The sequence below is a fragment of the Aythya ferina genome (assembly GCF_964211825.1).
Source record: "Aythya ferina genome assembly, chromosome: 3".
NCBI classification, from domain to species: Eukaryota; Metazoa; Chordata; class Aves; order Anseriformes; family Anatidae; genus Aythya; species Aythya ferina.
Genome location: NC_140298.1, coordinates 82,883,289 through 82,941,066, shown reverse-complemented (window position 1 = coordinate 82,941,066; position 57,778 = coordinate 82,883,289). Strand labels below are relative to the sequence as shown.

The 57,778-nt window shown below is 42.8% G+C and overlaps 2 protein-coding genes across 2 annotated transcripts; one reads left to right on the top strand and one right to left on the bottom strand.

The window, feature by feature from the left end:
• The first annotated feature begins 4,925 nt into the window (after positions 1-4,925).
• Positions 4,926-33,915, top strand: SLC2A12 (solute carrier family 2 member 12). Its single transcript, XM_084513351.1, has 5 exons — positions 4,926-5,295; positions 11,997-13,319; positions 29,980-30,102; positions 32,355-32,487; positions 33,630-33,915. The coding sequence occupies exons 1-5, from the start codon at positions 5,178-5,180 to the stop codon at positions 33,724-33,726; spliced, it is 1,794 nt and encodes a 597-aa protein (XP_084369477.1). The 5' UTR covers positions 4,926-5,177; the 3' UTR covers positions 33,727-33,915.
• A 6,077-nt stretch (positions 33,916-39,992) lies between these two features.
• Positions 39,993-54,797, bottom strand: TBPL1 (TATA-box binding protein like 1). Its single transcript, XM_084512347.1, has 7 exons — positions 54,659-54,797; positions 48,634-48,820; positions 47,945-48,027; positions 46,051-46,114; positions 44,237-44,340; positions 44,044-44,138; positions 39,993-41,241 (listed from the first exon to the last, which is right to left on the bottom strand). The coding sequence occupies exons 2-7, from the start codon at positions 48,766-48,768 to the stop codon at positions 41,171-41,173; spliced, it is 552 nt and encodes a 183-aa protein (XP_084368473.1). The 5' UTR covers positions 48,769-48,820; positions 54,659-54,797; the 3' UTR covers positions 39,993-41,170.
• Positions 54,798-57,778: the final 2,981 nt, after the last annotated feature.

Here is a 57,778-nt window from a genome sequence, read left to right as displayed (position 1 = left end):
GGTGTTCTTCAGGCACTGGAGGGAGTTGTGAAGTGCAATAAGCTCTGGACTCTATTATTTGTGCTATCAAAAAGGGTCAAGAACTTTTCTGAAAGACTTCTGAAGTCAGATAAAAATACATTCGTATAAATCACCACCTCTCAAAGAGTAAGAACTAAACACAAAGAGAATGACTTGGTAAGTAAAACAGGACTCAAAATGAAGAAAACTTGTGTTCTCAGTTCTGAAATGAATTTGATTCACATCATTAGATTATTTATTTCATTTATTTACTTGGTACTATCTATATATTGATATATTTAGAGTTATTCATCTGCAAAATGAGGCAAATTACATAACCTAAGTACTGCATTTATGAAATTCATATTTATCAAAAGGTTTTTGCACAGCCAACTCTGAATTGCAATTCATTTACTGTATAACAGTAACAACAGTTTCTATATTCACAGCTCCTTAAGGATGGATCCTTTCATTTTCTGGAGATAGCTTTCTCTGTCTTTTTAATCAATTTTCCATTTTGCTGTGACTGGAATTTTGGCACATTTTTCCCCTTGCGTGTGGGTGTCAATGCATCAACGCTAATGGGAAAGGCCACTAGTACTTTTTTAGTTTGGCACTATTTTTCTGGAATAAATTATATATATATATATTTCTCTGTTTCCTTCTTTTCTGTCCATGCCTTTTTCCTCCTGTCTTCCTCTCAGCCTCCCTCATGTTGTCCCATGCTGGCTACCTTATGAAATTCATTTGCAAACAGATTCAGGAAGCTTAACTTCAGCTGATGTGTCAAGCAATGCTGCCCATAGTTTCACACCAAATCTTTATTTCCACATTTTAGAATAAATTAATTGGGAGAATTTCATTATCCTCTTTCCACGAGCCATAAAATCTACAGGGAAATAAGATTTCTTTATTCAGCCTTGCATAAAAATGGCCTGAGAAAATGGATTCAGAAAGCCCTTCAGATCCTGATACATTCCTATTGGTGTAATGCTGACTTTCCTGTCTCTCCACCATCGCAAATTTGAGATATTAAATCACTGGAAACACAGACATATACGAATCAGTACCAAAGAATTTAGAAAAAAATGTGCACCCCAGCCTCACAGATTTTCCAGGCAGATTATCCAGCAATTTAAACGGGAATGTTATCTTTTTTTTTTCCAGCCTTATCGTGCTTCTACTTATAAACTCTTTAGTCAGTTTTGAAAGCAAAGAACTGAGAAAATGTCAGAAAAGATGATTTCTTGCCAAATGCAATTGGACAAAACAGAGGAATCTCATGTCACTGTTACACTAATGGCTCGTCACCTGACCCTCTCCTGTTTTTGGCTGTTTTATCCTTTCCAACCTTCTTTCTCTGAACGGCATGACCCTCTGCCTAGCCTCAAATTGCACAGTTGTGGAACAGCTGCTTATACTGCTTAGAGTGTTGTTGTTCGCCTCTGCTGGTGTCTGGTATTTTTTTCTGGAGCGTTCCCCACTCCTGATGTCAGCAGGTCTCATTGCCCACACAGCAGGGAGAGGGACAGAGCGGTGTCAATGCTTTCCCACTTTGCAAATCCCCTGGCAGTGGCCATGCTGCCTTACTCTGTTTGTGGCTGTTGTACTGGACTTCTGTTTGGTTGTTAGCTTGTTCATTTCTGCTAGAAAACAGAGGGGCACAGGGCTTCAGGATGAGGACACTGGGGACTACCTGTGAGTGTTTCACCGTTGCTGTGTCTAACGAAATCCCTGTGCAGTTGCCTTGCCTTCCAGACTAGCACAAGCTATTTGCTTTCCTTCTGTCTGTTTTCACTGGCCACAACCAGCCTTTTTGCAGTCCTTTTTCTGGAACGCCAGTAAACATCAAAAACATTAACGCCTCAGCTTTCCAGCCACAACTGTGAAACCAGATGCCTGCACCTGCTGGGCTGTGACTCCTCACTATCAGCTGGCTACCAAGAACACCGCAAAAAATCCCTCCTGACAATTCCACGCCATCCAGCAGACCTTAGCATAAAATACTTCACATTTCAACTCTCTGGGTACGTTTTTTCCCTTACATGGGGAAGCGTTTATCATCCTAACACAGTGTGTTTGGCATTGGGTGCAGCTGAGGGAGCAGAGCAAAGCCCAGGAGGCTCCTTGGTGTAGGGCCAGCGCAGCACTGCCATGGGCAGTCAGGCTTAAGCTGCTTGCAGAGTCCTCCACCTTTTCAGTGCTGCCAACACCCTCAATGCCTTCCTTCTTTTTTGTCTGGTCATTACGGATTATGGCCTGTGCCCTGTACTGGCTTCTTGACCACAAATGGGAGCTGGCTGCCTCCTGAAGTCACCACTGGAGCGAAGCTCTACCATTGCTGTGCGGCAGCTGGCACAAGCACCGTGAAATAAAGGGGAAGCTAGGCAGGGGAAATGGGCAAGGCTCAGCTTCTGAGGGGGATGAAGATAGCACCAAACTCCAGGCTGAAACACAGTTGAAAGAAATCCCACTGTTTGTCTAAAAGGAATTCACCGGTGTATTTACTTAATGTTCACTATTTAAGGTTTCCTCAGCTCAGGATGACAAGTATGCTTCTTGGTGACAGGAAGGATGCAGCACTTGATGCTTTTAAAAGCACTTGATAAGCTTTTAAGTTCTTCCAAAGTATATAGGTGCTAGCAGCCGTACATAACCAGTATATTTATCTGGAGGGCTACATTTAGAGGAGAGGTTTTGAACATTTAGAGGGCTGCAGTCACATTACACCTCTCACTTCTGTCAAAATTAGTAATAGCCTCTAGCTGTTGAAACTGATTCAGCTCACAGCTGAAGGACACTCTACAACTGTGAAGGGAGTGGAGACACATGCACAGGCAGTCTTGATACAGGTTTGCAGGACCATTTCTGGGTGGAATGAGGGGGAAGTGAGAGGACAGAGAGGCTGTAGTCCTTCACAAATGCGAGAAGGAGTGGTAGATACTTCTAGTCCTACAGATGCCATGCTGCAAACTCATCTTAATAATTTCACACAGTAGTCTCAATTTTCAGCAAAGCAGCCACCCATTAAGTGGATGGCAAAAAAAAAAAAATAATAGCAAAACTAAGGAGTCAGTTCTCAGATATCTGATTAGATGGGACATATTGTCTACATGGAAACTAACTCCACAAGCACAAACTCAACATTTGAGAGTACCTGAATAACCCCTGTGTTAAGACACCATGAGGTTGGGAACGTCTGTCATCAGTTCAGGCTGTTCAGGATGCCTCGCATCCCACCAGGCATTCCTCCCTTCATCCTGCCAGACCTCTAGGAGAGCCAGCGAGCTTCTCACCCCTGCTCTGTGAAGCTGAACCTGCCATTAAGCTCAACACTCAGCTGACCTCTCTTCTTCTCCTGGGTCCGCAGTAGGCAGTGAGAATCACGCACAGGACCAGTAAGTATCCACCTTGGAGAGCATCCTCCGAGGGCAAGCACCTGGACATGGCAGTTCTCTCACCTCTACAGGACCATTGCACATAAAGATACTTGGGAAGTGGGAAAAACTGTGTAGATCTGGAGTTAACTGAGTTTCCAGAGAGGGGGTGCTTAAGCAGAACTGTGGGTTATATGAGGAGGCTGGTTACACATCGCGTTGTAACACAGGAATCCTGTCACAGCTGGGTTTAATCTTTGGAAATACTTCCTCTCCTTCTGCAGCCTAGACAGCCTTTCATTTACTCCCAAACATCATAATGCTTTCTTTAAAGTTGACAGTGTTTGTTTGCATGTAGCAGATGATGAAGCAACATCTCTCCGGAAGCGGCAAGAAATGGTTACCAGCCCAGCAAGCATCCCGTACCATCTGACGGGTATGTATTTTACATGGAAAATATGTCACACATGAGAGCAGAGCTAGCCTGACTCACTTACCCCTACACAAAAGGTGCTGCCAAACCCAAACCCGCTGGGACTGGTATTCCTGCAGCATCCCCACTGCTCCAGTGTCTGAAGCTGACAGGAACGTAGCTGTCAGATGGGGAAGTAGCAGCGTCTTTTGTCACATTTTCTTGTTAAGCAAACACTGATAAAATGCATATCATGTCTGCTCTACTTCAGGAAAAAATGTTTAGGACTTCCTGGAAATATTGCAAAAGGTACCAACTTCCCACCTCCCATGCTATCAGCAGGCATGAGTGTATTAAAACAAAGCAACCAAACCAAACAGCAGATCGTGAAAGAAAGAGAACAAATAAGGAGCCTGCAGTGCTGCCAAATTATACAACAGTGATTCCCACTGGGATTAACTTGGACAATTCGCCTCACTGAGGCCAGTGGGTCTGCTGAGAGCACTCAAAGGCTCCTGCATCGGCTGCAGGAGCAGGAGCAGGGGTAGGAGCAGGATGGGGCAGGCAGCCCCTGTAGGCAGCTCTCTTGCCCCTTCTGTAGCCTTCCCTGCTGGTGTGGTCCACCCCTGGCCACTGCTTCCACTGCAGCTGTTAGGGATGGAGCAGCCTCCAGCAGCTCTCAAAACCAAGCCTTCAACTTTATATAACTGAGACAATCTCATTTTTTCCTGCAGATAGTTGTTACAGAAGAGAGGGTGGCTTGCCCTTGTGTTTGCTTGTAAAATAGTGTGCGCATCTATGCCATGAAAAACTCCTGGCTCCTACCTACTTGGAGTGCAGAGGACCGAGACAGCTTTCATATTTCTCTGCTATTTCTCAGCACAACTTGCTTGTGACTCACGAGAATGAAGTGACGCTGCATGTGTGCGTTCAGTGCCCAAACTTTAGCTGACACGGCAAACACTCCAAAGCCTCCCACCCCGTGTACCTTCCCTATTAAAAAAGCATGTGTGAGCATTAGGGAGAGCAACAAGAGGGAGATCCCTGAAGCTCGTGGGTAAGGAATGTGCACCGAGCTGTGCCTGAACGTCTGATGTCTCCAACTATTTGTTAAAGGCAAGGGCAATACTTCCGACAGACGGCCCTCCCCTCGCCTGCAATAGGCTCCCAAGAATAGCAACAGCCTGTGTCACTGGAAAGGGCAAAGCCTTCTGAAATAGCAACAAAGTTGTTCACAAACCACTTTGCGGTTCGCATTTGGTTTCAGCCAGCTTCAGCAACTTGTTGCCATGAGGAAAATAAGCCGGGCTGCCCTGGCTGGCCGGGGCAGAAGGGCTGTGCTCTGAGGGACCCGTGGCCAAGGTGCGAAGCAGGGCGCTGGAGCGGCGATGGTACCCGGGCAGAGTGCAGAGGACCTGGGCCAGCAGTGCCAGAAGATGGGAGCAGGGGAGGATGAGGAGGGCGGCAGAGGCAGCAGGCGCCTCCGCCAGCTGCCGGCTGCAGCAGGTAAGGTGGTGGGGCCGGGGGCTGGGTGCTACCGAACAGCAGCGTGCAGCTGGTGTGGATGTGGGAAAACCACACAGCACGACCCGGGGACTGCGGGCATACACACTGCCTCGGTTTCCCACAGAGCGAGAGGGCAAATAGGGGAACGACGGCTTTAGTCTTGCATCAGGGCAGATGTGATACTTTTCCCTCAAGGCCCATCTTTCGTGCATGGGTTGTCTGTGGTGTAAATCCTTTCCTTCACGCAGATCAGCCACCTGAACAGAGAACCCGCCGCACCTGGGATAAGAGCAGTGCTCCAACCCTTGTGTGCTCAATTCAGCCCTAGGGACTGAAGTCCAAGGAGGCCATGTGAGCAGGGCACCTGCTCATGCTGGGGAAATTATTGGGGTGGGGGCACAGGGACTCCCTGCTGTCTCTTCTACTCTAGCACTTCATGAGGGAGCAGGGTTTCTGTGCTGACACATGGAGAGATCAATGGCAGAATTTCTTGTGAAATGATTTTTGAGTGCTAAAGCTAGATTTCATATCTCTTCACTTTTGCTGTCACCCCCAGCCAGCGTTTTTAAGTTACAGTGCGGTTTTGCATCTCGGGTCCTTTCTACTGGCAATAAGATCAAATGAAAACGACACACAAATGTGACATTTCTCACCCACAAGATAGCTGTGCCCAAACAGGAAAGCGTTGTTGCAAGCCAGAAATTACTGTGATGTCCTGAGCAAGTTTTGTTCACGTAAAAATGAATGAACTGACTAACCAGTGCATGCTTAGATAGCACAGGCACAAATCCTTTGTCAGAGTGCAGTAACGATCAGTCCAGAAACATCTGCTGACACCTGGGAGCAGAGGAAGCAGAGGTTAATGAAGAACAGAAAGGCAGTTGGTGTGCAGACATATTTAACATTACCTAAGGGTATGGGGGAGCAGTGCAGATTGCTACAGGATGGCGTTATCAAAGGGAAACACGGCAGTTACAATAAACAGGCAGCAAAGCGACGGCTACGATTAGAAGAGTATGTGCAAGTTACACTCTTGGCCTTACCCTCAGAAATTAAAGCGTAACCTGAGAAATGCAGTCACATTGCTAGGAATTAAGAGAAGTTGTTGATTCTTACTGCAAAATAACAAAACAAAGCCTAGAAACCATTTAATTTAATGAAGGGCCAGGCTGCCTGTTGACATAATGAAAATGCATGGCAGAGCGCTGAGAGGTGGAGAGATGGCCTGGCTGGCTCTGCCCAGGCTCTGCATTGCCCTATCTTTCCATCAATTCCAGGACATTTTTTTTCATGAAGTCTCAATATTACACGATGCATTAATCAGACTTATGGTACATAAAGTACACAATACCTCCCACCATTGCAGGAATTTAGATGCAGGAGAATGTGTGATACATTAGTTTCCTTCTGCCTTTTTTTCTAGCTCCGTTTACAAAATGTTTGCTTTGGGTTGGCCTTTCACACTTGGATGGCAGGAGTCATGTTTGTCAAAGAGCTATTCTGAAAATGGGATAATCATCTGTGTTGCAGATTCAAATCTATGCAGTGAACCCAACTTATCATTATTTTCTCACCTGTGCTTATTAACCAAGGATTGACAGAGCTTGATTTCACCTTCCAAATGTCTAAATATATCAAAGAATCCCTAAGGATTTAAAAAACATATTCTCTCTTCCTCAAAGACAATGTCTTTCCATTCCAACTTGAGACATTTCTCACCTCAAGTTACTCTGAAGTCAACAGAAGAAGGCACCATGTAGGAAGAGATTGTGAATTCCCCTCCTAGTAAAATAGATGCATTTGCACAGATTACATAAAGAAGTAATCTCCCCCTGCTCCAACTCAGTATGTTTTTCTATATACATCATGTTCTCTTGAAAGAAGGAAAGGGAAAACTGCATCAAAGAAACCTTAGTATCTGGACTGATGTGGAACATCATGCTGTCATGAGGATTTGAAAAGAGCAGACATCTCTCACAGCTCTTCTGCACATGAAAGGGGGAAAGAGCATTGTTTCCCAGCTTGAACTGCTTGCAAATCTTTCCTGGCACAGATCATTTATCCGTAATGCTCATGAAGCGCATGTGCAGACCAAGTATTTCACCTTCAGAAAGGCTGCATTTTCCCAAATATGTTCTTGAAAATAAATAGAAAAGAGCACACCCTTACTAGCTTGGCCCCATCCAGTCCCATCAGCAGTACACTGCTATACTGCAACTGCTCTTGCTCTCCTTTTCAGGAACAAAGAATAAACATTTCCAGCAAACGTTCTTGAAGATAAGTTTGTTTGCCAAGTCGTGCTGCTTTTGACCTGAGTAACAGTTATGAAAAACCATTTTGTTTACATGGAGAAACTAAATAATAGACTTTCCAATCACTTGTCACATACCAGCCATGCACTCGTCAGCCATGGGGTTTGTTGCAGGCAGAAGGAGAAATTTCTCTGGAAGCCATCATTAAAATAGTTTGTTCCCTTGGGTTGCATACTGCCATGTATTTTGCAGGCATCTCATAAAAATAAGAGGAATATACATTTTAAGAAACTTTTTTTTTTTTAAATGCATCTGAACTGCCAGCAACTTCATTAAAAACGACACTTAAAAGGACTGTGAGTACAACTACTGCAGTATGCTTTATCTTGAATTGTTAAAGCAAAACATGCTGAAGTCAAAGAGAACTTTGTCTGGAGGAAGACCACAAAGTAAAACTGAGCAGAGTTTTCAGGGCTTAACTTAGCAGGCAGTTTTGAGCAGGCAGGTCTTAGGTACACCAGTTACAGCAAAACCTCCTAGTGATATAAGACTGTTTCTCAGCAGAATAATGCCTGGGAATGACAAGTTGGCTGCTGAGTCTGTTTCTATCATTGCAGGAAGAAAATCTGTCTCCCTCTGTATTACAGCAGAACCTGCTTTCCACTCAGGGGTCCTCTTTAAATACAGCCCGCAGCTACTTCTATACCACTGTGGGCATGTGTCACCAGCAGACCAACAAGGGTACCAGCTGATCCAGTAAAATACAAACATGAAGACATCTGTCAAGGTGCTGCACTTGGAGATGCAAAAAGTATATATGTCCTTGAGTGCTACCCTAGCAAATTCCAGGTATCCAAGCTCCACCCCCAGCTTGTAGAGTCTCTCTGATTAAAAATAAATAATCTCCTCCATTGCATTGCTCTGAGGACCATGGGCTGGGGAGAGGAGAGTCTGGGTTATAAGGAACAGTGCTGGTGGCAGACTCCTTTAAGATATTTGAATTGCCACTGTCATTTTGAGTAAGAAACTGGAACCATACCAAACTGGCAGTTGCACATTTAAAAAATTAAAAGCTGTGCAGGACACAGAGCTCAGAGCAAAAATAGGAGACACAGCCCAGGCTGTGTCCTTAAAGTTTTTGTCCCATTGTTATTTAACATTTTTCTTAGTTACCTAGAGGATTTGAGGGTGATAAAGGTAATAGGTGATTAATAAATGAGATATATTACTGGTTGAATGAACTTAGGATGGCTTGTCCTGCAAGCAAATATCATGTCTGGGGTTCCTCTCAGCTAACTTTAGACATCTGCATCTGAGCAAGCAACACAGATTCCTTTTATAGTCAATGAAGAGAAATAGGCATCTGACCCATTTCAAATATCTAGAAGTACCTATTTTCTGCAAATGGTTACAGAAAAAATCTAGAGATGCTGCCTTTCTCTCAGTTAGGAAACTTGAACATGCCCTATGTGTTTTAACACAGCCAAACGCAAAGTAACTTTCATTCCTGGTTAGGATGTAAACGGTTAGGCCATATCCAAAGAAAACACACTGAGATCCTTGGAAAGAACTTGGTCATAGAAGAAATGGGTTGTCCTGGAGAGTAACTAGCTGAAAGTGAGCTCCTGTACACTGCTCTGACAATCATTTGATCGGTACTGAACGAAATCTCCACCAGGAGCAGGACAAGAATTGAAAACTCCCATTTGGCACTGTGCAACCACTACAGCAGCACTGGATCCAGTTCCCAATTTATTAAAATTGATAATCTGGAGAGAGTTCAGAGAACAGAGCTTTGAATACTTAAGGGACTGGTAAACTTGTAAAGACTCACAGGCTAAGTAGTTTATCCAGGAGACATCTGTGCGATGACTTGATGACAGGATATAATTTTGTACTCAGTGAACAAAGTTACATGCAGGCAAATGGAGAGTGAGATCTGATGACTGGAAGTCAAGGCTGCAGAAATCAGGTTATGCAGAAATAAATTATAGATAATTTGAAATAAAAGCAATTAACCATTGTCACAATGTACGATTTAAAGTCATTGGTTTTCAACCACTAGCATTTTCTAAATCAAAGCTTAATATTTTTAATGACCTATTTCAAATAAAAATACATTTAAATGTGTCCAAAGGGTTATGTTGTGCTGTTCATGAGTATCAGACCAGATGACTACAATGGTCTCTTTTGGCTTCATAATATACAGATTAATCCAAAATCATAGGTTAAATGTGTCAATGATGAAAATGCAGGGCTATCCAAGAAAGCACTGGTATCAACACTGAGCAGAAGTCTGGGCAGAACACTGTGATAAAAGTAATACAACAGTGTTGTATCATCATCTCTGATTTTTGGTCAGGGTTTATTGGAAGTGTACATTTTCCAGAGCTAGTAATGCACAGCAACCAGGCAAGTCAAAAATAGAAAGGGGAGGGAGAGTTAGTTTTTGCAATGATAAAACAAATATTGCATGTGTACCTTGCCATAACCCATGTACTAACCTCTGTTTAAAACAAGTGCCATGCTCAGGCACATACACAACCATGTGTCTTTCACAGGTCTCTTGTCATCTGTGGCCTGCCTGCCAGCCTAGTGCAAGGGGCAGCGTGGGCTGAGGCGTACTGGGGGTGCTCAATAACATGGGGCTGCTGCCTAGCTCAAAGAGAGCAAACCGAGGGCCAAGCAGGAGAGCTGATAGGCAATACCCGTCTTTAATGGGCTTACACATATCCTCTGGCCCTGGAGGGATGGCTTATGCCCACACAGCTAAGCTCTGCTGCCTTCCGAAATAACCTGGCCTCCTGTGGGCTGGCTGCAGGGTGTGATGGTGGCCTTGTGCCACCAGCCAGGCCGTGTCCAGGAATTGTCAGCAGAGCGCGAGGTGGCACGGGGCAAAATCATGCCAGACACCATGCCAACAATGCAGTTGGATACATGGCTCCCTTCCAGGGTCGGGGCCTGCGCTCTGGCATTGTTTGTTTTAGTAGTACAGATATCCTGCTTGGCCGCTCTCTGCCTCCCCTTGACTGGTTTTCTTCAGAAATGCAATATCCTCTCTTAAATGGGACTGATCCTCGCCAATGTGCTCAAAAGTTACTGGCAAGGTACTTTCAGGCAGTCAGCATGATCAGAGAGCCTTAATGCCTTAGAAAAATAAACTAAAAATAAACAGTCTATGCTTAATTTTCTGTTGGGCTGTATACCACTTTCCAGCCAAGCTGGAAAATACTTGCTGCAGGAGAATTGACTGAAGTATGGACTCTGTTATGCTGCAAAAGCTACCTCTCTTCAGACACATGCTATCTCTCCAGCTAAGCAGGAAATCAGAAGTCAGTTTACTCTTCTCCTAGCTGTGTTGCAGCCAACATCATGGTGAGAGGAAAATCACACTGGGAGAATGAACAAGACCAACAATAACAAACTAAATATTCCTCAAAGTTTAGGGTGCAAAAGGCTTCACAGTTAGTAGAACAGGATCAGTTAAATCTATCTTGTAACAATAAACAATGTATCATAGTTGCATAAAATGAATTTATTTTAAAGTGGACGTTCAAAGGCATATAATCTCCATTTGGTTTAGGTTTTCACCATCTGTTTTTTATTCCTGACATTGTGGCTGACCTAAACTATGCAAAATATCTGATCCTGATATTCCAAAAAATCTGAGATTAGTGATGAGCAAAGCCCAGATAGTTCAGAAATTTGTACCTCAAAGATTTGTTTCCCTCAAATATCTTGGCTGTCTGGATCAGCCTGTTTGTCAGTGCATATGTTTTAATACGGCAAAGAAAAAGAAATCACTGGTACCAGCAGCCATCATGGCATCTTCAGATGAAGCAAAGTAAGTGGTGAGGGGTTATTATACTACAGATTGAAATCAAGGTTGAAGCAATTTGGCTGGAAAATTATTGCTTTCATTGCCCATAGTAGACTGGTTGGGTGGACAAGAGTCCCGCAACTCATTACATGAAAAACCCTGAGAATGCCTCAAGGTAAAAATTGCTTTCTTACCAGAAGGTTACACTGTCAATACTGCCTTTTGCAATAATATTCTGCAGTAAAAGATCTAATTATTTAGGGCCCAACCAAAATCCTATTGACTTTTGTTTAGGAAGATGAGGAAACTAAAAACATTAATTATTATGATATGCAATCACATGAACTAAACATTATATAAATGTATTTTTTATATATAAATACTAATAATTATAATAATTATTAATATTACTAATACTAATATATATATATATATATATATATATATATATATATACTCTTTTAAAAAACAGCATTGTATATAGCCACTGCTGCTGGGTTTGTATGTACCTAACTTCTGCCTAAAAGCAATGAAACATTGTTAGGGCTGGTATACCAAAAAACCTTATTACTGGTTGTCAGAATGTTGCAGAAATCATGCTATCAATTTCTTTTTCTCTCTTATTTCAGGCTGTGGAACATTTACATTTCTGTCTTCTGCCATTGCTGCTGTAAGTGGACTTCTGATGGGTTATGAGTTAGGCCTTATCTCTGGAGCACTTCTTCAGATGAGCAGCATATTAGCACTCTCTTGCAAAGAGCAGGAAATTGTTGTAAGTTCCCTTCTTTTTGGCGCCTTATTTGCATCCCTTACGGGTGGATTCCTGATAGACAGATTTGGAAGGAGGTTTGCAATAATTATTGCATCTTCTTTACTTGTGTTGGGAAGTCTGATTTTACTACCCTATGAATCGTATGGGATACTTATTGTGGGACGGATTGCCATAGGTATTTCCATATCATTATCATCAATTGCGACATGTGTATATATTGCTGAGATTGCCCCACAGCACAGAAGAGGCCTTCTTGTATCATTGAATGAACTCATGATTGTGATAGGCATTCTCTTTGCCTATATTTCAAACTATGCATTTGCCAGCGTATCTCACGGCTGGAAGTATATGTTTGGCCTTGTGATTCCATTAGGTGCCTTGCAGGCTATTGCGATGTATTTTCTTCCTCCAAGTCCTCGGTTTCTTGTCATGAAAAATAATGATGAAGCCGCAAGAAAAATACTGGAGAGACTACGGGAAACTTCAGATGCTACTAAAGAACTCACTTTGATCAAGTCTTCCCTGAAAGACGAACATCAGTATAGTTTCTTGGACCTGTTTCGTTCAAAGAACAACATGAGGGCGCGAATGTTGGTGGGGCTCACACTAGTCTTTTTTGTGCAAACAACCGGGCAACCCAACATTTTATTCTATGCATCAACTGTTTTGAAGTCAGTTGGGTTCCAGAGCAATGAGGCCGCCAGTTTGGCTTCTACTGGAGTTGGAGTGGTTAAAGTGGTCAGCACAGTCCCAGCCACGTTTTTTGTGGATCAAGTTGGAAGTAAAACTTTTCTGTGTATTGGCTCTTCTGTTATGGCAGTATCATTGGTCACAATGGGCTTAGTGAACCATAACATACATGTGAACTTCACCAATGTCTGTAGAAGCCAGTCTCCAGAGGATTCCTACCTCCAGAGACCAGGAAACCTCACTGGTGTCACCAATGGGAGTCTCAAGGACCTCTTCTCTAGTATGGCTTCACCAGAAAGACTCTCCTTCGACACACAGAGAAACCCTGATGTTGCCAGGACAGGAGAACTGAACAGGACTACCCTGGCAGAAGGCAAAAGCATGATGGGATCTCACACAGAAAGTGGGGAGGTTCCCGTTGTCCTGAAATGGCTCTCACTGGCCAGCCTGCTTGTTTATGTTGCTGCCTTTTCCATAGGTCTTGGACCAAGTAAGTATTTCTTTTTTTTTTTTTTTTTTTTTTCTAATTCTTTGTAATGATTTACTTAAAAGTGAATTAAGTGCTGGGATGACAGTGTTTTCTGCTAATACGCATCGGCATTATCACAGACTGTCCTGGTGGGCCCAAGGTGCACTTTTTGGGAAGAGGTCCTGCCCATTTAAGGTCAATGGTCTTATCTCCCTTCAGTTCAGTGAAATTAACTGTTCACCTCCAGTGAAGTCAGAAACTGGTGTGAGCTTTGTCCAGCAAAGTTACAGGGCTCCTGCGTATTTTTCCTCTTCGTGTTCTGTAGTGTTGTTACACAGGGAAGGTGAAGATGTAGGCATTTGCTGCTGCTAACCCATAAATCCAAGATTATGATGAGCTCTTGACCTCTGCATGATAAAACACCATTAAATCCACAGAATGGCAGCGTGCCTGAGTCCTGTTGAGGATCTGGCCCCCTGACTGTATAACAGCCTTCAGATACAGTTAGGGAATATAAAGCATCATAGTTCATGAGCAAACTTAAGTATCGTCATCATCATCACTACCTGTGCTTCTATGAAATGGAAGAACATGAAGGAGAGTCGCTGTGCAATGGAGGCACTGTTGCAGCTGCTGTCACACTTGTCGAGGAGACACTTCTCCTGAGGAGAACATTTCTGCCGTTCCCAGGCACTAGGAACTAAATCCCTTCATTTTGTTTTGTCTTGTTTTGCTTTAATAGGACTTGCATATTAATTTACTTTGAAGGGGTTGATTTTTTAAGCCACATTACAAAAAGCACCTGCACAGAGTCCATTATTTATTAACTGACTTCATGTGCTCTTGTGCCCTGGCTCAAACTTGACTTGCAAACACACTGTACTCCTGCTGCACTATTATGATAAAAAGCTTCCACAAGAATAAAGCCCAACAATTGCACTAACAGCAACTCTACCCTGCAGTATTTATTTTAAACATTGCTCACTGGGAGAGCTGCGTGAGATAAACATCCATTGCCAGGGCAGCAAGCTCGGCTGTGTTATTGCAGCATTGTTTCCTCCCTTGCAGACCATCTTGGGGCTAGATTCTGCTTTCAGTGACACAAGTCCAAAACTAGGGGTGCAGCCCTGAAAAGAAAATATTACATTAGCTTTTCCTTGGGTGTTTCAAAAGCACAGTTAATGACCCTCAGGGCAGGAGCACTGCTTCAGGTTTGGACTGAAGTTTTGGGATCTTGCTGAAATCAGCTTTCCTGTTGACCTGGCCGTAAATGTGCTCCTGGTCATTTGGGCAGGCCCGATGTGACGCTAGTGATAACAATGCCTGCTTCCTTGGGGGCTATGGAAACCAAGGTGTGTGCCATGCTAATCTGAGAAGTCTTTGAGGCCCGTGTTTGTTCTCTGAAATCTTTCTTGACTGAGAGCACAAGTCAAGAAAGTCTCAAATGGCAAATGGGGAAAAACAGGCACCATCTCGGCTGCAGCTTGTTAAAATCATGTGCAATTAAGCCATGGTGCATCTGCATAGCAAGTGAAGGCCGGGGCCAGGAGAAATACAGGTATTTCAAAACACAAACACACACTTGCAAGACAATTCCCTGAATTTAAAAATACAGTATTCATTTAAAACTGGCAATGCATAGAAAACGTGAGGTTAAGAAAATCAAGAAGTTGTTGGAATCTGCAAAGGATCTCTTGTGGTTGGACAGTCTGGGTTGGGAAGGAGGTTTTGGTTTGTTTCTCATATTCAGCCTTCAACATCTGTTGCTTGGAGTCCAAATCCTTGAATGTATTTTAAAAGCTTAGATTTCTTATCCTCAGTGTGCCTTTCTTACTGTAAAGAATAAGTGGGCCCCTTCGCCTATATAAAGTAAACAGTTTTAACATGTTTATGTTATTCATCTCTAAATCTGGTCTGTGGTCTGGACCAGACCAGTTGCCATTGTCTGCTCTGCAGAGAGACGAGGCATCGGGGTTACAGCGCTGCTTCCAGCGCTCACCGCCCACCACGGCCAGGCGATGCCTGGGGACAGAAGCACTGAAACCAAGCACAGTTGTATTTTCAGTGCTCATGTCTCCTGCTCTGCACTACATCTGCCTGTTCTGCTGGCTCAGGTGGCAGCAGTGTTGGGGATGTGTCTGTTTGTGATCTAAAGGTCCCATCAGGCTCTTCTGGACAAACTGCAGAGAGGTTCTTGTTCTTCCCCTCTTCTCCGCTGGGCCACTTTTGGAACAAATTCAGCCACTTTATTTTGAGTCCTTCCTGTCTGATGTTTTGCAGGGATAAAGGAGAGCCTGTGCAGCACCATTAGGTAAATGGCACACTCTTCATAGGGCAGAGCTTGCAATCTGAGCTCTTTTTATAAATTATTTTTTTCCTTTTATTTTCTTTCCTTTTTTTGGGGGGGATTCTAGCCAAAGAGCTAGTTGCAATCCAGATTTGCACAGCTGGCATTCGTAAATGTTGCATTTTTCCATGATTCCTCCTTTGCTTCCAAATTACATTAAGTAGATAGATTTTTTAATGAACCAAAGATATGCTAAATATATTTATTGCCATTTATCAAAGCACTCATGCAGCAAGCTGATGAGTGCTCAAAAACAGGCCGTGAGCAATAAAAGCCATTTCTGCATTACAAAAGAATTCACAGGCAGGTGAGCATCTGTTTAGTTACTTTTTTGATTCAGGGGTGCTCTGTGTTTATATCATCAACCCCTAGGCAAGATAAAAGGAGCATTTCTGTTGCTCTGTTATGGATTAATTATGTTTGATGAAATGTGATCCAACTGCTTGTTCACACTCAATTTCACGCCATCATAAGGACGTTTTGTAGGTGCAACAAATGAGTATTGCATCATGCTCCAGAACAGCACATGCTGTTTCTCCAGTGGTGTTTGCAGGAGCACCTCCAGGCAGCTACTAGCACAGGGGACTCATTTGACACACATCTTTGTCTTGAGTTACCTTTGCTTTATATCAGAAAAGTGACACGAGGATGAATTTTTCTCAGTAGGGAAAGGTATCTGTGGAGCCCATGAGAAATCTCAATCTGGCTGCTACGTGGAGGGCGAGGAACACAATGAGGGCTCTGTGCTGCATCCAGTGAGTGTTTGCAAAGAGGCTTGCTGGGGCCACAAGAAGTCTCAGCCTCACAGAAACAGCCTTGCCATGCCTTGCACAGGGAGCAGTGAGTGCAGGCAAATGGCATGAGTGCAGTGTGGAAGTAGATCACCAATGCGTCACTGAAGCTAGGTGTGGCCCTGAAAATTTGTTTAACATAAAGAAAACACAGAGAAATTCTTCTAGTCAGGGCCGGGCCCACATATAACCACTCACTAAATGGCACAGAATTAACTGAAATAGTTGCAGAGCATCTCATTTGCAGGTTCTCTGTTCAAAACACTTGGGGGGAGGGCAAAAATAGGGGTCCTTTCTTATAAAGAAGTGTCACCTCCTTCATGGATCACCACTGTATGGTGGAACATACCAAAATGCAGAAACCAGGAGAGCCAAACTCCTGGAGTATCAGACATAAGAGCAAGTGCCGGGTCCTGCACCTGGGACGGGGAAACCCTGGCTGCATGTACAGACTGGGCGATGAGACGCTGGAGAGCAGCCTAGAAGAGAGGGATCTGGGGGTCGTGGTAGACAGCAAGTTGAATATGAGCCAGCAGTGTGCCCTGGCAGCCAGGAGGGCCAATCGTATCCTGGGGTGCATCAAGCACGGCATCGCTAGTAGGTCAAGGGAGGTGATTGTCCCGCTCTACTCTGCGCTGGTGCGGCCTCACCTCGAGTACTGTGTGCAGTTCTGGGCACCACAGTATAAAAAGGACATGAAACTGTTGGAAAGTGTCCAGAGGAGGGCTACGAAGATGGTGAAAGGCCTGGAGGGGAAGACGTACGAGGAACGGCTGAGGTCACTGGGCCTGTTCAGCCTGGAGAAGAGGAGGCTGAGGGGAGACCTCATCGCAGTCTACAACTTCCTCGTAAGGGGTTGTCAAGAGGCAGGAGACCTTTTCTCCATTAACACTAGTGACAGGACCCACGGGAACGGGGTTAAGCTGAGGCAGGGGAAATTTAGGCTGGACGTCAGGAGGGGGTTCTTCACAGAGAGGGTGGTTGCACACTGGAACAGGCTCCCCAGGGAAGTGGTCACTGCACCGAGCCTGTCTGAATTTAAGAAGAGATTGGACTGTGCACTTAGTCACATGGTCTGAACTTTTCGGTAGACCTGTGCGGTGTCAAGAGTTGGACTTGATGATCCTTAAGGGTCCCTTCCAACTCAGGATATTCTATGATTCTATGATTCTATGACTTATTTTCCAAAATAAGGCTGTAAATGTGGAACTCTTGGAGTCAGATGGAGCATATGCAAGAGAGTTGTCTTGCTTAAGAACTGTAGGGCACCTTCAGCCTTTCTGAAACAGAGCAGGTGGCCAGAACCCTGATGCTTCCCTCAGTGACTCAATGAAAATTCAGATTTCGGTGTCAGATGATCTGCTCCTTTTGCATCATTAGGATCAAAAGCTAAATACCACTCATGCATGGACAACTTGCTTCCATGTTTTCCTATATATCCATGGAGGTCTTTGCAAGCATAAGCCCAGGGTTTTGGCACTGGGTGACCTCACCAATAAGCTGGTGAAAGAGAGATGTAGCGCATTAATACAGGAATGCAGTGTGCTCTGGAACTAATCCTCTCCATCCAACAAATATCAGAGGGGCTCCAACAAGTCCAGGGCCCGGAAGGAACTCACTCAGCACTAACACAGACTGGATCCAAAGGGCATCTGTTTCTCAGGCTTGAATTTGTTCTAGCAGAAAAAATATAAGAGCAAAACAGGACCTCCCAGTGGTTTCTTTACAAATCTCAGGTATCTCTTCACATATAACACAGGAGTCCTGCATGCAGTTCAAGGGAAGAGATCCATGCAGATCACAGGGATTTTTTTTTTTTTACCATGGAATGGGGAACACTTTTATTGAGAGAGGGATGTTGAATTCATGCATTTGGATTGAGTCTATGGCATTGGTGCCTTGTTCAAAAGAGCTTTTTCTTCCTCCTCTGTCAGTCCTTAGAACACATTTCCGTACAACTGCAAAGTTGTTTAGGCAGCTGGCCAACAAATGTCAGGATAATCTGCTGGTGCAAATTGCATCAGCTCCGCTGACATCCCTGACGTTCATGCTGAGAGTGCGGAAATCAGTGAAAGTACTTTACACGTAGGACTGAGGGGCATTTTTTTTTGACAGAAGCCATCCTCAAAACCTGCATGAAGTCCATAGGTATTTATCCCTTTGTGGACCCATGGCAGAAAATGATGTGTTACTGCATGTCCCTGAGCAGCAGGCAGCTTTGTGCAGCTCTCTGTAACCAGAGGCTGAACTCTCAGAGCAGTTCTCTTGGAGGCCATCACAGGATCCTCTTCTGGGAGACTTCTCAGAGCTGCTGGGATGCCCTGACCCTGAACACTGAAAGACCACCCAGCACACACAGAGCTGTGGATACCACACTCCCAGCAGGGATCAGTGCCTGCATCTGGAGGAATGGGGCTTGGCATAAAAAAAAAATGACACATATATCCATCTAGATAGACATAAAATCTAAATATATATATATAGAATCATAGAATCATAGAATCATAGAATATCCTGAGTTGGAAGGGACCCTTAAGGATCATCAAGTCCAACTCTTGACACCGCACAGGTCTACCCAAAAGTTCAGACCATGTGCCTAAGTTCACAGTCCAATCTCTTCTTAAATTCAGACAGGCTCGGTGCAGTGACCACTTCCCTGGGGAGCCTGTTCCAGTGTGCAACCACCCTCTCTGTGAAGAACCCCCTCCTGACGTCCAGCCTAAATTTCCCCTGCCTCAGCTTAACCCCGTTCCCGCGGGTCCTGTCACTAGTGTTAATGGAGAAAAGGTCTCCTGCCTCTTGACAACCCCTTACGAGGAAGTTGTAGACTGTGATGAGGTCTCCCCTCAGCCTCCTCTTCTCCAGGCTGAACAGGCCCAGTGACCTCAGTCGTTCCTCGTACGTCTTCCCCTCCAGGCCTTTCACCATCTTCGTAGCCCTCCTCTGGACACTTTCCAACAGTTTCATGTCCTTTTTATACTGTGGTGCCCAGAACTGCACACAGTATATATAGTTTTGTGATGGACAAATAAATGCATAATGGGCTCATGGGGGAGGATTTAGAACTTAAGGAAACCTTGCTTTTCTGCATCTCTCTTATAGTCCCATCAAAGCACAGCTCCTGTAAGTACGTGGTAGTAGGACTAGCAGTACTATGGTATTGATTAAGACCTGTTAAAGAGTGGAATAAGTTAAATCTGAGACGTGTGGGACCAGAGTTTGAGCACCCATGTGATCCTAGGGTGGGGAAAGATGGCAAGCCACCAAGATGCCCTTGGGTTCCTAGTTTAACACTAATGAAATTCCTCCCATAGGAGGGACTGTGATTTCATGTCCCCTGGCGTGTGCCCCTCGCTAAGAAGGAGCAGTGACCATGCTTTCTGGCAAGCCCTGCTGAGATGCACCATCTCATTGCAGTGGCAGCTCTCTGTGTGGGGCTGTCAGCCCCATGAGGAACAAAATTCACATGGGGACAGCAGTGAAAACAAGCCCCTGTTGAGGACAAATCATAGAAGCAAATATTTACTGATTAAATCCTAATTCGGATCGACAGATGCCTGTTCCTAGTTTAAATCTGGGCAGATTTGACGTACTGAGTATATCAGAGTTAAATTTATATCAGCTTGAATGGATGCTTTAAAACTGAGCTAATTTTTACCTAAAATGGAACATATGTTTCAACACGCTTAGACTTACACATTTAACCAATGTGAGAGACAGGCTCCTCAGAAAATCAACAGAAGGAAATATTCTCCCCACTTATGGGGGCTTTCAGAGCCCTGCTATCTGACCTGCCATTTGGAGCAGCCCTCCTTTCCTCAGTGGATACTGAGGGGGCTTAGGGCGATCAGGAAGCTAAATTAGAATTTGCGATGGCTTTCCCATGTGAAAACTGCCTGTTGTGTCTATATTTTGTTGTGAGTTGTTGACGTCATCCAAATGCAAAATTTTATACCTGTGTTGGGGACAGTAGGGAAGGTGGAAGAATGATGAAAATTCAAGGGTTTGCAAGAAAAGTGAAATCTGTGGAGGTGATGAAGGAACCAAGTCCCTTTTTCAACCTATCACTCTCCTAATGCAATCTTACGTGGCAGTCTTTCTTTAGGCATTTTATCAGATTAAGCAAGCCAAAACACAGACCTGGAACATTTTCTGAAAGCCCAGAGAATCATGTTGAAAGCAAACATAGTCCACTGGACTTTGCCACTGTGATTCATAGATTAATTGGCTACCTGAGGTAAAGAATGATTCATTAGCATGGTTAAATGCAGAACATTTTCTATGTCTTTCTCTTCAGTCACTAAATGCATCTGTAAGAAACCTAGAAAAAGCTGTTTTCACATATGACACTGAACAGCCCAGGTACTTGATCCCAGAGGTCATATCTCCTGTCACCCATTTGAGCCAGACCACATAGGACTGTTTTTTCTCTGCAACAAAATGCTCCTGGACCTACTCTTGGTCATCAAATGCCCTACCAGAAACTGGAAAACCTTATGGGAAAGAGAACTGTCAGTATGGAAATTCTGTCAGTGGATTTAGTTTTTTGTCCTTCTGCTTTCTAAGCCATATGGCCTAACACTAACATGGAAAGCACTGGTAAAAGATAGGGACGACTAGAATTCACATCAATATTTCTGCCATTAGAACAATATTTCAGGCTTCTACAAAACGTGGTTATTGTATTAGTTTATAGTGCACATAAATTTGATGTTAACAGGCATTCATGCTCGGCAATGCCTTGCATGACAGTTGTTTGCAATGCTTTATTTTCGAGCTTCTACAGTTTGCAGAGCAGCTCTGGCCTGGCCTTAAGTTTCATATAAATGAGCAGCATCAATTTTACACTGTTCTGTGGTTTACTCTGGAAAAGGAGATAGTGGTGGGGATTAAATTAAGTGCTCAAAATACACAAGTGCTTAAATGCTTTCTTGGATCTGAACCAGAAAAATAAGCCTGGGAAATGGGCATGTTTCACTGCAAATCACTACAGAAAGTCTTATTTTTGCTAATTAAAAATGATCTTGGATTCTTTATTTTAAGACAAGACTCCTAGTACTTTGCATTTGTGCTGAATCATCACTGGATGCATGCATACATGTGGTTTGAATATGACACTTCTGGCATTTATCTGGCTCATTATTCCCGGGCTATTCAAATGGTGCCTTGTGTGGCCTTTATTTCACACACTGTCTGCACTAAGCTGCAGCAGAAAGACAAGGCACAACAAAATGAAGAATAAAGAAAGGATTGTGAATTGCCCACTCGTCCTATCGCCTTGTCCTGGACAAGGTTTATCTGGAGCCACTTGTTAGCAAGTCACTTCACTCAGGAATCAGTTTGTGTTTTCATGGTGTGATTAGTAGAAGTGAAACGCGACCCAGTTTAAGATATTTTTGGATAGTTGGATGCTGAGTGGTAGGATTTCAACTTGTAGGAGATGTCCTCTAAAGTATCAGCCAAATAGGTTACTCTTATCTAACTTGATAGGATCTACAGATTTGGGAGGCTTTTTTAAGTGTAAAAAATAAGACAAAGATGTTTTTGCAGTGATGAGACATGGAAATGCCAGCAAGAGTTTTCTCCCTAATTATTTCGGAGCTCCATTTTGCAAGAAGCAGAGTAGCCTTGTTCAACACCGAGACTTCCTATGCCTCCGTAATGACAGGGCTCCAACCTGCCCGTGCTGAGCACAAAATCTGGCCCTGGGAGGACTATCTGGAAAGGTGGATGGCTCCCTGGCTTTTGGCATGCTCTGCCAGACTTAAACAGTGATTGGAGCCAATATTCTGATCTTGGTGCTCTGATTATACAGATACATCTCTGCTAATGGCTGTATGCTAATAAGCCTATTGACACAAAGGAACTACTTGACTTAAGAGGAGTGGCTTCAGTGCTTAAAATTAGCTATACTTATGAAATACCTTTTCAATTCAGATTAGTTAGTAGCTTCTGGCTAAAATGAAGTGCTCTACTTCAAGAAGACCCACTTTAAAAAATCACATAATGAGTATTGTTGTGATACTAACCAGTAATTGAACCTAACAATCCCTGTTTGTTCCACAGGGGCATTTTCTTCAGCAAAGTGGTTCATTGTCAAGTGGATCTCGCATACCATCTTGTATTTGCTTTCATATGCTAATCGAGGCTACCTATCATGAGCCGAATTTGCCCTTCTCATGTTGTAGGTCAAGTGTTACATTTAAGCATTCGGTAAATAATAGTGGCCTTTGATAATCATATCAAAGATAATGAAGGATTTTATAGTAATTTTCCTTGAGCATGTTCTTGCAGGGAAGAGCACTGTGACAATGAGATCTGTGAAAAAGTTTATAGGACATATGTCGAGTTTCATAACACCAGCTTACTTTTGGAGAGAGGGCTTGGAGGAATTTTTTTTAGAGGAAACCTGATTTTTGACCAGCTTCATGCAAAAACTAGAACTGTTAGAGGACTTCAAGTGCAAAGACAGCATTTCATTTCACTTGTAGAGATCATCAAACTAAAACAAGCCTTTTAAAGTATCAATATATATATATATATTGGAAAGTTAAAAACATGCAATCATGTAGCTTACTGGCACTGCTGGGGAAGGTGGAGATTGGCAGCCAAAGTGCGGAGGGGTTGGCCAGGTAGGAAAGTCATTGCATGAAGTTAGGTGATGTTTTTTTGCTTAGGCACTTGAGTTCCCGTGTCACACTGAGCTCTGGGAGGAAAACCAGGAAGATTTTCTTAGAGAGAAGGGGGACACAAAGAGGCACCCATTTTCTGTTGCCTTCAAAAATCAACTCCAAGCATAGAAAATTGTGCTCTTATGAATGAAGTTGAACTGAAAGACACCTTGTGGTGGGTGGGTGAAACCCCCTCCTTGCCACCTCCTGCCAGCACAAACCAAAGCAAAGCTTGAGCAGCAGCGAACAGTGAGGGACTTAAATGGATCTAAAAAAAATGGATGACAGCAGTCCTCTCACTAAATAAATTGCTGTTTTACAAGGCTATTTACCCTTTCCAGTTGGAACTTTCTGGAGTATGTGCACAAATCTCTATTTTGCAAGAGTAAAGGCTTACATTGCCCCTAGTTGCAGTGTCCCAACAGCTCTTTTCTGTTGTGCACCCCCTCGAGGCCCCACATGGGCCCTTGATACTGGAAAAACAGGTTCATTTACCCCACTCCAAATGAGTAGTTTCTCATCTCCATACTTTTTAGAAGTGAAATATGTTATAATCAGAACTAATTCATGCACGATTTCCTCGTGGATTAGAGCCTCTGGCTTCCGCAGTCATTCCTCGGCAAATGCCTGAGAGGATTATCCTAGATTCAATATTCTGAACAAATAAACACCTACAAACAGCAATACACACTGCAGGTTTTAATTAAAAGGCCATTTTGAATGACAATATGTGATTTATGTAGTCAAGCATGTTCTCCCTTGAAGGCCTGTTTTCATTTTTCCCTTTTTCTCTCTCTTCTTTCCCTTCTGCTTGCCCTGAAAGTTGTTCTGTCTTGATGGATGAGTGCCTACACAACAGCGGATGAGAGACAGAGACAGTGGCTGTGAAATCCATTTGCAAACAGAATTGTCATCTTGTGTATCAGTTTAAATCAGCTTCTGTTAGGGGACCTGAAAAGAGGTGAAGATTAATATATTATTATCTATCTACACTAATGATGAGTGCTTCTGATATTGCTTCTGATATACTTGCTGCTGAGTGCTGTTGTTGGGCAAGATGGACCCCAAATCACCTTCACTAAGACAATTCTGTTACTCCTACATCTTTATACTTCTCTCAGTTCTTGCCCAGCAATCATTCATGTGGGAATCACCGATACAAGAAAACTTCTTGTTCGTGTCCATTCTTTCAACATGAAAGTAGGTGGACAGTAATTGAAGGTCACTGCAAATAGACTTAAGAATATATTGAACTATTGAAAAAGAGGTTTTGGGGGAAGGATGCCTGGGGAAAATCAGAAATGATGCACATCTCACTGCCCTCCTCTTCAAATGGCCCAGACAAGAGTGGAAGGAGGCAGTGCATTGGTCTCACAAATGAGGCCTCTTCCCCCAAAACCTTCCTGTGGCTTGAACATGAACTGGAGGAGTCATAAGTGAAGGGTGAATTCCCTGTCCTGCCGTGAGGCTTCTTAGAAGAGGCACATGCAAGTGTTCGGCCTGACTGCTAGTGATGCAAATAGTTTGAACTGTGGATAACTATTTTTATGTACTTTACTGCATCCTTGGAGATAAAAGGATGAAATCCCACTTGTCTTAACATGTGTTACTTCAGGGAGTCAGCCTAAAGGGTTAACCATTAGAAACAAAAATGTAGTATACCAGAAAAGAAAAAAAAAAAACGTAAGCATTGCCACACCACATCAGCTCCTTTTGGATCATCCGTGGTGTCAGGCATCTTGCAACCAGAGTTGTAAAGCTGCTCAGAGAGGAGCAATAATCAAACTTTCAAGCACCTCAAAAGCCATAGGGTGAGGTACTTGTTGTCAGATAGAGCCAGAGGCATGAGGTCAGCTGAGGCTTCTGCCGAGCCCCTTATCTCTCAGCAGTAGAAGCCTTGAGCTCCTTTTCATGTGCACACATACAACCTGAGATCTGACTTAACCCTCTGCAAGCAAGCAAACCCTCTGCTGGCCACTCACCTGCTCTCTGAAGTAATGCAGGCTTGCATTCTCTCCATATCCATCAGTTACTAACTTTGAGTAGCCACTTCACTCTCACATCTCTCTGGCAGTGCCAGAGAGACAAATGGCTTTTATTAAATGGAGGCATTGATTTTTAAGGCCGGTTGGGATTGTTTGCTTTGGCCTCTGGCAAAAAAACTGTGGGCAGAATTTCAGTCCAGAAACCAAGTACTTGAAAAATCTGGTGTGTGTGTGCGATAAGCCTGGAAAAAAAAACGTGGCCTCGGTGAAGCCATGTCCTTTGCATTCCTTCTTCTTGTGGCAGCTTTGCAGTTGCTTGCTTGCATCCTTTCTCAGGTTTATTAATTTGTTATGTGTTCTTAGAGGGTCTGCCTGCATTGCTGGTGGGATAATCCCTTCCTCGTCTTCCCTTGGACCTCTTGTTGCTAACAACCCAGTCCTCTCCTTTCGAAGACTTACATACTACGTACTTTTACCTACTTCTTTCCTAAGCCATAAACCCACTTAATCTCTTCCCAGAGTTTGTACCTCAGCAACTTGAATTCTTTCAACTATTCTAACAGCAGCTTCTAAATCTCACCACAAGGAACTTGCTCTCACACAATACAGGTACAGGAAAGGAAAAAAATGCTGAGCAGCAAATGAATAGCAAGAGAATCTAATATTTCATTAATGAGAGCTGCTGAGCAGCTTCCAATTTGCTTCTGCCTCCTGGCAGGAATGAGGTCAAAACAAGGACATTTTTCATTCATGTACCTTACTTGAATGTTGAGTACCCTCAAGCTCACAGTATTTCTCAGATGTTCTCAGATGTTTCTGCTTCTGTGATATGTCTGTGATTTATTGTTATTATTGTTATTGTTATTGTTATTATTATTATTATTATTATTTTATTTACTGCATAGATAGAATAAAGAAGAGATCACACGAGGGTTTGAGGTACCTCTTTCCTTAAGACCCAAATATAAAGCTCATTAAATTGCCCATTTTGGCTCAAAGAAAAAGGCCACCCAATCTGTTACCCTGTCTCCAACAGTAGCCAGTAGCAGATGTTGAGAGAAAAGACATGAGGGAAAGCACATGTTGCATGCACAGCGTGTCCTTCTGGCTAGTTAACGGACTTCAAGAAAAATGTTGAGATTTTTTTCTATTGTTGTTTAATAGTCCTTGATGGATCCTTTTCCACACATACAGAGAAATAATGTTTTAACATCCAACGTTTCATCATTTTATCTCATTACTGCTTTTCACATCTGAAGCATCCTGTGAAGGTGAGCTCTAGAGTTGAAATATGCATTGGCTGAAGAAGTACATCCTCCCATCTAACAAATGTCCCTGCTAAAACCACTTAGCTTCTCTTGGTTTGTGTCTTGTTAAATGCAATGAATCACTCAGTTGCTGATTCATTGAATTTTTTAACTGTGCTGTGCTATTTCTTTTATTTGGTTGTATATATCTATTAAGCTTCTAATCAGGTAACTTAAGCATTCTCCATACTGTCACTACAGCAGTTACCCTTACTGTCCTGTTAATTTACTTACAGAGATCATGCTGATTCTAATACCGTTCCCTTTTTGAAACAAAATATTATGGTAGAGTCTTTGATCTTCCATTCCTACAACAATACTGGATTTGAAATGGTATAGTCAATATTCATAGAATTATAGAATCACAGAATGGTTTGGGCTGGAAGGGACCTTAAAGACTATCTAGTTCCAGGGACACCTCCCACCAGACCAGGTTGCCCAAAGCCCCATCCAGCCTGGCCTTGAACACCTCCAGGGATGGGGCATCCACAGCTTCTCTGAGCAGCCTGTGCCAGTGACTCACCACCCTCAGAGTAAAGAATTTCTTCTTCATATCTAATCTAAATCTACCCTCTTTCAGTTTAAAGCCATTGCTGGTTGTCCTATCACTATATTCCCTGAAACAGAGTCCCTCCCCAGCTTTCCTGAAGGCCCCCCTTAAGTATTGGAGAGCAATATTACAGAGCATCTTTGGGAGAGTTACATCTTGAACTACTTCGGCTCCTTATTCCTTTAGTGTCCCCTTGACTTTGTTTAGAGGTGAATGTCACTCTCCTGGCCAAGTGTTTGTTGGTATACCTGAATCCTCTGCTCTTCCTTATCTGGGCAAGGTATTTCAGTGCATCGAGTTTCTGTAATACTTACTCAAACAGTTGACCACTTTCTGATCCAGAGCAAAATTTTCTTTCAATTAACTACATCTGTGTATGCAGTGGGTGGCTTTTCTTCTCCAGATTTTGCCATAATAAAAGATGGTTCAGCTGTACAATTTCTCTTAACTGCTGTCAACACACGATTCCCTACACATCAGTAAGGGTGAGTGCTACCTGCAGCCACTGCCCGAACAGATCCAGTGGGTGTTAAAATTAGCACAGGGTCTGATGCTGAGCCCTTAGCCTCATTTCTTACCCCCACCTGAATTGGAAGGCACCAGCTCTTCCCCCATGCATTCCATGAACAGCAGCCAAGGGCTGCCAAAGCAGACACCGTAAACTATCGCGTGTGTGCAGTGTGGCTGCTCCTGCAGTGCTTCTGCAATAATATTAGATTACACAGCAGACAGAGAGGCGGTTGCAGTGGTGGCAGGACATTATTTGGACCCTGTTTTCAAGGTTGGGCTGTTTTCCCCTGTAAAATGTAGCTGCTTAGGTTGGTGGAGGTGGAGCACCTAGTTCTCCTTGCAGTGACTTTGGGAGCATGCAGGTTAAATTTCCGCAGGACAGCGTGCACAGGGTAGCAGCAGTCATTGTGAATGGGAGCCTGAGCCTAGTTCCTGGCTTCCCAAGAGAAAGCCACATCCCTTCTGTACCTACAGCAGCTGCTGCTTTTTGGCAATGGTACAGATAATAAAAACAATCCCAGAGAGGTGCTAAAAGCAAAGAATCGATCGTTATCACTGCCTCAGCTTGGGAACAGGGATAAACATAATGTAATAAGTGTCAGATTTCTACAACTGCTATTTCTTTGGGGGGAAAAATCCTTTCCACTCTTAGCCAGGCAAGCAGAGGTCAGGGGCATGCCAGAGGAAGCAGATACCATTAGCAGACATAAAGAACAGACCTGGTACGTTGGCGAGGTCTGTCTGGACTACATAGCTGGTTGAAATAATAGCAGCTAAACACTACTCTGGCTGATGCAGATGCTCAAGTATTTGGGTTTGTTAACAGGAAAACACTGTGTTTCAACCCCTTAGACAAATCAGATTTATCCTGAAAGGGCCAGTCTGTCCTTGCAAAAGTGTGTGGTATTGGAGATGTTGCAGTGTCATATATTTCAGCCACATGCTGTCCCCAGGAACAGGACTAGCTGGCCTGACACTGAAGAATACCTCCTGAAGCCAGTTTTACTTCTTCTTTTCTTTTTCTTTTACTTTCCTTTTTCCATCCTGTGTAGAGACAACACAGAATATGTCTAAAGCATTTATTTAGTGGAAAGTCTGCCTTGTTAGCAGCAAGTGTATTAAATTTGCTGTGATCCAAGTCAGATAAAAAGAGACCTCTCTACAGCTATTTGTGTGTGATGACTGCGTGCCACTGGGCTATGTGCAACAGCATCAGGCTGGCACGCACTGCGGTCTTGACTCTCACTCCTACTTCTGGACTAACATCACCACATTGCCAGGTCTCCCAGTGTGGGAGGGAACCTCATTATAAAGAAAAAAAGAGGAAACAAAAACAACAAAGAAAGAAACAAAGAAACAAAGAAACAAAAACCCTGGGTCAGCTCCAAAAACTATTGTTGAATTTGAGTCTGTGGTGCAAAGAGATCTAGAGCTGAGATTGCTTGAATCTGCTCTGTTGACTCAAGAGCAGTCAAGTGGATTTTTTTTTTTCTCCCATTTCAGTCAGTCCTTTATAGTCTCCTTCCACAGGATTTTTTCTTTCTTACCCTTACCAGTACAGTCACACAGGAACCCTATATGCCCCCGAAGGGATAATGCAACATGACAGATGGCCATACAGGGTCCAGTTTTACAGTGTAACTTCACTGCCCAGTGCACGCGTCCTGAGGAACCTCCCATCTGTTATCTTGCATGAACACTTATCTTGCTGAAACAGTATCACACAGGACTGATCTATAATGCCCAAGGGCCTGAAGACGCAGTTCATCCACATGCACTTCTTTGCTAATGTGCTGGTTGTCTGCTAGCCCACGACCTCTCCACAGAGCAACTTCTTGCTAATTAATTGTGTTTATGAATTAGAGGAGATGTGTTGGTTGGTTTCTTTGTCCTAATAACCAGGAATAGTGTAGAAATGTGGGGTCTTTTTTTTTTTTTTTCTTGCTCTTGTTGTCAAGGTGGCTACCCAGCCAGTTCTACGTGACCAAATTTGCTTTTGTGGACTAGAAACACCAGCACTGAGGTCACCTGTGGTGTGGTGTGACATGAAGGAGCCAAAACTCAAGACCTCTGTCTTCATTTATCCCTCAGAGATCCCATTAATATGTAGCAGAGAGCTGGAACAGCAGACATGCCTTGGCACGGTGGGTTGATTTATAAGGTGGCATAAACAGCCAGCACTGCTCAGAGGCCCAGGAGTACTTTGGTTTGCTGCCTCAGCCCCATCAGCATTATGTCACTGGAGAGTTATTCAGCTGGCACTCCCTTTCATCTGCAGATGTGCTGTCAAGGCTCACCTCCCGCAGGCCTTTCACATTTCCCGGGTTAGGTCCGTGCTGGAAGGGGACGATCGATGTCCTGGTGCTGGCACTGCTCAGGGTGGGCCTCAGGGGGCTGGGCCCACTCACACTTCCCCAAAACCGCCATATCCTGCCAGGCAGCTCCATCTGAACCCACCTGAATGTACAGCAAGGAAAGCCATCCTTTTCAAGATATTTTATACTTTTTCTTCCATTTCAGTGTCTTGGCTGGTCCTGAGTGAAATTTTCCCTGGCGGGATCAGAGGACGGGCCATGGCTTTGACATCCAGCATGAACTGGGGAATAAACCTCCTCATCTCCTTGACGTTTTTGACTGTCACTGGTAAGATTTCTCTGTGTCCTCCTGAGCTGACATTCTCTTCATGTCCATGACAAATCTCTCCTATGCAAACAGCACTGCTAAAATTGCAGCCACGGTGTCCCAGGGGCTACATGCAGAGACCCGCTCAGGTGCCATTTGTTGGTATCACTTCACTGCCTCCTCTACACCTTACCGAGTCTGTGCTACCAATTCTGCCTCTCCCGTGGACCCTACAGCAGTGCAGTCGTGATTAGTGGAAGCCCCTTCTCCCCTTCACCCCCCTGTGGTGTGTGTGGCTAGACTGGCAAGCAGCTCTGGACTGCTTGGCTTCCTTATACCTTGTGTGCTTGCCATGCATCTGTGCCAGGGCTTCTAAGGGTGCAGGGAGAGGAAGGGATCATGACAGGGACTAATGCTGTCAGAGCACCTGGAGGATCAGCCCTGTGGGCTGGGAACCCCAACATTTAAAAACAACATTTCATTACTAAGTTGAAAATACACAATATTTAGGATTTAGTCCTGCTCCTTCTGAAGTCAGTGGAAGTTCTGCCGGTTCAGATCCATCACAGCTTTTTGGATCAGAGTTTTGTTTCCCCCCCCCCTCTGGGGGAAAGGTAAAAATGTTTTGTGTTTTAATTTGAGAAAGCAGACTACCATGGAATAATTTATAAACTAAAGATAAACAGGGAAAAAGGTTAAATGCCAGCTTTGAAATTCATGGATTGGCAAATAGTGTTTTCTAGTTTTGCAAATTTCGGTTTTCAATGTAACTCTGAAGAAAATGTGATGAAAGTCAAAATAGATAAGGGCACTGAATTTCCAGGTTTTCTTTAGCTCTGTGTTACTCAGCAACAGAGGCAGAGGCAGACAAGCAATTGTTATCAGACCCACAAGGTGATTTCACCCTGGTATGTATATTTTGCAATGGATTATTTAATACTGTGATCTATGACTAAAATAGGCTTCATATTGGCATTTTTTGAGAGAAAGATAATTTCTTTCTTGATAAAAATTAGGACAAAATATGCCAGGTCAAATTCACCGTGTCTACTCTAGTAATTTAGCTAGATCCATGGTCCCCCTCAGAAGCAAATCTTTCAGCTGTCCCCACTCACCACACTTTGGTTTGCATCGCAGAGCAGCCCTGAACTGCTTTTGGACAAAATCAATCTGGAAAATGAACCGTGAATTCTCTCCAGTTGCCAACACTTGTTCAGTCCTTGGGTCAGACCAGAGCTAAGGAAACATCCCCAGAAAAAGACAGTGCACACCTGGTGTCCTTAGCATCAGCTGTTTGACCTGAAGGTCCCCTCCTGTCATGCAGCATTGCTTGTTAATGTACACCTAGCTGTTGCTCTGGTCTCAGTTACAATGAATGCAAATCCACAGTAACTCCGCTGGCTTAGCTCGATCTAATCTGGATTTATGAAAGTGTAACTTCAAGCTAATATAAGTTCCTAGTCTGTAGCAGAAAGGCAGAATTGGAAATTCTGTCTTCAAGCAAATTTAGGTGGTAGTTATTGTGGTCAGCAGGTACAAGATGTGGAAGACACTGACTAGAAGAGCAGCTTCAGCTGCATTTTTTAGCGCATGGCACAACTGGAGAATGTCTCAATTTTTTGGCGTAGTTTTAGCAGGGGAGAAAACTAAGGGAGCTGAAGCAGCCTACACACACTGGACTGTCCAAGTACGTGACAGTGGCAGCCGAGTCCATCCCTTCAGGCTGAGGACCTGTCTGCCCCCATAGACCCAAAAACCCACGAGTAATGGCTGGCCCCATTAGGTGTTAAGTCTTCGGCCACTTTCTGATGCAGAACCCACTGCTTGCAGTGGAAATCCTGGGAACTGACAGGCCTGGAGGATTAACTGGAGACGACTGCTGCAGTGTGAAAAAATGCTCTTTTTGCTCCATGAAAGAATTTGCAACAAAACCAGACACGGGTGGAATTTCAAGGCGCTTGTGACCCCTGGTGCCCTCACATGAAACAGCAACAATGGCTGCTCAGTTTTCATCCAAAGTGACAGCAAACAAAATAAATCAATGGGTTTATGCTAAATGGGTCAGTGTGGGCTCCTCAGTTTTCTTTCATAAGGACTATTAGAAAAAGCAAAAGAATTTTTCAAATTATACCCTGGCACAAATAAAAGGGACAAGAGAGGGCCCAACTTCTTTCTAACTTCCCCTGTGATTTAGGGGCTGTGTCCTAAACAATTATGGCAGCAGGAAAAAAAAATAATTGAAAATTAAATATTTTTTTTTTCTTCCTTTATAGAGCTTATTGGCTTGTCCTGGGTGTGTTTCATTTACACAGTAATGAGCCTAGCATCTCTGGCTTTTGTTATTGTGTTTATACCAGAGACAAAAGGATGCTCTTTGGAGCAAATATCCATGGAACTGGCTAAAGAGTAAGTACCAAGCATGTCTGTGTCCTTGTGGTGTCAGGGAGACAAAGCCTCTCAGTGCTGTGCACTAACAGGAAAACAAGTTAGTATTTTGGGTAAAATCACGTTCTCCCAAGGCTCAAGCTTACACACGCTGATCTCTGTGGCCAAACATTTTACTGTTACTGAAGGACCAGCCCCAAAGTGATGGTGGTTTCCAGCATCACTACTGAGTGCTTGACTCCACAGCACGTTTGCTGACTGGCATTCCTAGAGGGAAGGGGATGCTGCTCTCCTCTTTGGGCTGTGTGTCTCAGCTTGTGGGCAGGAAAAGGGAAGGAGAGAGACCGTATGTCCAGTACTTCAAGACACCATGTGAGTTTTGACAGCTGTTTTAGATGGGGAGTTTTTTGTGTGTTTACTGAGCCCTGTGGCTCTGGACAGTAAGAGTCCTTCCAGTGTGTTTTGTGTCCCCACCTCTCCAAATGAAAAGGGTACCAGCAGTGAGAGGGTGGTGGCGATGGGTGCCGGGTGCCTCTCCACACGACCCACTCTGGCTATTTTTGTGTGACCTGACTCCACTCGTTTATGTTCAACAGCAGCAGCACTCGCCACCTCCAAATGCAGGTGTCACCAACCCTAAATTAACCAGCAATTTTTATTATCTGTGTGGTGCTGCCCTCATCCTTTCCAGTTGCTTTTAACCATTAAAATACATTAAGACAAGATGACACATCCCTGCTGTTTAAAACGCAGCACTCTCCTATACGCCCTGCTTTTTTGGACTAGCCTCAGAAGTCTCCAGCACAAAAAGCTAGAGAAACTACAAGTTAAAAGGGGGGCCGGCCCGGCTCCTCAGGGAACCCCCCCATACCCCAGGGCCGCCCCCCCGGAGCAGGCCCGGAGCCGGGGCCTTTCCTGGCCGGGCCTCCCGGCGGCGTCGCCCCGGGGCCGGAGCAAAGGCGGCAGCGCCGCCTGGCGGGCGGGCGGCCCGGAGCCAGGGCCTGGGGGCCGTGGCTGCTGTGGGGTTTTGATGTGGGGTTTTGTGGGCTTTGGAGGGCTGCTGTCCTGACCGACAGCCGAGCCCGAGGCGGTGGGCGAACGCTCTGCCCCCTGCACTAAGTGTTAATTTGTAATTTGTCTCGATTTTTCCTTTTCTTCTCCAGGAAATACGCGAAGACCCCGCTGTGCTGGGTGGGCCAGCGCAGGGAGAAGCTGGTGCCGGTGGAAGTTGCCAAGGGAGAGAAAGAGCAGTTCTACTAGGCTGGGGCAGCCAGGGCGGCCCTCAACAAAAGACTGATCCCAGACAAAAAAAAAATAATAAATGCTGACACTATGATGGGGTACATGGTATCTTCGCTATATGCAGGATAATCTCTTTCATTTCTTAGTAAAGCTTCTGTCGGTGGCAGTTTACAGCCAACATTAAAGATTGTTGTAGTTTATAACACAGCAGAATGTCGGGCTCTGTCTGTTTTGAACCAGAATCCCTCCCTTGAGGTTCCTCACCCCTGGCACACAGCAGGTGAACAGAAACCAGAATGCTGTGCACAATTCTTGTTGTCTGTACTCAGCAAGAGCTCGGAGGTGCAAAGAGCTGCTGAGATGCCACGGAGAAGGAAGAGCCTGTCTGTCTTTCAGGAGGAGGCTGCCAAAGACTGGTCAGTTTAGCCTAAAGAAAAAGGGGCTGAAAAAGGTTGACAGCTCTGTGCATACATGAAGGAAGTCAACACCGTGGAGCAGAAATGGACAGCTGTGGAGTGTAAAGGGTGATGGCAGTGCAGAACAACTGGGTATGGACAGTTTATGAATGAATTTGGGCTTGAGCTTAGCAGGACTTGAAAAAGAATCTTAATCATCAGAACCCAGTGACAATATAGCGTATAAGAGGAATTTGAGTTTCCTGGGATGTTTACGGCCAGGACTTAGTGACCTCAGGAATACTCCTCAGAAACCAAACAGTCAACCTGTTTAAATGTGAGGGAATGTGAATCATCAGCTATTCTAGGTTGAGGTTGGCCCTACAGAAGCTGAGATGGGATTTCTTTGGCTTCCAGCCCCATGAAAGTTGGAAGCTGGAGAGGCCAGGGTTGATGCCAAAAGTTTTTTATTTATCAACACAGGGCACACTAGACTTTGACTTTCAGTTCATAAAGTGAGAATTGTGTGGTTCAGAGCAGCGCAAAGGGATTTCTGAAACTGTCATTGCTGAGAAACATAACTTACATCACTTTATTTCTCGGTTATTGCTCAGCAAATATACCCTGAATTACACAACCATCAAAAACTTGTATGTTTTTGGTTTTTTTTTTTTTTTTTTTTTTTTTCCTAAAAGGTTAATAAATTGTGGGAGAATGACCAGTATATAAATATTTATTAGCAGATAAATAAATGGCCCAAGAACCTGCAGAAACTTTGAAAGCATGCTGTCTCTGTAGCCACACAGCAGCATTTCTTCCAGTGTTTAATTGAGGAATCCAGACTGACACAGTCAGCTGGAGTGCGGATACTACTTTGGACTGAGCACATGATCCCACTTTATTTGCTGTCTCATAGCATTAAAACCACCTGACTGAGTCCTGCACCAAAGGAACTTACTGATCTAAGTAAAGTTTTACTACTGACCAGATTGGATTATCTCCTAACATTGTCACCCTTCTAGACACTGACTGTAAATTTAGAGGAGCACATTTATTTGTACAACGAGCTTGTGTTCAAAATCTGGAAAGAAACTATTGAAGTCAAGGACAAGATTTACTAGAAATCATGGGAAATTTAGCAACCTTGGCACGGCAGACACCTTCAGCTACCTCCTGGCTGAATTTGTGCCACAACTTTCCAACATCATAAGCTTTTAGGGAACCAGTATCAAATGTTCAGTACTTTTGGTATAAAGATCAGGCAAATGGTCATCACAAGGCAGGATTTTAAACTAAGCAGACCCCATGCCATCTAAAGGAAGAAAAACTCTGGAAGAAGATCCTCCGCCTAATTGCTAGGTGACTGGTTGGATTATGGCTGCCTTATTTTTTTCTATCATGATCCAAGAGCTACCAGTCCTCACAACATCCTCATGGGTGCCACAAGACCAGGCTGCTTTCAGGAATGTGTACAATAGCACATAAGGCTCAGCAAGATACAGATCAGGGTATATACAACATCTCAAACATTAAGTGAAATCTTCTGATAAGGGTACATGTAAGTCCTGTTGAGACAGCCTGTAAGAAGCAAAGAGAGCCCAAGCACACGCAGGCCACTTGAACAGTGGGGCTGTGCACCTGAGCTGCAGGTGACTCAGACTGAAGACCCCATCAGAGAACCTTTTTTCCAGACCTCATGGAAAAATCTTATAGCAGTGCAGGGAGAGCTGGGTTTGGAGCCATGGATGAGGAAGGCATAGCTCCCAGAAGATGGGAGGGTTTTGGAAATGCAAGAGGAAGTGAAGTCAAAAATGGACTCTGGCAGTGGAGGGAATGGGGCAGCTGAAGAATTTAAGTTTAGATGCGTTATGCACGGAAGGCTGATTATTATTTTTAACATTAAATTTTCACACGTCTTGGAGGCATGATGAATTCAAGAATCAGAAAGTAGACAAAACGTACACAGTTTTTTTTGTCATTGTTTTTGGAATGCTCGCACTTTGGGGAGCAGCTCACAATGTGATATTCAACCTGAATTTCTTTTTTAGGCCTAAGTGAAGAATAGTTTTGAAAAATATCAATGCCTTATTGCTACAAAACAAAACAACACAAAAAAACAACCAAACCAATGCATTCTATTTCAATTATTGAAACAGAAAGAATAATAAAATATGGGATATGCTGTTGGTGCTATGCAGTGCCAAATGTATGTGTGTCAAGCCTAGTAAGCACTAGAAAAAAAAAAAAAAAAACAGAAGATCTTAAAGATGTTCTCAAGCACCAGCAAAGGGCAGCTGCAGGTTGGGCCTGCTAATGCTGTAAAGCTTTTTTCTTAGATCAACTGACATTTTCTTTTTATAAATTCTACAAGTTCCACTATCGGCCCTAAACACTTAGTCATCTTGTCAAAAAACAACGTATGAACCCACAATTTTCTGAGTTCTGTGTGTTAGCACCTTCCTCAGTTCTTCAGCACTGCTGTCTACGGAAACCTCTCCACCTGCTGGTGGATGCTTTTCAGTATCAAGCACTAAATCAGCATCACAAGAAACCTTCAAGTGACTGCAGGTCTTTCAAATAAGCTGCTCATTTATCAACATCATTCCCATACTAACAAGTGCCCGAGATCAAATCAAGGAATAAAATGTATTTTTAGTGACTGCATATTGCAGGAAATTTTCATTTCCTGGTCTGTGGATTTACCGTGATTGCCAACATGTCCAACAGCACCTCATTTGCTCTGGTTGGTGCTGTTTTCTGCCAGCTGTCTCTAGATAGCGTACTTTTGCATATGTAATCCAAGCCCATACTGGTTTATAATTTCTATTACATCACGCTGAGGGAAATGGGCTTCTGTTAAATGCTGCTCAGCACCACAGCACCCAAAATAAATCTCTGCTGTAATAAATTCTGTAAGTGTTCTCACGAAAATAACTCAGAAATTGTCTCTTTGGGTTCATAGCGAGCTTTTCTGAGCTTTCCCCATGCCCAACTACTTAGTGCAGAAGTAAATAAGTAAAAAATCTCATCTTTCTGAAGAAGGCATATTTCCAAGACTGGTTTAACTGCAGAGACCCTAACACCTTCAGGTATCTCCAAAAAGCAATGATGCTGAAGTCAAGGGCTTTTTAATTCGTTATGGTTCTAGTCTTAATTATAGTTCTATAGACAACGTGGCCCTAATTGTACTGCTCTTTTATAACAGAGCCTGCCCATCCGATGGCACAGAGCTAGCAGTCACAATCCCATTGGCTCTTAAAATACAAGGGAAAAAGAGATCTCACAAATCACACCCCTGGATCTCTGAAGCATTACCCCCAAATTTGTCCCAGATCTAAAATTAATCACTATCTTCAATAACGGGCTGGATTAGAGAACAGAACATGCTTATTAAATTTGCAGGCAATATTAAAGGGAGAGAGACTGAGTTAGAATTCAGAGCTTAGTAAATTACTGAGAAGGGTCTGAAAAAAATAGAATATAATTCTGGAAGGGTAAATGCAAATTTCTCTGGTTATGCTGCCTAATTGCAAGTCAGAGGATGATAAAAGGGACCTAGAAACTGCAGGAAAAAAAAAGATCTAGTGGCTATGACAACTCACAAGCCAGCAATGAGTCAGTTCTCATTCTACTGCAAAAACGAGTCCTCAGTAGGTTGTATAAATAGAACGGGCTGTTCTCTCGAAGGAATGTGAAATCAGCTTCTTATGGCACTGCTGGTGCCACAGCTGAGCACCGTGCCGAGGTCTGCGTGTGATCCAAGTGGGGAACCCAGGAGCAAATGGGGCAGAGCTCTGGAAAACGAGGCCAGTGAGGAAGAGCTGTTTGATTGACAGGTATGTTTAATCCAAGTGTGAAGAGAGGCACTGGGGGTGCGTGTGTACAGAAACCAGCAGCAGCAAGGCTTATTGCAGCTCGAGCCTGGGACCTACTGTTTTACAGCAGTGATGGGAATACAGCCACATCCCTGAGTATAAGTGCAAAGCATACACCACCAACCTCATCATCAGAGGTTTTAAAGCGTGTTTGTCAAATATAGTTTGAGGATCCCTTGGAGCTAGGAACATACATTTTGAGAAATCTTTTATTTGTTATTATTATTTTTCTCACTACTACCTGTCTGCAAGTTCGGTAGTATGCTTGTTTGCTCCCTTATTGATTGTTACAAAGGTCTCAAACAGAACTAAAGTTAGTATTGATCTAAGAAACACTTCAAAAGAAACAGTTCAGAATAGAATAGTTCAGCTGGAAGACCACCTAAAAAGACTTTCATGTTCAACTGCCTGACTACTTCAGGGCTAACCAGAAGCTAAAGCATATTATCGAGGCCATAATTCCAAATGCCTCTTGAACACTGACAGGCACGGGGCATCAACCACCTCCCTAGGAAGCCTGTTCCAGTGTGTGACCACCTCACGGTAAAGACATTTTCCCTCAGGCCCAGTCTGACCCTCCCCTGGCACAGCTCTGTGCTGTCCCCTCACACCCTGACATTGGTGACCATGGAGCAGAGACCAGCACCTGCCCTGTGCCTCCCCTCCTCGGGAAGCTGCAAAGCCACGAGGTCGCCTCCTGGCCTCCTCTTCTCCAGAGCAGGCAAATCCAGTGCCCTCAGGCTCTCCTCACAGGACATGCCTCCCAGTCCTGTAACCAGCTTTGTTGCCCTCCCCTGAATGCTTTCAAGGGCCTGAAGGTCCTTTTTGATATTGTGGAGCCCAGAACTGCTCACTATAGTGCACGTGAGGCCACACAACTACTGAATGTAGCGGGACAATGACCTCTTTTGACTGGCTGGCTGTGCCTAATGCACCCCAAAATGCCATTTGGCTGCCTCACATTGAACCTGCTGTCAACCAGCACCCCCAGGTCCCTTTCTGCTGAGCTGCTGCCCAGCCACTCCCAGTCTGTGCATGTGTGTAGTATTATCCTGCACCTGGACCAGAACATCACGCATGGGCCATACAGGGTTTGAACTACAACTGTGGCAGTATTAGCACCATGCCCTAACCAACTGAGCTAACCAGCCTTCTTGAATGTTAATACATTGGTTTATTACTTTTTCTTTTTTAAATGAGACAGATTTAACACCCCATGATTGTGCTAATAAGAGAACAAAATGTTCCTCTTTCTTCATATAAATTTAGGAGATACACATGCTTCATAAAATCTGAATGGCAGCATTCAAACATTTTGTGATTTGATCCAAAAGAGGAAGAGTAAAGCCTTACCTAATATACCTACAATTATAATGGCCAAATTCTCATCAGTTTAGGACTACACTTCATCACTGGAAAACCCATTACAGTTTTGTTCATTTTTCAAATACCTTCTTCTTTTCTCAAACTGTAATAATACAACATTAACATTCCCTAATGGGGATTTGTCCATTTAACGGGGATTTGCCCATTGGTGTAATGTTTCACAAAATCTTCATTAGTGTCAGGAGTGCTATGGTGCCTTTATGTGCTCTTTATCATAAGTTTAATGACTGCCAGACTCTACTTATTTCATAGTTACAAGTACTCTTTTCCTACCTTCACGCATCTAAGAAAGGGTTTTATTAATGTATCACTGCTTGCAGCAGGTTGCTCTTTCCTTTTGTTCTGAAGGGTTTGATTGAGCATTTCCTAAACTATTCCTTCCTTTCCATAATTTCTGCATGGAGATGCTGCAGATGGCCCCAACTTCTACACCATCCCTCAGACAGCTCGTACACATTATGCTAGGAATTTGCTTTTTCAGGATATTCTTCCACTTTTCTTCCACAACTGGTGACTTCAAGTATAGAAACAGCTCACGGTTCAGTTTTCAGTACCCACCAAGACTGTATATTACTTACAGCACACAATAGTGTCACATTTGTCTTCAGTCAGGGAAAAAAGACATACATACATTTATACATATATTTATTGTAACTTTTTAAAAGTAGCATTTGCAGTTACTTTTAAGCATTCACCTCTCTTCTGCTTCAAATGTGCACTTACTGAGAGAAACATCTACTGGCTTTCAAGTCCAAGATTAATACCAATAATAATACATGCCAGAATCAAGCTTCATTGCTTGTCGGCAGCTCCTGTCATGAAAACATTATACAGTAACGAGAGTGTAGAAAAGGCCTGCGTTAATCATTCAGCAAGAGGCTGGGACTGGATTAGCGTGACCATACCATCTTCCGGAGTTGAAGCGTAACAACACTTTCCCAAATACCGAAGCTCACATAGTAATTTGTTTCCTTTTGCATCCAGCAGGTGGACAAGGCAGTTAATTTTTCTACAGTAGCTTCTTTAGTTGGTAAGATTTCCTCATCATCTACAGGAAAATAGTTGTTGTAGACCTTTATATTTAGAAATGTCTTCTTTAAACAGCAAGAAAATACTTGAAATCTGGCATGTAGTTAAGAGAACTGGGAACAAACCAAATTTCATCCTCGGATAAACATACGTAACTACTATAGATTTCAATCTAACCCACACACAAAATTTTACACATACTACAAATAGAAACAGAAGGTAATCAGCAAAAGACTATTCCTACATCGTTTCAAATTAATTTGCAACTATACAATTTTAATGTAATAGAAAAAGGGAAAGGAATATAACAGAACAGGTATGAAGAGAAATATTTTCCAAACTTTTATTTGTGCACATTCATCAGGTGAAAAAGATAACTTTTACAGCTTCTTTGGTGCCCAATATTCAGCATACAAAAATGTAAAAGACTATTCACAAATAAAACACAAGCTCAAACTAAAAAAAATGTTTTAAAGGTAGTGCACATCGTGACAGCTTTGCTTATGAATACACAGAAATTACTGCAAAAATAAATAGAATGTCTTTTTAAAAGCAGCAATTTCATATCTTGTAAACTTCTGTTTTTACAATACAGCACTGTTAAGAGTAAAATCCAAAAGGACTGGAGTTTATACTGTGGCCATGAACAAGTAAAAGAGTCTGTATTCCTCTGCTATAGTTGGTCCAGTTTTCCTTTTTGCTTTTAGTCCAATGTGCAGCAGTCTTTTAAAGGTGCTTGGTTAGGAAACCTAACCATCAAGTGGTGAATTATAAAATTTATTTCCTGCTTTCAAACACGAATGGGTAAATCTGTTCCACAGCACTGGCAACAGCCTTTACGTTTGGCCCTGTGAAGTATTAAAAAAAAAAAAAAAAAAAAAAAAGAAAAAAGGAAAAACAGGAAAAAACAATAGGAAGAGAAAAATCAGGCCATCAGAAATTAAAACAACAACAGTATCTTCAAAACAACCTTAATATTTATGGCTGCTGTAACTTTATTCTGTAGACAAGAATAACTTCTCCCCATTTCTCCCAATTGAAGAAAGTGTTCCTCTTACCACTGTAACTTACAAGAAAAAAAAACTCTAGCATGGAATCTGCAAGATATTCTACGCTGATTAATGCCTAAATTGCAAATAAATACTATCATTTCCTAACAATTTCCATACTTCACAATTTACTGGTTTAAACAGTTAGCCCAGAGAAGATCGCAGAAGCTAAGAGGCAGAGGTAAAAGAAGTATTTTTACTTATCATTCTCTTCTAGGAATTTGTACTACCCAAATCTGTACTACCTGGCCACATTTATCTCTTTTAAATAGCCACCACATAAAATATTGCTAAATAATGCTGGATTTAACCTAAGTATGTTCCAAGCAAATTTTATATTTGAAAATTATAGACTATTACTTTTCAGTCTAGATTTTGCAAATAGCTCCCTCCAGCCATTGATCTCAGGACAGCACCTGCAAGCTAGGGAATGGTTATTGTCTCAGAATGAGGCACCTGAAGGTTATCTAACATAATTTATGAACATTTGGGAAGAGGAAGAATGAGCTAGCAGTGCTTTCTAATGGTTCTAGACCATTTCCTGCAATGAACAACTGAGGCTGCAAATGAATGAGCAATACTATGCCAGAAGAAACTATCCTGGATACAAGTTTGGTGATGTAGATAAATGAAGCCAACAATTTCTCATGTGATTTGATGATACAAACTTCTTTTTTTTTTTAAACTCACTTTGGACTTCAAAGATTCCTTTCAAGTACAGAGAACTGTTAAAAATGGCTCCCCATTTGGCTCCCTCTACTTATAAATAACCTATGTCTTATCTATGCATGTAATTCTAGACATATTAATTTACGAGCTCAGTCAGAATGAAAATGGATTAGGATTATTCTTGCATTTTCCAACTTAGCTGAGTTAATCACTCACGCAAGCAAGCCTGATGGAAGATACTCTGCCTAGAACATCCTTTGCCTTGTAGGCAATTTCTTTGCTTTCCTTCAATTTGTCTTCTATGGTAGAAATGCAAGTTCAAGAGAAAGCCTTCAGAAAGCAGGAGTACGAGTAGACAAAACTTGTAACAAGTAACACTGAAGAGTAGTGTTGAAGATATGTAAAAACTGGAACATCATTGCAGGGAGTATAAAATAAAAACTAATAATAATAATCCTCCTCACTGCTCATTTTGGAGGAAGAAAAATTAATAGAACTTTTTTCCCTATTAACTATCAGTTCTTTTATCAGTCATAAAATCATAGAATCATCCAGGTTGGAAAAGACCTCTAAGATCATCTAGTCCAACCTTTAACCTAGTACTAAAATCCACCACTAAACCACGCTAGCAAGTTCTACATCTACACATTTCTTTAAGCCCTCCAGGGATGGTGGCTCAACCACTTCCCTGGGCAGCCTATTCTAATGCCTCACAACTCTTGCAGTAAAGAAATTTCTACTAATATGCAACCAAAACTTCCCCCGGCACAATTTGAGGCTATTTCCCCTTGTCTTATCACTTGGTGCTTGGGAGAAGAGTCCAATCCCCATCTCGCTATAGCTTCACTTCATAGAGTGTGATAAGGTCTCCCCTGAACCTCCTTTTCTTTAGGGGAAACAACACAAGTTCTTCAGCCGCTCCTCATAAAAATTGTTTTCTAGACCCTGCAACAGCTTTGCTGCCCTTCCCTGGAGACGCTCCAGCACCTTGATGTCTAGCCCTAAATTTTCAGATTACTAAGTCTAATAGAGTTTGTCTTCTTAAAAAAAAAAATAAAAAAATATCCTGATATATTATGATAGGTATTTGCTTAAAAAAAAAAAAAAAAAAAATGTAAAGATAAATACCCCTACATGTGACTAGTGTATGAATATATAATACCAGTAGTTGAACTCTACCAATGACAAGACCAGCTGAAGTGATAACAAATGATATTTCCTGGTTCTGTACGATTATAACAGGTATTCCTCACATCTGACTTTTCATATCTGTGGTAGACACTGCACAAGTAAATATAGCAAAGAATGGAAAATGAAAATTAGAGAAAGAAGGAAGAAAAAAATGGCAGTAGCATCTCTAAGACCCAAAACTATCACGTTTCTGATTACTTGAGAAAAGTCACTAATTCCTATAACCCAAGTAGTGGTTCTCCCCCAGATGAGCTTTAACAGAAGCGAGCACAGGTCTGAAGAATTGCAAATATTGGTCAACTTCAGTTACGACAAAATACTATGCCTTCTCACATGTTTCCACAGATCTCAAGCTTGGAAATATGCATTTATGAAAGTGCTGTTGATGCTACATGCAGTGCAATCTACATCATTACAGAGATTAAAAAAAGGGTAAAAAGTAAAACATTTAAATAAACAATATCTGCATTCTCAAATTCTATCTCACTTTTTCTTTTTTTTTAAAAAAAAGGAAAAAACGGACCATGTCCACTAAAAGTAATTTTTAAGTCTACCAGTAATAACTCTTTCTCTAACTTATCTGGCCATTTCACTCAAAATGAAACTAAGTACAAGCACTGGGAAACGAGATCCCTTTGGCATATCTTTTGACTGTTTTGAATATCTTCTTTTCCTAAACTGACTAGCCCTAAAGTTAAATATTCCCAACAAGTTAAATATTTATTTATGACATCAAAATACCTGTAACTGTGATACTGCCTGTTGAAAAAATCTGTAAGGTAGCTCTGAGAGTTTTTATTCTGTAGCACACGGCAGGATGAAGTTCTGGTTCGTAACTAGAAGACAAAAGAACAGGTAAGAGGTCTGGAACTGAAACAGAAAAGCTTAAGAAATATACAAAGACTACATTTAAAAAAAAAAAAATCTACCATACCTCGCATGAGGTCTGTTATTCTTCGTAAATTCTGGCAATCTTATCTCAAAGGGCATGTTGCACACTGCTAAAACATTCACAACTTTAAAATCTGTGAAAATTACCTTTTCAAAAGAGAAGAAAAGAATGTCATTAGAAACTCAGCTCAGAGAAGCAGAGATATATGGGTTGAAAAAAAAAAAACTCAAAAGAATACTAGTTGAGTATTTTAATGTTATTTCACAACTAAAACCTTGTGATTGATGCATTTCTAATAGTCTAAAGGTATTTAATAGACTCAAGTCACTAATTTTATCCTTCCACAGTACAGTACCTATTGAACTAGATTATTTCACATTTGTACTATGTGCTTATCGTACAATTTACTTTAAAAATTGAGACACAGGAATAACCCATTGTTATACTAAAACACAACCAAATTGAAAACAAACTAAATTAAGTAGTTCATGGGCCATCAAAATTAACAAAGAAAAACTTTAATTCTTACATGAATCCTATGCAATTTGGAAAAGTGTCTTTAATGCCTTGGTGCTATACACCATTTTTATCAAAGCTAAGAATAAGATAGAAGATAAAAACTGTTGTTTCAAGTGTCCAGTATGGCAAGCTATTTTTCCAGTCTTTTGCTTTCTGAATCCTACCTCAAAATACTGGCTTTTAGTTATTCTCAGACCACAGCCATTTTACATGACAGTAAAATAGTCAACAGACAACTCCAAAACAAACAAATGCACTGTTAAGAAGTCAGTGTTAGCAAACTCACCGAAGAAAATTTTGTTCATTTTCTGGAATAGACAAAACTGAAAATTTCTCAGCCAAAACATTTAAAAAAAAGTATGCAAGTGGAAGCAACAAATCCTTATTTTCAATTATTATTTTAATTATTATTTTAATCCTCAAAGCATATTCCACCTAAACGGCTCACTTCATAATAAAACAGTACATCTACCCTGGAGGCGCTGTTCATCTCTCAGTGATTCAATGCTTCATTCCAACTTTAAGAGCCTGGGTCTAATGTATACATTCTTAGCAATAAAATTCCCTAACTTTTGCTTGGGTCTAATGCAACATTAATGGGATAGCCTGTCACAGCTGCCTTTATGCAGTATAATCAAATTTAGATTCTTCCTGCCAAAGGACAGCAACTGTGCCTGTTGGTAATTGTCTGTTGGTAAATTTAAATTGTGGGTAAACAGCACAACTGACTGTCAGAAAGTTTAAAAATTACACATTTTAGTACTCACATTCAGAACTGTTACTAAAAAGATCAAGTGGTGTTTTTGACTGGTAATGTTGACCCAAACCCACAAAAGAGGGGTTTCATACCCTATTTTTTTTTTTTTTAAACTATTTCCAACTGTGCAACCTCACAGCACAGCAGCACTTCCCCCCCTCAATTAACAAGGTTCAAACTTGCCCTAAACAAGAGAGACATGTGTTTGTTATTCCACCATAAATGAGCGAAAATTGTGTTTAAATGACAGTTTGGTTTACACCCTTCAGCACTTCTTTCAAATAAATCTTTCAAGGTATTTTTCTACCCATGAAATATTTGCGGGTGGCTCGTTTAGTAAGTTTTGTTGTTCATTAGGAAGGGAAAAAGCACAATTCTGAGCCACCAAATGAAACCCAAATCCACAAAATAAGACATTTCTTTGACTAGCATCTGGAAAACTTATGCTGATACAAAAGGGGCATCTGAATGAAAACATGCTGATTGCTAAATGGTTATGCTTCCTCACTTTTGTAATATTTTGAAAAAAATGAGTACCATCATTGCTTAAGCAACATAAGTCCTTTTTCATTAGAATTACCTGAAAACCTAGTTTCTGTAGACTACGAGCTAATCGTCTGGCACCAAATTTAGCTTCTTCTTCACTGCAAAGACAAGAATCTAGCATTAACAAAAGTATAGCATATGCTCATGTGCACACATACTATAGTAAATAGTTCATTCTGTAGTCTGAGTACTATGTAATGCATGAACTGTGACCACATGGACAGCCTTAATTTTACGCAGCTGTACCTATTATATTCTATCTTCACTGTCTAGATATTCAAATAGAGTCTTTTATACCCTATTTGAAGAATATTTTGGCACTCAGCTCTAGCTTAAGACAGTAGGAGCTGCAGTGGGAACCATATTTTGATTGTATATGATATTAAATACTCTTAAGAGACAAATATGGTAGTTTGAAGTTGGCCATCCTGAACTGGTGGTTAATTTTCATCCTGTTCTCCTTTACAGCAAGCTTGTTAGCTTCCCTGGAGGTTTAGAGAAGAAAGTGATGTTTATGAATATTAATACTAGTATAAAGCACCAAATAAAAGTTTAGGGAAAAAGCTCACTGTACAGTGCAGGGACACAGAAGAAAAAATAAATCTATCGTTTAAATGCCAGCACCGACAAATCACCTTCTATTTTGAGACAGGTATCATATACAGAAAGTATGCAAATTTACCACTGTACCTTACCCTTACCCCACAATGTGGACATAACTTACAGGAATTCAGCCATTAGCAATTTCGCAAATTCATGTGTATATGAACTAAGAATTTGCTCTTTCTATTCCCTCAACAGTGTTTAACTTGATTAAATTTAGGTGAGTTTTCATGTAGTAATAAGAGAGACATTCCTCAAAAAAGGTCATCCCTGCCCAAGTTGTAATTCTGGCTTAAAAAAAATAAATCTAATTCTCAGAGAGTTTTCAAATCACAGAATGGTTGTGGTTGGAAGGGACCTCTGGAGACCATCTAGTCCAACCCCCCTGCCAAGCATGGTCACCTAGCCCACATTGCACAGGATGACATCCAAGTGGGTTTGGAATATCTCCAGAGAAGGAAGCTCCACAGCCTCTCTGTGCAACCTGTGACAGTGCTCTGTCACCCTCCCGGTAAAGAAGTGTTTCCTCATACTCAGCTGAACTGAGCTGAGACCTGTGTCTCAGTTTGTGCCCATTGCCTCTTGTCCTGTCACTAGGCATCACTGAAAAATCTAGGCCCATCCTTTTGACGCCCTCCCTTCAGATATTTATAGACATTGATGAGATTCCCCTCTCAGCCTTTTCTTCTCCAGCCCAACTCTCTCAGCCTGTCCTCATATGACAGATGCTCCAGTCCCCTCATCACCTCAGTAGCCCTCCTCTGGACTCGCACCAATAGCTCCATGTCCCTCTTGTACTGGGGAGCCCAGAACTGGACACAGTACTCCAGGTGAGGCCTCACCAGGGCTGAATAGAGGGGTAGGATCACCTCCCTCAAAATTCTGACAACAATATTTCTACCACACCCCAGGATACTGTTGGCCTTCTTGGCCACAAGGGCACATTGCTGGCCCATGGTTAACCTGTTGTCCACCAGGACTCCCAGGTCCTCCTTCTCAGAGCTGCTCTCCAGCAGGTCAGCCCCCATTCTGTACTCGTTATTTCAGAAAAGAAATCTTTGATTTTTCTTCATAAATTAGTTTTTTCTGCTGTTCTCCCAGAATGCTGAAATGATGTTGCTCAAGATTTCAATTCAGTCAAAGGCAGACAATTTGCAGAGAAAATTTCCACTCAAATACTTAGCTTGGCAAGGATCTAAGTGTGATATAACATGGAGGAATCTTAAGAGCAGCAAGCACTGCCTCTTGCTACCTTCCTCATTTATAACATTATGTTTTAAAATATACATGCATTTCAACCAGAGAAAAGATCTCTATGGACTTACCTTGTGGCTCCTGTGCAAATAACTTTTCCTGAGGACCAAATTGTGGCCGTAATCCTAGGTTTCCTAAGCTTCATTAATACTTTCTAAAAAGGAAAATGAAAGTGGAAGAATTGGGAATTGGTGTTAGTCCAATTTCAAAATTGAAAAAAAAATCAAGTATTATGCAATTATTTCTTTACTTTTGGTAAGTCTTGAAAAGTTCCTTCATCTCTTTCAGCAACTACAAAATCAGCTCCTGAGAAGAGCTAAACAGAAGTGAACTATCTTAACCAGTGATTCAGTGTTCACATAACAAATTAAATGAAGGTATTTTCCCTTGAATAAAAAGCTGAAAGCCACAGCATCATGCTGATTTTTTATTCTCTCTCCCCTGTTGACTCCTCATTGATATATTTTTCTGAAAAAAAAAAACATGAAGTTTTAGCGGGGCAGAACAGACCCTGAGGTGTAAGAGGTCTCACTGCATACCTTACACTTACTATTCACCTCACTAGTTGAACAGACCCTAGTCTGTTAGATCCCTGAAGTCTTTTGAGACAGTATTTAGCCCTCCTCCCCTTACTGTAGGCTTAGTGTATGACAGACTCAATGCCTATCAGGACAGAAATATAGAAATAAAACTTTGCTATCCACCACACATGGGTATCAAGACGTAAAAACAGATAATTGAGGTATGTTAAATCTCTTACCCCAACATCACGCTTGTATATGACATTTGCTCCCTCTAATGCAATCTTCCTCAAGTTTAAATGACATCTTGTTCTAAAAACACACACTACATTTGTGATTAAAATGTCCAATGCAACATCACTGTCCGCATCCATTGGGGTGATTTACAACTCAGTTCTCCCACCAGCTCACCATGAAGATCACATCCTGAGAACAAAAATGATAAAGTTAAACATTCCAGTAGAAAGCTGCCTATTAACACTGCTCTTGTATACATCCGTCCCTTAAATGAGACAAGAAGCAGAAGTGACTACACTCTGACTCATTTAAGTTAACTGTGTGTGGGGAGGGGGGGCGGTGTCTACATCCTGTATGCTATAAAATAGGAGGCTACTTGTTTGAAGCCATGTTGCCAGACTTAACAGACATCAAGTGTATATATATGTGTATATATATATTATTTTTAAGCCTGCTGGCTAAATATGTTACAGCTCTTACCAACTATATCAGGATGCTGTGAAATTTACTAAGACTTTTTCCATAGCTCCAAAGGCTAACCTTTCCTCAGCTCATTTGAGGATGTCATCAGACACCTCAGGAAAACACATTTCTCTCACTTTTTAAATAGGCAATTCTAAAATGTAATAATTTGTGTTGAAATGGATGAGTCTGCCGAATAAGTCAAAAGCCTACTAGGAGGCTACACGAACTGCAGGCTGTAGACAGCCTGCCACCACAGAGTACCCCATCTTCACCCAGCGTTTGTGGCTGAACTCTCCGACCAGAACACCACAGCATGAACTAGACAAAAATCACACGTTTCTGAGGAACAGCGTGACTTCCTACGAAGGCACAGGATGGCCACTCCATGCGCACCCAGCAAAGCTAAGGAACCACTAAGCCTGCCTGTGCATGCTACGGGTGATGTCCCCACCAACACTGCGCCAGGGGGAGCAGGGCAGTGAGCCAGGGAGCTGGGCTACTGCCCGCAGCCCACCCCGTGACTGGCTGGTAGCCATTCTGCACGCACACCAAAGCCAAGACACCTGACACTGCAAATGAATCCCAAATGAGGTATTTGTGGAAAGGAAGGAGGAAAAAAAAAAAAAAAAAAAAAAAAAAAGGACAAAAACATTGGTATAGAGGGAAAACAACTTGTATCAAAATACTGCAATTTATTAAGGAGTTTTTCTTTCTAGAAGAACATAAAAATCATAGCTGTCTTCCAGGAGAACTAATTTAAGCAGAGAATAGCCTAAGAGACAGAGGCAATAATATCTCAGACTGCTTTTGATCCATTCATCTAAAATTTTAGCAATATTTCATCCCAAATGAATCCCAACAGAAAGCAAAGACCAAAACTGAAGAAAAATAGTCAGATATATGAAATGCTCTACGTGGTCAATGCCATGGCAGAAGCAGGAGACTACGCATCAAGAACACATGACGTATTTACAGTGTTATAAATATTTTGGTCTCACATATCAGAAAACTGCAAGACAAAATTAACAATGTTATTATCAATATTTACATCTGACTACGACTTCCTAAACATCACACCATAGTTTCTCATCAAGAACGCACTCAAGGTGCGTCTTTGACTACAACTGACTGTCACTAGGGAAGTAATAAACTACAGTGCAGATGTACATAATGTACTTGATCAACTGCTGTGACGGCTGCCTATTCTACCGCGCAGCTGGCTCCCGGCTAAAAGAATTATTCTGTAATTGCTGGCTTGTCCAATATAAGAAAAGGAAAAGCAGGTGACAACACAGAAAAGAGACGAAGAAACATCAAGAGAAAACTGGAAAGCCAAAGGCAACATGGGGAGGTGTAGGGGGAGAGCAAGCAGAGAAGAGAACAAACAGTAACTAATTAGTATTCCCAGATGTCTCTCTTTTTTTAATTCATAATTATATGAATCCTATGAAGCTACAAATGACTCGTTCCATCTGGTTTTGATGGACTACTACAGATTGGGTTAGCAATTTACGGCACCGGCTCCAAAGATAGCACATTTGCAGATTCTGAATGGCACGCAGGCAGGGCCGGCGCGGAGCACAGAGCTGGAACCCGCGGCATCCGGAGCGAGGCATTTGTTTTCCACCCTGGCTCTCGCCGAGTTCACTTACTGGAACCCGGGAAGTAACGCCATGCAAGAGAACAGGACACCTCCAGCGGGCTGCCTCTCCCTCACTGCACCAAGTTTCTGCTGGCATACTCAGTCTCGACATTGTGAAAGAGTAATGCCGTCATGCACAAGAGCCTTGAAAAGTTCCTAGCTGCTAAGGAAACTATAATACTGTCTGAGAATATCCCCACAAAGTATCAACAGCTCGTCTTAAACAGATCCCGGGAGAAAAGTCACTTGCTCATTCAGGACAAGAGAAAAAGCCATTGAGATGAAAATTACGATTTAAAAGGAAAAGATCTATCATCAAAGGGGAATTTATAGAAGAAAACCCCAGAATGTTAAAATGCTGCAGAGCTGTCTGGAAGGATGTTTTCAGCAATTATGGTGCATCTCGGTTAGCAGTACAATTTACACGTGTAGATTTTAATGGGAGAAAAGTTACACAACGCTACAATAATGAATCCCCATTTTTATCATCTATGTTCTAAAAGTTCAAGACAACAGATAAATATAAAGAGCTCCTCATTATACTTATACTTGAGCCATAGCTAATATTCTAGACTGTGGTTCACGACATTCAGCTAAAAAGTGACATAATTTGTCATAGAAGCAGTACCTGAGTACAGTGCAAAAATTAAGAATTCTGTCTTTATTCTACTATAATGTCATTTGATCTAATTAGATCACACTTCTCTGTTAAACCTTTCAATCAAATACTGAACATTTCAAGTATCCATTCTTAAGTTTTTCTCATTTGTATTGAGAAGACTCCTTATTTACTGCTGCTAAATACGACCCACGTTCTTTCAGAACCCAAGCACCCAGAGTTTCAGATGCAGTGTGCCCATTCTCTTTTAGCACAAAAATACAATGCTAACTTATTTCAAGGCATGGTTTGGAACTGTTGTGCAAAACAAAATGGTTCTAGACTTGTATGCTTCTGCCCGACATCGAGCATAACCTGCTATAAGCTGTGCCTTTGGTGTTCATTTTGATGTCTCATGCTGCACTGACAACAAAGAAGAACTTCTACTGAAAAGATGTGCTGCTACTTCTCTTCAGGAAGTCTCAAAGAAATCGAAATTCATAGAAGCCACTTCAACACAAAATCGATTAAAAAATGGTAATACTTGTAACAAAGAAAAACATCTAAAGAACATGTTTATACAAAAAATGTAGCAATGTTCATTGCAAATAACAGCTTCATTCTTTCTTTATTTCCCTCCGGTAGCATGCCCTGGCGGAACATAGCAGCCCTATGCGACACCTTGACGCTCCTCCTTCCCAGCCTTCCCTACTGTATCCCTCATGGGGAGCCCTGACCCATTCTGTTATTTCCGAAAAGCTAAATTACTCTCTGCTTCCTAGCTGCAAAACGGGGAAAATAACGTTCCTGTGCTTTTACACAGACGCTTTGATACCAAGCAACAGCATGACATACGTGCCTGTTACTGTTCCATATTTATGCAGTTACACTTGCAGAACCGAGGGACTGAGTAGAAACCAAACATCTGGTTCTTTCCCGTTCCGGATTTGCAAATTCCTAAGCTGATTTTACTGAGCTCAACTTGTGTTGATTAATTTTGCCCAAAGTTCTCTCATTTGAACCTTAGAATTTTGGCAGCCTAAATCTCATTTCTGAAAGTATGTTTTGCCAGTTATTGCTGATTCACTAACAGACTAAAACAAATATTAAAATCATTTACTTTTCTATACACGCAGTTCTTCTTTTGCATTGTGCATTTTGTTCAGCTTTCCCCAGAGCAAGAAAGTTGTTAATTTCGATTTCAAGTTCTCTTGCACCAATAGAACACAATCAACCCCAATAGAGGAAAAGGCAAAAGGCATCTTTGTAAAAGTTTTTAGTATTCTATTTCACTAAGGAAATTATAAAGGGTTGTCCTCTCTTTTATATGTAGATGCCAGGGATACTCCTGACGTATTGACACTAAGGAAAAAAAAAAAGAGGTAAAGCCTGGTAACGAACGTAAAAATAACAAAACCAAAAGCCAACCTCAAGGACGTTTGACTTTGAAAAGTAGCACATTCTCCACTGAAACAAGAGAGGCTTCCCACTTCAGAGTAAGAAGTACACCCATGGAAGGAGCAAGCACTGTTCTTAAACAAAACATTACCCATACATCCCCAGTTAGGACCAAGGCCATACTATTTTCAAAACTACATAAACAGGCACAAAGAAACACACCCTGCACTGAAATCTTACAGTCTAAAAAAAAGCCAGCTTGCTCTGTCCTCAAAAAATTGCAAACCAACCCAACCACACCAACATCATCAAAGAGCGAGAAAAGGCACCTAGGATGGGGTATAGAAACAAAGAATTATTTTAAGCTTTTGGCTACTTTTGAGCTGAGAAACCCAGAGCTCTGAAGGTAGATAGCAGGTATCTAATAATAGTCATGTTAATGTCGGAACAGCTTAATAAACACCTTTTTCACCATCAGCACAAGTATAAGCAACTTGTACTGGTTATTTTTAACCCTGCTCCCAAGCAGGTTGCCAACTAACGCCACAAACTGTTCCAACAGCCCAACTGTCAGGAGGACTGTACTACTGCAACAGTCGGCATTCACCAAACTAAGCGCCCACAAAGCATTTCTGACGAGGTTAACAGAAACCTTCATGTGAGAACAGAGAATACAAAAAAGATAAAACCCACTGGGAATCAGGAGAGGGTAAATTCCATCCTCCTACTGAATGCATTAAAAAAAAAAAAAAAAAAAAAAAGTGTTCAAGTCATTGGAAATAGGTCCCTGGAGGTGAGTTCTACTTGAATTCCTGGACAGGACACAGTCACAGTGGTAGGCTGATGACTCCTAAGAAGAGAGGGTAACGTTGCCACTGTTGTATGTCTAGGAAATCCTCCAACTCACAAAGCTTTCTAAGTTTTGGACACTGGACTAGAGGTGTACGCTTTCATTTTATTGTCTCCACCGGCAACTTCAATAGTCCCAAAAGCAAGAGGCTAGTTGGAAATCAATATGCTCACCTCTTGAGGTCATATGACCGCAACCAACAGAACCGTAACAAGTACAGTTTGGAGAAAATTTCCAAATATGTGTAAAAACGGTTACAGAGAACAGTTACCCAAGCAGAACAATGAAAATAACGATTCTATCAGCTCCTCCTGCAGTAAGTAGGGCACAAATGCCCAACCCCGCTGTCCAGCCTCTTGGATAAGACTAGGAAGTCCCTGTAGACTTGGAGTCCTCCAGCACAAACCCGGCTGCAGGAATAAAGCCAAAGAGCTTTCAGAACGCGAGCAGGAAGCCTGTTTTGAGATGGCAACTCAAAACCAGGCTGTTTCCCCCAGACTGATCTCATCAAAAACAATCTATTTGCAACCGAAGCGCGAACCAGCAGCACCCAGCTTACCACCACCCCTCCCTGGTGACCCCGAGCCATAACCCGAAGCCACGCGCTGCAAGCAATCCCCTCGCCACCCACGACGGGCAGAAAATCGCCGTTAGCTCGGCTGGAAGCCCAAAAACAGAGGCCGGGCGGCTCAACCCGCTAAAAAAAAAAAAAAAAAAAAAAAGCGACAACAACCACTAAAACCCGGCCGCGTTGCTCCGCAGCAGGTGTGCCCCACGCCCGCCTCCATCCATGACACCCCCCCCCGGTGCCTCACAGCCCGGTGCCTCACAGCCCGACCCCGGCCCGGCGCAGACAAAGCGCGGCCACAAGGCCCCGCCGCCGCCCGGCCCCGCACAGGCCCGGCAGCGGCAGGAGGGGACCCCGGGCCTCTTGGGGGGGGGGCGCTCGAGCCCCTCACTCCCCAAAAAAAGAAGGAAGAGAAGGAGGAGGAGGAGGAGGAAGGCCGCAGCCCCCCCCCCCCCCCCCAGAGCGGCGGGGCGGGGCGGGGGGGGCTGTATCGGCGCGGCCGTTACCGTGCGCGCGGCGGGCGGGCGGCGTGGCGGAGGCGCGGTTGCTGGGAGAGCCGGCGCTGGCGCCCGGCGGCGCTCCCGGTCCGGCTGCTGGGCCCAGCCCCCGCCGCCAGCACCATCCCCCGGCGCCGCGGGCATAGACGCGCCGCCGGCTACAGCGCCCGCCGGAAGTGGCGGGACGGGAGGGGAGGGGAGGAAGGGGGCCGCGCTGCGCCGCACTTCCGCTTTACGCTCTGATGGGGGGGGGGGGGGAAGAGGGGGCGTCGCCTTGGCGCCTGTCGGCGCTGTCGCGATAGCAGCCCTGCTCGGTGGGTGGGTGGGCCGCTACCAGGTCCCGTGGTGCAGCGGGGGGTGAATAACGAAATAAAGTTGTGTGGTGCTATGCAGGCGTCGGTGTCTGTGTGAGGGAGGTTGGGCGTGGGGCTCTGAGGGTCGGCGCTGTCGCGACACGGCGCCCGTCCGTGGCGGCTTCCCGTGTAACAGAACGACGTTAATTAGGATACAGGAGCGCAGAGGGGACAGCACCAAGCCTGAGTTTTGCAGCCCTTGTGGAACGCGCGTGCTCCCCCTGCCACCCTAATCTGAGCCTCGCAACGCCTGAGTTGTTCCCCGTCACCAATTTTCCTCATTTTCCCCCCGAACCGGCGGGGAGGACATTCCCTACAGGCCGGTTTCGCTTCCCAGCTGCCAGGCTGGGCCGTGCGGCAGCGCTGCCACCCCGTGGCTGGTCACGGTTTCAGCCGGCTGCAGGGAAAACGAGGGGTTCTGGCTTCGGAGCCCCTGACCGCATTTTTCCCGAATTCTCACTGAACTGCTGTTTTTTTTAGCATAAGTGTCCGCATAAATTCAACGCAAAACGTCTCCTAGCAAACACACATCCATTACATACCTCTGCCAAGCTGCCCTTTTCAGGATGTAACATTTCTAGCACGTGTTCTGCAGAAATAACACAGTCACCACTGGACATTAGGAATTATTTTTTTTTTTTACTGATGAAGTAACGAACCCTTACCATGTCACACTTTCAGTTGCTTTTTCAGCTTGAGCTTTCCCAGTTTGGACAAGGACATGCCTAAGATTGCATCTCCAAATATTTATTTGGAAAATATGCAAACTTATGCAAATAGTTGTGACCGTATAAACGTGGAATGCAAATAAGGTGGTTGGCCACCCACCCAATTTTGCATGTAAGTTCATCAGTTGTGTTGCAATTTTATTCCACACCTATGCAGTTGTGAAGCTGGTTGTCTTCAGCTGTCCCACGCTCCGTAAGTGCAATCTCAGTCCATTTCACCGTTACCTTGTGCATGTGAAGTTCTCCCCCTCCTGGTCTCCGTCGCTCTATGTAGCTCTCTTGTCTTGTAGCATCCTCCACGAGTGTGAATGAGATGCTAGGAACTTCCCACCAGCAGAAACTGTGTCCTTATCTTTCTCTTGCTACTGCATACTCACTGACATTGCACAAGGAATAGCACAGAGGCCATTTCTGCCTCTTCCTTACTATGCAATTTTTCATTTTTCTATGTCCTTGGTCTCTCAGCCCATTATTTGGAAAGCAGAGAGGAAATGGAGGTGTAAGGACGCCGTTTATTCTGCTTGAACATTCTGTGGTGTGGAATTGTGAGCTGTTTGGAGTATCGATACTGACACGGTTAAAGTAAAGATAACCAAACTTTAGAATACTGCACATATTTTTGTTCTGTAATTACAGCACTGGGGGTGAACAAAGATGCAATTTCATATTGTTGTTAGATCTAACTGCAGCTTTCTGTCAGAAAAATAAAATAAAAATAAAATGAAGCAAATGCTTGGTTATCTGGATTTTTGTATTTTGCAGGATCTATTTTCAGTCAGGTAAGGTAGAGTGCAAGGCAGACTGTGGGAAAGTGTAGGGTGGAAGAAGAAAGCTGGATGGCCCCTGGAGGCATCCCACAGTGAACTGAGAGTGCTATACAGCTGAACCTTCAGGACTGTGAGCTCTGTGCAGAAGACTGTATTCAAGTGTTTGTGTTTGAAGAGGAGAAATCTAGGAGCAATAGGTATCTTGCATACACAGGAGTGACATTTCATGGAAAGACCGTCATCTACATGCATGTGATATTACTGGTTAATTATGAGAAATCTGCCAAGTTGGCGGCCAGCAGGAAACGGGCTTAAACCTGTGGCAAGAGATCAGTCAGAGAGGGAATCAGATGAAATTATAAACTCGTGTGCTTTCTCACACTTCTCTGGTGATGTGGCCCATGCACAATAAGATAGCTCACGCTAGTAGTGTACTCTGTTAAACTGTACTTCCCTGGTATAAGTGGCACTGAAACCAACTTCACAATATTCAAATGTTCTCTTTAATTTTATAATACATATGCTTACATATATATGTATAAACACATAAAATATTTTCGTGATTATATTTATTTTATATGAAAAATATATAATGTTTGTATATATAGTGTAATATAGTTATATAATACAAGAATATGAAGAAAATGGCAGTGAAGTAGTCAAAAACAAAAGCGAAGTGATCACAATTAAGCTTTTCTTTAGTAAACTTCACAACAATAAAATACATCTCTGTCATAGATGAAAGGTATTTACAGTGTATGCTTACCAACCCCTGTTAGCAATAATAGAGAGACATGGTGAAAGTAGTAGAATTAGAAGAACAGCACAGTGTTGCCCATATTTAGGTCCTGTGAGACTGTGAGCGCCTCTTAGGAGGAAGAGCATGTGCTCCTTCCTGCTGTTGTATGATTGTGAACCCTCCTCTGAGCTGTTATACAAAGTTTCTTTTTGTATTCCTCAGCATCTGTTTCTACCGTTAGTTAATTGGGATTATCAGGAATGACGATTAATTTTCTTTGCAAGCAGATGGCAACATGCAGCCCCCAGGAGTCAGGCTCACAGAAAACACAAATATTTCACCCAGAATGTGATTTCTCCTCTGTGAGGGCTGGCAATGCTGGGAGACCAAATGCAAAGGACTGTCACACATTTTTGACTCAACCTGGAGCATTATTTTGTATTGACAGTGCTTAAAGCATCCTTCTCTGTGTTGTTTACCAAAATGTTCTTAAGCTCCGGAGGCAGAACTCAGGGATGAACAAGGCACTACAGCTCTTGGTG

Coding starts and splice junctions, on each gene's coding strand:
- SLC2A12 (XM_084513351.1), top strand. CDS start 5,178: ATGGTACCCGGGCAGAGTGCAGAGGACCTGGGCCAGCAGTGCCAGAAG. Junction 13,320..29,979: donor TTCCATAGGTCTTGGACCAA/GTAAGTATTTCT, acceptor CTTCCATTTCAG/TGTCTTGGCTGGTCCTGAGT. Junction 32,488..33,629: donor TCCATGGAACTGGCTAAAGA/GTAAGTACCAAG, acceptor TTTCTTCTCCAG/GAAATACGCGAAGACCCCGC.
- TBPL1 (XM_084512347.1), bottom strand. CDS start 48,768: ATGGATGCGGACAGTGATGTTGCATTGGACATTTTAATCACAAATGTA. Junction 44,139..44,236: donor AATAACAGACCTCATGCGAG/GTATGGTAGATT, acceptor TTTGTCTTCTAG/TTACGAACCAGAACTTCATC. Junction 41,242..44,043: donor AGGCAGTATCACAGTTACAG/GTATTTTGATGT, acceptor AATACTTCACAG/GGCCAAACGTAAAGGCTGTT.